At 49.4% G+C, this 70,722-nt stretch overlaps 2 protein-coding genes and 1 long non-coding RNA gene across 16 annotated transcripts in view; 2 read left to right on the forward strand and 1 right to left on the reverse strand.

Annotated features, from left to right (window-relative positions):
- Positions 1 to 4,076: 4,076 nt before the first annotated feature.
- Positions 4,077 to 6,038, forward strand: LOC129200277 (uncharacterized). Its single transcript, XR_008574847.1, has 4 exons — positions 4,077 to 4,516; positions 4,626 to 4,679; positions 5,759 to 5,824; positions 5,911 to 6,038. It is a non-coding gene; the product is annotated as an uncharacterized LOC129200277 (long non-coding RNA).
- A 4,131-nt stretch (positions 6,039 to 10,169) lies between these two features.
- LOC129200276 (uncharacterized) lies at positions 10,170 to 51,244 on the forward strand. Of its 14 annotated transcripts, XR_008574837.1 has the most exons (8): positions 10,170 to 11,035; positions 11,715 to 16,820; positions 16,911 to 16,981; positions 17,307 to 17,508; positions 28,513 to 28,620; positions 30,329 to 30,398; positions 41,892 to 42,045; positions 47,288 to 50,424. XR_008574837.1 is itself a non-coding variant. In XM_054811594.1 (6 exons), the coding sequence occupies exons 2-6, from the start codon at positions 17,012 to 17,014 to the stop codon at positions 48,788 to 48,790; spliced, it is 777 nt and encodes a 258-aa protein (XP_054667569.1). In that variant the 5' UTR covers positions 16,302 to 16,820; positions 16,911 to 17,011; the 3' UTR covers positions 48,791 to 50,424. The 14 variants fall into 14 exon arrangements, 2 of the variants coding, with proteins under 2 accessions (XP_054667569.1, XP_054667570.1); XR_008574838.1 differs by lacking the exons at positions 10,170 to 11,035; positions 11,715 to 16,820 and adding an exon at positions 50,450 to 51,244 and having other exon boundaries at positions 16,827 to 16,981; positions 47,288 to 49,575; XR_008574840.1 differs by lacking the exons at positions 10,170 to 11,035; positions 11,715 to 16,820 and adding an exon at positions 46,551 to 46,754 and having other exon boundaries at positions 16,827 to 16,981.
- Positions 51,245 to 70,424: 19,180 nt separating this feature from the next.
- LOC129200278 (BTB/POZ domain-containing protein KCTD16-like) overlaps positions 70,425 to 70,722 on the reverse strand; it is a gene marked incomplete at its 5' end in the record, with an annotated part of 1,802 nt that continues 1,504 nt past the window's right edge. The window contains one exon of the mRNA XM_054811597.1: positions 70,425 to 70,722. This exon is cut by the window's right edge and continues 1,504 nt beyond it.

Here is a 70,722-nt window from a genome sequence, read left to right on the forward strand (position 1 = left end):
ATTCCATTGCTGTACAGATAACAAAGGGACGAAGCTAGGTAGATACCTTGTACTTCTGGAAATCTGTGCACTAATGAGGTTTTTCTGCATGGGCAATTTTGGAAAAGTTCTGTTTCTGTATACAGTTTTACAAGCTAGGCAAAACCTTTTCTTGATGTTCCACCAGAGAATTGATTAAAATGCCTCAATTTGAAAGATTTCTGAGGAATATGTAAATATACAGAAACATAAGTGTTTATCAAGGGTGTTTTAAAGTCCACAGTACACAGCATACAGGTACAACTCTCGGGGGACAGAGCCATTTTCTTCTCCAAGAGATGTTTGTATGGTAGCCACCAGCCTCTGGAGCGGCCAGGGCTGCTCTGAAGGTCAGCACTGACCCACACCTGGTAAAGATCTGCCCCTCCGTTTCTGATGACTGAATAGACCTTTTAAATAGAAAATATTAGGATGTCTTCAACAAATGAGCTGGAATAACAGAGGAAGAGTCTTCGTTTTTGTCTCTGGTGTTCCTTGAACCTCTCCTAACGCAGAGGTAAGTGGTGAATTGTACGAGGCTTGGCCAAAAGAGGGGCAGGAGAGATAAAGTGTCTCTGCGCGAGGCCCATCAGCTGCAGGCCGTCTGCTCAGAGGCACGCTCAAATTAAGGACCTCTGCGGCATTTCTTCCTCGTGCATCTCTCAACCAGGGTTTGTCCCTTCCAGGCAAGTACAGTCCGTGATGTTTCTGCTGACAGAGAACAATTTTACACCCATCTGTTCAAGCAGCAAGAGACCTTTCTTATCACTTTGTAAGTCAGCAAGAATGACTTTGTTTTGCTCTTTTTCCTTCCTTTCCTTGCCCATTTCGGGGTTTAGGTTTACATTTTGTTTAAATTTTTAGGGGTTTTGTAACCTACCCTCTAGATTGCTGGTTTGTGCTCTTCCATGTCATGCAGCGGTGAATACCTGTTCTGGCCATCACCTCTTTTTACTGTTCTGGTTTTTTTTGGGTTTTTTTTTTTTTTTTTTTTTTTCAGGAGGATTGGGTTTCTTACTTTTTCTGACTTTTTTAATCTGCTTTTCAGTAATGTCTTTTTTGCCTTTCTGCACAATTTTTGTCTGAGCTTTTCAATAGCTCTTCATGAAATATCATTAATCTGGACTTGATTCTTTGGCAACTTTACCTAAACATTCCATGATGGGATTGAACAAAACACGTTCATTGAGGGATTACAGCGGGAGGAACTTTTGCTATTGTTTATGGTTTACCTGTTCTTTGGAGAAAACACTTTCATCTCCAGCACCATCAGACTTTTATAAACACTGACTCTGTTAATGAGAGTGAGAAAAGAAATTGCGTTTGTGCCAACAGTGGGAAGGAAATATGTAATTTCTCCATTAGTCTATCAGGTTAGCTCATGTAAACAACATGATTAAATTTGTCTGTGTGCATCGTGCTATATAAAGAATAATGATAATTAAAAAACCGTGCAAGGCCCAAAGATAACAAGATTACGTTGGGGAAGAGCTAGGAGGGGGATGGCAGCATTGAAACAAACAGCGATAGGCTTAATTCATCAGCGCGAGAGCCGGTCTGGACGTCGGTGCCCGCGGTGCCGTTCGGGGCTGGCAGATGGAGGCAGACCCAAAGCCGAATTCCCCCCCCCCCCGCCCCGGTCTCTGCAGCGCTCTGTGCCCAAGGAACGTGGTGTCATAGAAAGGAGTAAAAGCTTTGTCTGTGTGGACGCTTCTCACGATGGAAAGCAATTGTAAAGAAGTGAAAGAGTTCGAACAAGACGCGGGCTTCAATTTCAACGCATCACTAAATGCTTTCTGGAGCTAATGCTTTCAACACTTTGTTCATAGGCAAAAGAAGCGGTAACTTAATTCATTGGAAGGGAGTCTCTGGTTATGAGACTCCTGTGCGGAACAAAGATTTCGGCTGCTGTGTAGGAGTTTCCATAAGACTTCCTATATGAAGTCTGAGCGGCTCTGAGAACGTCAGTGGTGATGCAGACTCCTGTCAAATGGCTGTCAAATATTTCTGCGATCCCACCTAAAGGCAGAGTTCTCCGGATATTGCCCGAGACCTTGCTGGAAGAGCGTGCTATTCCCCAGCTCTCCCGGGCACGGTCGGACCCCGACGAGCCTGGTGTGAAGAGAGCAGCGAGAGCGGCTGCGGCCGAGCGGGAGCAGCTCCACGAGCCTCGCGGCCCCGGCGAGCTCCCTGAAATGAAGGGTTCTTGGTTGCCATATGGAGTTTTCCCTGGGCTCTGATAGTTCTGCTGAGTGCATACAGAAATTGGAAATAAATTGGAAGCACACAGAATGAAATAATTCACAGGCTGCACTAAATTACAGAAATGGTCAGTGCTTTGGCACACGCAGACGAGCAGCTGGTGGATGGGTTCAGCGGGGCTGCCTTGATTTTGGATTTAAAGATAAAGCTGCTGGATCGCAGGAAACTCAGAGGTGGGTTTTTTCACCTCCTCTCTCTGTGTTCGCTGATGTCTCCAGCACGCACAAATGATCACAGCTCTGAGCTCTTGTCTGAAGGAAACACTGTTAAATAAAAAGGAAAGTGTATGAAATTATGGAAATGCAGCATTGAAACGTTATGGAAATTGGTGTGGCAATAGCATCATTTACTTAATGTTGTGTTGATCTGATAATAGCTATATTTCCATTATGGAAAAAGAAAAAAGAAACATAAATTGATGCTGCTTTATCCTTATTTATTCCCGTGAGACTACCTAGATTGTCAAAAAGCTTAACATGCAAATGTAAATGTGTATGATTTAAGGGCACAACGGACCATGAGAAATCCATGAGTCTCACGCACTGCTGTGACACCATCTGTGATTGCTCAGTGCTGTCGCCTGTGGAATAGGAATAAGGCTGTCCCAGAGCTGCAGACTGCAGAGCTTACCTGGCCTGCATCGAGGGGAACTGTCACTTCAAAGGTTTAACGTATACCTGCCTTGCCGTGGCACTCCTCTTCCTTCTTACAACAGCTAGTGGACCTGCCAAAAAAAGTTTTATTTGCACACTTCACAACAATGAAGATTTATATTTCTTCTAGGGAGGAAATTCCCATACAGATGTTGCCTGATGTCTTTTTCTGAAGGAAGTTAGCATGAATAATATTTATTTAGAAAGACAAAACCCTATGGATGCTTGAGGGTTTGCTATACTGTTCACTATTGAAATTTTTATCAGAATTCTTCTAAAACTCAGTAACAAAAGATAGGAGAAGTGCCGGATGGACTCTGAAACACTGCAGATTTGGGACTTTCCTGAAAGCCCCTAGGAGGTTAAAAAGTGAGAGTACTTCTGTACTGTGGTGAAGCATCCTCCTCCTAGGGACTGCAAGACACCTAAATCCCAGCCTTCAAAGATAATTTCAAGTCCTATTGAGCAAGTATTAAACATACAAATATTGTTAAAGGTCAGGACCTCAATCTTTAATTGTGAATGTAAGAAGATTATTGTGATGGTGTGAGATTAACAGCACTACATCTGGAGTAATTAATTTCAAACTTTAAACCCAGCCTGGGTCTTATGCCTGGGGAGGATGTAAGGCACCGTCTTCCTTTCACGTGGCAAGCATGAAGCGTGGCCAGGATCGTTGCGGTTCCTCTTGTTCTCGCTTCCAGGGGTGGCGGGGGGTGGCTGTGCCCAGCCTGCGGGCAGCAGCGTGAGCAGAGCAGCGAAAGCCTTGCCCAGAGACGCGCGGCACCGGCACGCGTACCCCAGCTCCTGACAAAAACACGGTATTCCTCCTGTTTGTCAGTTCGTGCTGCTTTGCATCCTCTGTGCAATAATCATGGGAACTAAACCTGCCTCTCTGGCGGCATCTCTATCCCACCGCTGGTTTTGAGGTAGTCTTACTGAAACTCGAAGGAGAGGGAGACCGCAGAGAGGTTTGCTGTGAGTGTACTGCTGTCAAATGGCTTCTGGGTTGGTACACTTTGATTCACAGTTTGGTAGGCAGCTTAGCCAATCTCCACGGCAACCCCATGTGTACCATAAAATTGTGAATTATCTTGTTTAGAAGAGGTTCATTAGGAAGATTAATGAGGTATTATTTTTCTCTCATTCCATGTCCTGATACAGAGGGGGCATGGTAATTTTCCCAGCTGTGCACGGCAGCAATTGGTCCTCTCCAGGGTCCTCAGCATCACTGCATCGTGATCAGTTAAACTGCTCAATCTTTGGAAGCGTTATTTGTCAGCTTAATTAGCCCTAAAGGAAGCACTTGTTTTAAAATAGGACAACAGTTTTGTTTTTCCCTGAGAAGGACATAATGTTATTAGCAGTGGCAACTTGTTTAAATAAAAGTGCTTTTAAGCTGAGTTTTGTAAGAACCCCTACTTAGCACTCAGGTTTCCCCCCCCACCCCTGAAGTCACCCATCTCCTGTGAGCTGCCAGCCTCATCAGCACCAGATTAACGCAATGACGTGGTTCTGCAATGGGTCAGATACCATCACGCAGCAAGGAAAGACAAGAAAGATGTCTTCATCAAGAAGATGGGGTAAGCTATGAAATAGTCCTGCTGTCTGGCTCTCATTTTCAGCTGGGACAATTCTTTCTTCAGTTTGTAGCAGAAGAATTCAGAATTTCTTATTGCACTGTTCTTCCAGGGTAAAAAGGTCAGAACGAGTCTTGGAAAAAGCCACAGAAAGTCCTGACTGTGGGTGAGTCTGATGTTATGTGTTTGCCACAGACAGATACGACTACAAAATTCAGTTCAGGCTCGAAATAGCTAGTGAGGTTTTAGATAGAAGTAAAATATGTGGAAGCTGCAGAAGGGCTAGAGCTGGATGAGTATCAACAACCAGATCTGTAGCCCTATTCCCAGCCCAAGGAGGATAGCTTCAATAGACTTCCTTCTTCAGAGAAAATTAGATGGTCTTTAAAAAAAAACCAACAAAAAAACCTATCTTTAAAAACAAATTCTATCTGAACGTTCTATTTCAGTCAAAAAAACCTCCTCAGTCTCAAGAGGTGGTCTGTAATTACGATCAGTTACATATTTTTTTCCTTATTTATTATTATTCATACTATGCATAACAATTGAGTTTGATTTAGGGGTTTTTTTTAATGCTGTGTTCAAAAATACCAAACTTTCAAATGTGTTTACTGGTCTGTATTTTCTGTACTACGCAATTACATAAGGCTAGAACTCTCGTAAATTAATATGCCGTCTTCGGATCGCACGAGTCGAGGTTGGTTTTGGTGCGTGTAGGGGGGAGAAGGGCTAACCGTGCACTGGTTCAGCGAGGATGCTTCTCGAATGTGAATGATCAGCAGGAGAAAAATCAAACTCCTGAATGTCAGAGCTGTGTGGGTGAACGCCGATTGCTCGTCCTGAGCTGGAAGGGGAGGAAGGACGGGGGGAGATGGGGGTGCAGCGTCCATCAGACAGGTACGACGTCACCGCAGAGGCTCCTGGTCTGCCTGCAGCCTGCTACGGGAGGACCGTGTGCCGCAGATTAATTGCAATTTCAGACAGTTCTCATTATCAGCATGCTATTAATTACTTTAATGATGCATTCATTTAGATTGAAAATATGATACCACTAAAGTTTAATTAAAAAAATCAATAACTCATTAACACATTATTGCTATACCTACATGCATCTCCATATTAATCTCCTGTGCTGGAGAAGCAGTTGCCTCCAGCTCTGCGTCCAGAGATCTTTTTGTTAGAAGCGTTTTGTTGGTAGGCTAATCGCAAAAGGAGAGTTATTTAGTCACCGCTTTCCTTCTTTAGGGACTACGGACCACAGGCCAGATCAGTTCTTCTCTTTGGGCTAGGCAAAGCTGACAAGTACCCCAGGTAATATTTATTCTTTCTATTTTTATTCAAAGAGAAAATACTGTTTTGGTGTTTTTGTGGCTGGCTGAAATTCTGTCTTTTCACAGTATATGGGAAGGAATAAGCCACCAAACTTTTAATTAGCTGCCACAGATTTGGGACACGGCCAGGAATTTTATGAATAAGCAGCACACCGGGATCCGAGGGACGAGGCATCCCCTCTCCTGCCGCTGTACCCCGATGCCCGACGTCTGCCGGGCTCTGCCGCTCAGGGACCGACTGCTGCTTTCCCATGCCTGAGACGTATCAGATGGTGCGACTGAAGGTTTAACATCATTTTGGGTTTATATATGACTGTACGTATGCGTGCGTGTATGCACACATATCTACACGAGCGGAACGATGTTTTGTGTTTCTCAGTGAGACAGATGGGAGAAGGAGCAACAGCGAGCTACTGGAAACCATCCAAATGTTTAAATGAGAAGTGAGCTGAAGAAAGAACGTTTCTGAAAATGTATTTGTTCCTTAGTGGGTAAAATACACTCATTACTGCTGTGTTCCCATGCATCAGTTAGTATAGTCTTTAATTAAATTATCCCTGACTGATATAAAGTCCCAGTCTCTCAGACAGCAGAAGAGATTCGTTCACACAACAGAAATCTCGACAAGCTGTGGGGGCCGTAGCTGTGCTCTGCGGACCAGGAGGTCCGGTCCCTGGCAGACGCGCAGCAGAACTGGACCGGACGTTTCTGCGTCCCAGACGCCGCTGGTCCAGGCTGAACAGCGTGTCCCGGCTGACCTCAGGAACGGAGCCCAAACTGCGCTCCCGGTGTCAGCCGTTATCCCGGGAAGAGCAGTGTGTAACCCTGGATTTACACCAGGGAAACAGAAACCAGCTGGTTTTAAACACCGCGGAGACTCCCGTCGTGTGGGGCTCTGCTGAGCTGCGGCAATGCTGCGGCTGCCCGTGCAAACGGGTTGGTGACCGGGGCTGTCTGCGGCACGGGGCTACAAACAAAAGGCAGCGGCCTTCCCGGTTGTGAGTTCCTCCTGTTCGGAGGCCGCATTGTTGACTGCGAGCTCTTGCCGAATACTGCGATTTTTAGAAATTACTATTTTTATTTCAATTTGTTACAGCATAGAAAGTAAATGCAAACTTGGTCCCATGCTGCTCTCCACGCCCTGAGGGCACCTGAGCAGCCTCACCTGGGACCTCCCCCGCTGCTCCTCCGTCCTTTGTGGCCCCGTTTCAGCCCGGGGCCGTCGGTCCCTGCCCCAGCCGTACCGTAGGATGCCGATCTCCGCGTGGTTAGGAGCAGAAGAGCAGTCGGCTGAGTGCGGCACCACATGCCTGCAGGCTTCTCTTCCTCGAATCCAGCGTCGCCGGTGACCCACGTCTGGGCAGTACGCGGGCATTAAGCAATGGACAGGAGCACCGGGCTGTTTCCAGCACCGCGGGGCTCCAGGACCGAGGGGGACGAGGTCTCCTCTGCTGCCCAGGTAGCGCTGCCGGCATCGCCACGTGTCTTCAGGAGCCCGTCAGGGTCTTCCCCATCCATCGCAAACAGCCACCCAGAGAAGGTATGATAAAAGTTTAGAAGATATTATCTTAACCAACACATCATGTTTCTCTTTCTTCTTTTTCCCTGATACCTGTTTGTGGATTAGCACTGGACTCGTAGTAGTTACCGAACTTAGGTTAATCAGTCGCTGCACAAGTGGCGTTGCTCCTAATGCTACGTAAAGGAGTGTGCTAAGCCAAAAGGGTCCTCTAATGACGTGGTCAATGCCTGTGACCACAGGCACTGTCACAAACCTTGTCTCCAAGGAGTCCCTGGAGGAGCATCCTGAGGCAGGAGTTTCCCAGATTCGATGGAATCCCTGTGGTGAAACAAAAAAAAGATTGCGGGTTTCCGTTCATTTCAGTACGAGTGGAAAGGAGACGCGCACGCAGCAGCAGGAGTCAGGGCTGGGCGCTAACGGAGCCTTCTACCCGTAGAACAAAGCACCGGCCGTCTCTCCAGACGGTGATTAGTAATTCTGCCAGTAACCGATTAACGCACCTGCCCCTCTCCTCTGCGCCCTGCGTCCCTGTCCGCTCAGCGGCAGCAGGACAGGATTCTGCCGGGGACTCACCAGCTCCGGCCCCGCTACTGCCAGTGACGCAGGGTTCCTCTCCAGATGTCTGCCCCGTCCCCTTAGAGCTTTCTTCTAAAGGACCGGAACACCACGGACAAGATGTGGCACGAGGTATCTGCTCAGGTACAACGGGCTTAGGGAGGAAGAGTTTAAGGAGATTTTTTTCATCTAATTTATTGGGATTTTATACTTAATAAAAAGGTACATTCATACCTGCAATACAATTAAAACGCTTTTTCATTTCACCAGACCCCATTTTCTGGATTTTCCATCTAACTACTCTCAGGCTTAAGATCCAAGAGAAACCCTTATGGGTGCACCCTATTGCCAGACATCAAATCATATACCAAGTTTCCAAAGCTATAACCATGCTAACGATGCTAACAATGATTCATTATTAATAATTATGCTCTAGCCAACGTGCAATGCTTTTCATTTTCATTGTGCTGTACGTACATTAACTAATAAATCTCCTCAGTATCCCAGTGAGAGTGGTAAGTGCAGTTATTCTCATTTTATGGATGGCAAAATGAGATACAGAGAGGTTAATAGCAAGTCTAATTGGACAATAATTACCCACTTACCACACTGAAAATTAAGAAATAATCCTCCCATTGTCATTACATCAGCAGAACAAGGAGAGAGCAGCGTTCACATCCTCCCTATCCCACCATTTAGCCAAACAGCCTGCGTGCGAATGAAAGCAAAGGGAGCGCAGGAGCAGATAAATAAGTTGTTCTTTTTTTGTTTAACATCTGTTTTCCATCACTGAGTCACTTCAGGATAGAAGAAAATTATTCAGTTTCCTCTGAAATCTATTAGGAGATGATTTTAAACAAAGTCAAGCTCCATTTGTAAAACGTATCTTTTGGAAAAGAAATGTGACAAATAGGATTTAATTACTGTTATGGACTGGTTTCACTTAATTTTTCTGGGGGCGGGGGGGGGGGGACAGGTGTAGCAAAATGATTTCTAACTCAGGAAAGACAATAGGAAATCGAAGAAACCCAGAATTCTGCGGTAGACATGCTCATTGCCGTGTGACCTTGTAGGGGCTCTCCTCACCCTCCTAGCCCCGTGCTCTCAGCATTTTCACACCACGTTTGAATCGGGTACCCAGCACCTGTACTTTGATCCGCTGGTCTGTGGGGTGGTGCCTGGTCTGAGCGTAGGCACGCGGCGACCGGGTACCGCTCGTTCCTTTCCAAAAGTATCGGCAGGATTGTTTTACACCACAGGTAGGTGACACGAGCCTTTGGGACTTCTCGGGTCCTGTTGTCCACATTCAGACACAGATGTAGAAGGGTGAAAACCAGCGAGCAAACAGGCTGCGCTTTACCGGAAAGCATCTGCCAGCTGCAGCTGCGCCCGAGGTCGTCAGGCCGGGCGTACTGAAGCGCTGTTCCACGCTCTGACAGGTCTTCACTCTTATCTGAGGCCCCAAACGGGTGACAGTGACACCAGAAACCTGAAAGCAGAACATGAATGTCATATCAATGATTCATCTGCCCACCCCAGAGAAAAGGCTGCTGGGCCGGGGCTGTATGATAACATCTCCACCAGGGCATGTCCTCAGCACCTCCTGCATCCGTGCCGCGTGGATACGGAGATAAACGCACCCTAGATATCAACCTTGCTCTGTAAATATTTATCCCCTATTAAAATTGGGGAGGGAGGGAGGACTCTTGCATTAATCAAATTGATTTTCCTATTTTTTAATCACAGAATTTACAGATTTCCTTTCCTACACATCAAAATTCTCCAACAAACATCCCTGCCAAATAATAGACCCACAGCTCGCTTGAAAGAAAAGAAAGAAAAAAAAGTCCAGCAAAGATCCGGGACCCAATTCCTAACTCTCACAGCCTGTGTTAACCAGCTTTTATTTTCCTCTCGCTTACACGAGCACAAGCCAAGGGCTGCTCCGGGGGTGTTTGTGTAATGACATCAGCGCTAACGCTCCCCAAAAAAGCCCAGATTCAGTGAAGATGGGCCCTGACTGCGAGAACAGTTCTGCTTTCCCTCAGAGCTGATAACGTTCCCCACGCGTTCTGTCCCCGCAGGACCTGGCTCTCAGTTTTGGGGAATTGTGGCGCTCGGGCTCTGCGGCTCCCCGGGACAGAAACCCCCTGCCCTTCTCCCGGCCCGATTCTGCGCGTGAGGCGGGCAGGAGCCCCAGGTGGGCAGGACCTGCTCAGCTCTGCACCCTGCTCTGCACCCTGCCTGCTGCTCTGCACCCTGCCTGCACCCTGCCTGCTGCTCTGCACCCTGCCTGCCAGCGCCCACGGGCAGAGCAAAGGGCCGAAGGATTGCCTTCTGCTGTGTACAGGAACGCTTCTGGAGACTAACGGCACTTTGGGACATTGCTTTGGTCTTGCCTGGACACAGGGTGGCCCAAAAGAGCAATCCTGTCCGCTTAAAAACGTCCTGCACCGACAAGGTGACAGCTCGTCTGACCACCTTCTATCTCTAGCTGTATGAATCTTAGAAAAACGGTGGGGAGCTGCAGTTTATCTTTCCCTCCCCTCATTTAAGGGCAAGATGCTAAACCAGTTACTGTAGCCTTCAAGCAAGTCTACAGCCGACACGTTCTGTGCGTTTCAGTTGAACCAAGACACAAAATCACTGCTCAGCGTCAAAAGACCCCGAGCGAGGCCCCAGCAAATGCAATCGCCTCGTGATGAACTGTCAGTCCCGGGCACGGCTGGAAGTACGAATTTCCGGGATTCTGATGGTACTGAACTTTGCCAGTAGAATGAATCTTTAAGATTTTGATAGTACCGAACTTTTAGCAATGGGATAATAATGCATTATTCTAAGTGCTAACAGAGCACGACACTCTGTGGTTTTATACTTGCATGGTCCCCACTAATGTTACTGGAGTTAAATGTAATGGTAAAAATACCTGTGAGACTGTTTCAATGCCGTTCCAGTCACACTATATGTAACTTCATCATTCTCACATGTGCTGGGTTTTTTAACTTTTATTTTCCCTTCTGCTCCCATCAGAGTGTCTGCCAACTGCCCCTGTAATGGAGATTTTATGACGTCTAAAATCCACAACGCTTGGCTGTCACTAGTCCATTGTGAAAGGTAATAACTCATGATTTTTTGCAAAAAGCTTTGCACTGACCTCTGATTCAATATCCTGGATATTAGGGAAGCAAAGTGAGTTTTCCACAAAGGCAGTTCCTCAGCAGAGCTCAGTGCCAGGGCAACCGGGCAGGTTCCACCTTCGGTGATATTGCTCGATTTAGAAATACCGTTCAGTTTTACGCAGGGCGTACCTGCGTGGGCCCGGGCACACATCCTTAGCAACTGCAGTTCACGTCATGAAATATGGTAGTGCTTCAACCAGCTGCCTGAGTACGCCTTTAAAACTGCTCTGCCAGTGTGAGTTCTTACGCGAGCAGCAGCCAGCTGCAAACATCTGGAGCCACGTGGCCAGCTGTATATAACCGAGGGTCCGTGTTTCTTTAAAGGAAGATTTTCTTTTCCATGGGTTATACAGAGTTTGCACAGAAGGAGAAACTATATTGCTTAGTGGGTTTAGTGTGTATAAAAATAAGAACTGCTCAACAAAAACAGACGACAGAGATGTTTTTAAAAAAGGGGTAGCTGATGGCCAAAGACCTAGCACAGCTGAGAAAAAACATTAATTACGTTGGTGTTAATAGGCACTTCTTTTTTGTGGCCATTCAGGACGTTAATTTTAAACATTGTCTTGTTTCTTGTCTGTCTTTTTATTAATTCCTTTCTGTCTGATGTGCAGGCATTTCGTCGTGGTTGCCATGTTGAACTGATTCACATTTCGTTTACTGCACGTTCCCATATGTCTGTATATATACACGCACTCCATGTGAGCGTGCCAGCTCACACACACACTGATGTTTAACCAATAAATCGAAGGCTATGTATAACAGCGTTAATTATCTAGATCCGAGCAGTGAAATTGAATATAAATTGGGTGAAATCACCTTATTCCTTCTCTCCACGCAAACAGAGAAAAGCTGGACAAAATGTAATATTTCGCACAATTGCACCTATGCTGGTACAAGAGCATGCCTGCTCTATGGTTAGTTTTCAACGTAGAACTCTGTTAATTCTTTTTTTCTTAATGTTTGCTCTTTCTTCTACCAACTAAATAAGACCATTATACCAATGACAGTCACTGTATTAATTTAATATTCTGAATATTAGGTCTCTGGTAACTCGATTCAGAACAAAAATTCTTCTTCCAAGTCAGCATTTCGAAAGATGTTTTGATATATGCTGGAAGTCAAATTGCAGTGTTATGAATGAAAGAAAATCATAAGATATATTGGAGAAAATGTTTTATTTCATTTTGGGTTAAGTCTTCTTTTTGTTTCCAGTTTTTAAGCCAAAATACCCGTTTGGAAGATCGCACTTAAAAATCAATTTGTAACGAAAAGCACTGATTTAAGATTCCCATGGGAAATGAGAAACTCAGCTTGAATTTTTATTTCATTGGGTGAGCACAGGGACTTGTGCACGTAGCAAAGGTGAGCCGGGGAAAGCACGCCAGTAAATCCTTTAGTCGTTTGGAGGTGATGTGACAGCCAAACGGTCTTAACGATTTTCTTCAGTGACTCCACTTGATCCGTAAGGGAATAGATTGGAGGAACCTGATCTCGGACACATCTGGCTATTTAATGGGCTGCAGCGCAATGACGGGGCGGCGTCTTCTGCTGGGGCTGGCTCCTCCAGCCAGCCCGGGACGGGGGTGCGGGAGCGCAGGCAGCAGCTCTGGGTGCTTCTCCGCCTCGGGGGGAGCTTGGGGGGAAGGAGTGGACGTGGTCCGGCACCTGGTCAGGCTCTGGGGCTTGGGGCTGGCACCGCGAGTGCCACGTCCAACCTGGCAGATGCCGTGAGTGCGGAGGCTCTACTGGAGAGATTGAGCTTTAGAGAGCTCCGCCAGACCGACCTCCTTTGTCAAAAACATGTAAGGGAAGAGTTAATAACCAGCGAGTATAAAAATTCAGGCACTCTAAGGATTGTAGAGTCATTTAAAACTTCACCTCCGAATTCATTTGAAAGTGTGGTCAAGTCCTCAAACCTCTTTTTTGAACTCTAAATGCTTTCTAAAAGTTCACCTGAAGATACGGCTCTGTCAGGCTCCCAGACTGGACAGGAATAGTTGGATGTGGGTAGAAATAAATGACTGCCTACATAACTTAGCTGGATTTCTCGTGTAGCACTTACATAACTAAAGCGCCAGGATAACATTGCCTAAATAGGCCTATTTCTGGAGGTGTTTCATGATCAGTACCACATAATTTATTGTGGAATTAAACTTATGAAACTCAAAAGAAACATACTAGTATTTTCCAGATTTTTATTTTTTTTAAATCTGTAATGTCCAGTATAAAACCATCATCTTTGTTTAGTAGCGAATTCTGTAGCACAAATGTAAATTTTTACTAAATTCTATAAAGGCAATCAATAAATCTGCAAAAATCTACTATTCGCAATTAAATTTTGTAGAACTGTTCCATAAGTAGACAAATTGTGAGCTCAGAAGGGAGATCAGCCTTTTGACGCATCATTTTTTGATGTGAACGCTCCTCCTAATAAAAAAATGACGGCAAACAAAAATAGATTTTCTGTCATGAGTGGAATTGTTCTTTTTCTTAATGCACTCCAAAGCTTTCTGTAAAGCATCATCTGCTCTTTAAATACATATTATAGAACATCAATGAAAGTCAATACCTTTGGTCAGTGGGTAAAATATTAACACTAATGATCTGACCTGTTTCTTATTTAGCTATTGATTCTGTCTCTCTCTCTCATTTTGTTTTCCTGAAAAAACACAAAGTTAGGGGTTTGGTTTTGGAATCAGAACGACAGAACAGCCCGGGTTGGACGGGACCTTGAAAGATCGTCTGGTCCAGCCTTTGGTGGGAAGGAGCCCAGGTGAGATTACCTGACACCCTGCCCCGTCACGTCTTGAAAGCCTCTGGCTGGGGACCGCACCACGTCCCCGGGAGGTTCTTCCAGCAGCCGATTGTTCTCACAGTAAAAAAACCCATTCTTTCTTAAATTGAGATGAAATTTCTCCCAGTGCAACTCGGACCCATTGCCCCTTGTCTTCTCCACGTGGCCGCATGGTTTTCTTTTCTGGAAACAAAATGGCAGGGGATGAAAGGCTTAAAAGCTGTTTCAGCCGTCTCTTCTTGATCCGGGTAATTATTCTGGCTGTTTTTCTGAGCCAAAAGCCAGTAACAGAGTTTATTCTGGTCAGCTGTAAACAAAGCGGTGTGCTTCCATCTATCAAATTGCTTTGCTTTTATCTGGAGGTCAGGATGAAAACCACTGACGGAGCACCTGAGATGGGTGGCATCTAAGGCCAGTGCCCAGTGCTCCCCCGTACCCTGCCGACGACTCCAGCACCCGCCCCGGCTTTCCTCCGCAGACCCCCTTCCCTCCTCGTGGTGCGTTGGTGCGCTTTCTGTTCAAACCGCGTTTCTGTCGAGTGCGTTTAGTTGAAGACAGGGTTGTCTGGCTGTAGCTTTATGTCTGCGTCTGCTGCTGCGCTGAGGCTGCGTGGCCGGGGAACGCGGCTCCCGCACGCGGGGGTGGCTGGATGCGCTCTCGTGGTCCCGCGCTGAGACTCGTCGCCGCTCCTCTTGCCTCGGCGTTAGGAAACCTCCCGCGCACCCATCCCGTGGGACGGGGCTCGAGGCGGCGGGTGGGAGCGTTGCAGGAGCCTGAAGGTACCGGGTGTGGGGAGCAGCACCGCGCCGTGCCAACCCTCGGCCATGGCGGGCACTGCCCCGCCACCGCTGCCGCGCTCCTGCTCCGCCCTCGGAGGGGTTTGTTCGGTGGTTGTTCCTGGTCTGGTGGGTGAATTAAATTATTCTTCGCGTGGCTTATGTGAATCAATCTGTTCGCTGTGGCGCTGGAAAGGTAGGGGCTTCTACTTACTTTATTTACATTGAGGATGCTTTTAGTTGGTTTTTTTTTAATTAATTTTAATTAAGACTGAAAATAGCCCTTCAAAGATATAACTAAGATTGGATGGAAAAATTCATTTTTGTATGAGTCTGAACTGCCTGTTTCAGTAATTTTGATGATGAAAAATTGAGCTGGAGATTGAAGATATTAAATAAACAATCGAGTACTTTAAGTTATATTTAGTGCCGTTGGGAGTAAATTAAATAAGTGGCTGGTACAGGAGCGAGAGGAAGAGGAGCAACGCTGCACCTCCAGTCCTGCTTTCTGAAGGCTGACCTGTACGTTGCAACATGAAATGACTTAACCCGACGCGCTGTTCGAAATGGTTCTGAATTATAATCGGTGCTGCTCCGGGAAGCCGCATTCCTGCGGTAATAAGCCGTTACCTGTTGCCCTCAATTATTCTTAGGTTACCGAGTACAGTTCAACAGTCTGCAAACATAGTGAGCTGCGAAGCGGGGGAAGCCCAGAGCCCACGAAGGGCAGAGAGAAGTTGGGAAGGTTTAAAGGGGCTGAGCGGCACCACGGGCAGCATGTCGCTGGTCACCGGTGCTGCCGCTGCCCCAGGACACGGAGGACGTTCTCGCTGCGGAAACGGGGATGGCAGTCCTCTCGGATGCTCATAGGAACAGATCTGCAGAGGAATGCCCTCTGTGCCTCGGGGGAGGCGCGTGAGCCTTCTGAAGGCAGTGCTGGGAAAAACAGACTTGTAAACATCTGACAAAAATGTGCCTTTCTAATAAATATTGAAATGCACCCTTCCCAGAATTTGGGAGTATTAGTTCTGGCGCTGGTTCAAGCGTGTCTCTCATCGAGTGATTGATTTCTTTATTTCTGTTCTCTCCTGCCAGCCCCTGGGAACGTGATTGAGTGAAATCCGGAGAACCTTAAAAGTGCAGGGAATTTATCGGGGAACCGAACGAGGGGACTTGGGTGGAGGCAGGGCAGGGTCTCAAGCTGTGCACTTGCCCAAGTCCTGCAGAGCACAAAGTACTCTCGAAAGTCTAATTTCATCTGCTCATTTGAAAGAGGGTGGGCTGGGGAGGTCGGGGTAGGAGGGATGGGATTGTTGACCCAAGGGGGATTGATGCAGGGCTGTCTCCGTGCTGCGAACCATCAGTGCTTGGTGGTTGTCATCAGCTGGGTCACCATTGGCATCAGTCGGTTCCTGCTGCGGAACTTCAGAAACCCATTTTCTGTTTTTATGAGAGAGGGTGGTGCAGAGTGAGTCTGCTGTGTCTGGCAGGGTCGTTTCCTATCCTTAAACTGGATTATTGTACATAAGCGTGTGTGTTTCTTGTTCATTCTTTCCTTCTTAGAGCATCGTGCTCAGGGGGCCAGCAGAACGTGCTCTCTGCTCAGCGCTGGGGCAGAAAGGATGGAGCTCTGAGGCTGAGGATAAACAAGGATCAAGATGTGCAGGTGACTCGTTACCGGTCGATTGCCATCACCACTTTGTTTCTGTATTTCAGTTACGGAATTTAAAATCTAAACCGCTCTTGTAATAAGCACAATAACACAATAGAAGGCAGCGAGGCCAAGTGACAATAGGCAGTATTTCTTCTCTCGTGCCAAGAATCCGAATGTGAAAAGCAGGTGCCGCAGCAGCGGCTGTGCAAGGAGGACGAGTCGCAGTTGGCAAAGCACAAAATTCCTCAGAAGCAGGAAAGAATCACAAGCATCCCAAATGCCACCGGGCAAAGCTGGAAAAGCACTGTTTTCTGTCAGATCAAGACAATGTTACCAGCGTTTTTCAAGTAACTCACATGTTGTATTTTTGTTCATCCTCGTTTCTGGCAGAAAAGGACAGGCTGCCACCCAGCACTATCTGCTCTGGCGCAGGGAGCGTTATCTTGCTTTGCAGCCTGCACGGCATTTTCCTGGAGCAGATAAATTAAAGAGGGTTAGTGTCTCTCTGTTATTTACATATGTAATGTTTTTGTTTCCTCTGCGCATTCTTTGTCACAAGATTTAACCATCTCAGTAATTGCAGATGATGGCTGTCGGCTGACGTTGCGTCCAGAGCCGTAACTGACTGCTGGGAAGGACAGAAATAACTGAACGGTCAGTAATTGGGCACAAAAACATTTCCTCATGGGCACTATGCAAGTAAGTTCTTAAGCTTGAAGCATTTGGAAAAACTGCACTGAACTCAGTTAAAATAATGGTTATCTCACAAAAGAGTTATTAGCAATCCTTTTTGTTTGTTTGTTTTATTGAAAATTGCATTCTTTTATAAACTGGGATTGTTTTTACACCTCACAAGCGTTACAAAACAACGCGGCTTTGGTTCGTTTTCATTATTATGTGGGCCAAGTCTTTCGGTCAGGCAAAACCGTTGTGTAGCACAGGATGTGATTTCTGATTAACCGCTTTCCTCCCCGGACAGACGATGCCTCGGGTCCCAGCGGCCCGCCTGTACCTGTACCCGTCCCCAGGAGCTCTCTGCCGTCCTGGGCTTTCTGCAGAGGCGTGGAAGCAAGTTCAGCCAGACGTCACTGAGAAGCGGTCCAGCGATATCCTGTGGACAGAAGGGGTAAGGGCAAGGTTACTGCCTGGGGGGGCTGGACTCTTTCCCATTTGCTGTCGAGGTAAACCATCTCCTAATCTTGCAGAAAGTTTTACGTCTCCAGCAGAAACAGTGTGTAAAGTGGAGCAGTGAAGTGCAGTTTAGCAGGAAACTGTATGCTGCATAGAAGAAAAATAGCTTTTAATTTTATAATCAGTTTTAATTCATCACTTCAGCTAATGTCTTTTACTTGATATCTACCTGATGGCTGGTTTAGCCTGGTTTTTTAATGAAGGGTTGAGCAATTGGTAAGATCTTTCACAAATATGATTAAGGAAACGCACACAATCAAGATGACTGCCTAACGCTGCACTGCTCAGCTGATAGAGCAGGAGAGAGAATAAATGTTAAATGCAATTTAATATACAACAAATTTTCAGTATACGGCATCCCAATACATCAAGACATTTTCCTTGAATGTCTTACTCATATTGCTTGGAAAAAAATAATTACACTGCTCATGCTCATTTACACATTTACAGCTTGCTAGAAACAGGCTGATTTCCCACCATTCACGTACACGGTTCTTTGAAGAATTCCTGTTGTTTCTGTGTCAGCACCACTGTTGGGGGGATGAATTCCTGCAGGCTCTCCTCACCATACAAGAGCACAACCCGAATGATGCAAGACTGAAATATTTCTCCTTCCCAGACACAGCCAATGACCCTCTCTATTAATGAGAAAAAAAATGTATTAAACACAGGCACTTGAATCAAGATCCTTCTCGTTCTTCTCTCGCAAGCGCGGTGGTAGAAGGAGGGATTTGTCGCTTTGGGGCACGGCCGCAGCCCCGTTTCCCAGGCAGAGGCGAGGCTGGCGCGCTGCCCTCGGGTGCTGAGCGCTGCCCTCGGGTGCTGAGCGCTGCCTCCCACGCCTCCCTCCATCTGCTCGCCGAGCGACTGCCGAGCCGGGGAGACCGAACGCGGCTTTTAAACCTTCGGTGCGAGTTCCATGGCCGCGCAGCCGCGCGCGGGGTCCTCCCTGCAGCACGGGGAGCCCTCCAGCGTCGCTTCCCTCGGAAGGGCAGCGCTGATCCGCGCTCTGCCTTCAGGATTCGACGAGTCGAGGGAGTTGGGGACCCTCCTGGAAACCGCTCCCTAGGTCACCGGCAGGATCCCGAGCAAGGCGGAAAACCTCCACGTACTGCCCTGAGCAATGTCCGAGTGAGGATATGCAAATCAGAATTTAGCTCTCCCACATTCTAAAGTAATTTAAGAAACCTTAAAAAATTGAATTGCTGTCAATCCTGGGCGAAAGGAAAGGTAACAGGTGAAAGTTTCTCCTATTCAGTTTAGTATCCCAGAAAAAGCAGAAAAAGAAGAGTTTTTTCCTGTACAAGTGGAGCTGTTCTTTCTTACTTCAGTGTAAAAAACCAAATAAAGTGTCTGGAATTACAGTGAAACGTATTATACAAAGCTCAGTTGAATCTTCCAAAAAATTTCTAAACTAATAGTTTAAAAAAAATAAACCCCCCTGCTGACTAAAGACAATAGATCAGAACATTTTGGGGTTTAAAAAGTGTGTCATATGCTGGGGAAGAAGGGTGATACTGTGGCCTCACACTATAGCTATAGGAATGTTTTATCTGTAAGAATATATCAACGGTCCAATAAAAACCCCACCTGTAAGTGTAGCGTCTGTATTCCCGAAGCATCTACAAACGCGCAGACCGTACCGCAGTGCCTGCGGACTAGCAATAAAGGGGTCGTTATACAGTTGTGTGAATGTAAACAGCGTTGGTAAAGACAGATCAGGATGGAAATAGGAAGGAAAAGGACCATCGTGATTAATACAAAACGAGTGGAAGAGAACAGCCCCAGAATCACAAAAGTGCTGGAGTGGGACACAGAACAGGAGGTGGGGTAAGGAAATTCAAACGTCTTCTGTCACAGAAGGTAGAAGCAGAGTGGGCTGTGGGAATTTCCCCTCCAGTGGAAAAATCAATAGGAAGAGGCAGGAGGAAGGGAATTACTGGATTACAGCAGGAGAAGCACTTAAATTTTCCATTCTTGGGTAGCCCAGTTGTATTTGGTGGATTTCTAGTGAGTGTGTCCCTTTAGCATCTGCAGCATTGATAGTTTCATTTCTCTGATCTTCAGGGCTGTTTTCCAGGTGCTCTGAAAGACAACAGCAATGACAATTCATACATAGTTTATCTATAACATTTTTCCAGGGTTAGCTCTCAGGGCAGTTAGGAAGTTACACCACTTCTGCAAGAAGGAGAACCGAAGTGGCTGCTGAAAGACGAGGACCAGAGACAGGACCCCGGCTGGGCTCAAGCCAGGGGTGGTTTCTCTTCTCTGCAAGGCGTTACTGAGAAATGCTCCTGTAGTAGGCAGTAAATAACTCGGTGTCAACGCGCCAGCTCTTCCCACCTCCTGCTCCAGTCGCTGCCCCACGAAGAGCCGTTCCTCTGGCAAGTGCTGCTCAGGAGTGGGTGGATGTCTTAACGTTTCACAGGGGTGTCCTTCAGGCACCCGAATTCAGCTCCTCCGCAGGGTAAGTCTGGTTTGTCCTTTCTGAACCGCGGGCGAGTGCAATCACTTGCCTGGTCGTCTCACCTCGGGGGCTGCCTTGCTCGTTGCACACGCGCACTTGTAACGGCTGCCCGTGAGCCCCCGCTGGGACCGCAGGTCGCTCAGACCCGTGAGCACAACCTCCAAACCAGTTGCGCGTGTCCTGGTCCAGCCCGCAGCTGGGCGAGAGCTGCGGGAGCCGGCGGGTGTCGGGAGGTCAGGCTGGCCGGGTCAAAGCCATCTCAGCACATCTGCAGCACATCTGGGCTGGGGCACGGTGTCCTTAGTGAGGGAAATAATTTTCTTCTACATTTTAAGCAAACAGATGGCAAAGTTATTGCTATCTTAACCTGGCAGCAGTTGTTCTGACTGGCGCTCACCTGGCGGGTTTGCAAATGCCTGCCCAGATTTCTTGTTGAAGTGAATGGTTTTGTGGTTCGAGCCTTTCCCCGCACCTCACTTACCTGACCTTACCCTGGCGCACGGGAAACCTGTGCTCCCGAGTCTCAGCCAAAACTGGAGCCCGTCTGTCAAAGTCTTCAGGAGAAAGCTCTGTCGCAGTTGTTTCTCATTTCTGCACGACTCCGTCCTTACCAGTCGGGGGTTGTAATTAATTCCGCAGTGCCAGGCCGGTGAGGGCTTGGGAGCAGACTGAGACGAGCCGGTCAGACCCCGTCCTAACTCGGCTGCTAGTGAGAGGGGGCTTTACGGTACGTGCCTTTTTACAGACGTACAATAACGTGACCAACGCTCTCTGAAGACTTTCTGAATTTCAGCTGCTGCTGGCTGGCTGGCCTAAAACCTGTTTTCCTTTCTATGAAGGCAGGCTTGTGACGGAAACCTTTCTTTTGGGTTTGGCAGTCACGGTCTGGTGAGTTCAGCGCTCTGTGCTGGCTGCACTGCGTTTCCTCTCCTGAAAGGCTCAGACAAGCCTGTTCGGTGAACATTTACTTTTTCACAGCAGCATTAAGAATCAAAGCTTCTGCTCTAGTTTCGCATTTCTAGAACGTTATTTATTACCTTTTTCACATAGCTAGGAAAAAACATTGATTTCCAATTTAAAAAAAAGCGACACAAACCACATCCAGAGTACAGCCAAGCCACAGAAGGATTTTACAAGGTACGTGTATTGGAAGGGAATGTCGGTGGTGAGGGAAGGGTTGGGACAGCACATATCAAAGAGAAAACTCGTTCTCGTGCACGTACCCAGTCGTTAGGTATCCTCTTCCACGTCCTGTTCATTTTCACTGTGTTCACAAAGCAGCGGGTAGACCTGATGTACGTCCTTAAATGTCAGCAAGAATCCTTAAAACCTGGGTGTGCTGGAGGAAACTCTGGATGAGCGGAAGGCTAACCAGCAGCGGTGCGTGCAGGGCTGAGCTTAGGGACTGGTTAGTGACCGGGTTAAGGGCAGCCGCCCGCTGGGAGGGCACGGGGCAGGAGGGACGGTCTCTTCCCAGGAAAGTCATGAAAATCTTCAGCATAGCTTCACGACGACGACGCAGTGACCCACCTCCCCTTTTTCCCATGTTAAGTTTAACGCAGCTTTTCACATTTCACACAAGGATGTTAAGAAACAAATTAGCCTAGAAACTGCAATTAGTTGTAATCCCAACGAGGCCCCTGGGAAGAGATAACCAAGCAAACAAACTTCTTAACATTTCCCCAGCCAGGCCAACTGGCAGGACGGCACTCTCCAGAAAATTAATCAAATCAGTTGCCCGGAGAAAATTGCCCAAGATGACTTTATCAGTGTTTACAGGAACTTCTGCCAGGTGTTAATGCTATTCATGCAGTGTAGGTGAGTGGAAAACTGTAAATCATACGAATAACGTGGGGGTTTATATTGCCCTGCTGAAGATGTTACGTGTTTTCTAGACGAAGTGGCACTCCAGCAGCTCTGCAGCTATTTCAGACAATCGGTGCAAGACTTTGGCATTTTGCTGCACAACTGATCTGCGTGCTCTGGAGGTTTTCAGTCTCACTCCTAAGTTTCTTATGCACGACTATTTAAGATCATAAACCAACCTAAAGGGCTTTGACATATTGTATGTACCAGTTTGCCTGTTCCAAACAGGGTGGAGCTAGACAAAATTACAAATGATTGCGTGTATTGGCCTTTTACAGGGGAAGATCATGCGTATACAGCTCAGGACCACAATAAAATCATGATAAATAAAATACAGTCCCCTCTCTGGAAAGCCTTTTCCAGACTTGTGTCCCGTGCACCAGACCTGTGGGACGAGGACACCCGTGACAACCTTTGGCTGTGACAGCGCTGCTCACCTTTCAAGACGTGACCCGTATGGAAGTGGAGCGCTGCGAGTGTAGGGCAGCTGATAAGGTTTGCTCACGTACTTTACTGGTTGTGAGTTTTGCTGGCAATTGCTGGAGCGAGATAAAAGTGTTCCAGGAAGAGAGGAGCAGGAGAAAAAACCCCACCAACCTCCAAATATGCAGAGGAGTGTCTTAGTTTTCCAGATGCACATAGTGTTGATCAAAATGCCACCTGCACACCCTGGCTGGTACCCTGAATTACACAGTTTCCCTGAGCTTACAGGATGCATAATGTATATGTTTAATGAAGCAGTCACCAGTTTGTGGATCCAGGAGGCTTAAGAAGTGGAGTTTAGGATGTATATGCCCAGTGCCTGTTCACAACAGATTATTTGAGAGCAATAGAGGAAAGGGATCCATTTCATTATAGTAACTACCTTTAATTTTTATGACTTAGTAGATGGAGTCCCAAAGTGCTCAAAATAAGTTCAGACGTTATCTGGAGCCTTTCGGGGGCATGCAGGTCCTTGTGGCGGATTTAGTAAAGCTGGGTAAAGGCGAATCGCTCAGCAGCATAAGCCGAGGTCCTAACCTCCGCCCCGAGATGTAAGAGGAGGTGCTGGGGGCCCCTCGCCAGGGCAGGAGGGGGCTGAGCCATGGCCACAGCCGGGCAGAGGTGGCTGTGGAGGGGATTACAGCCACCAAACATTGCTGTAACGTGGAACCTGGCCGAAACACTCGTCTGAAGTTAGGCTGGGCACGCACTCGCTGGTTGACGTTCGGGTGCTGAACTGAGACGTCGTGGGCCATATCACCTGTAGGGTTGCCTGCATCTCTGCATTGACTGCACGGGGATCAGGGGATGGCTGCACATCGATGTCCTAGGCAGGATGAGGCCAGCTCTGAGTCCGTCTGTGCCACTCAACGTCTGGCTGAGCTCCTCACACACCAGAGGGTTGAGATGGTGACAACTGCGGGTAGCTCAGCTCTGCCCTTGCTCTGCAGCCCTTTCCACGCAGCTCGGGATCCCAGGATCCCTCCAAATTGGGAGAAAATTTGATGTAAAAGTGCATCTCTCGTTGTCAGAGCTGCTCTGGAGAGAGGCTGATGCTGTGGTCCTCGGGGCAGTCACAGGCAGGGAGAAGCAGGCGAGGACGCGTTATCCTTGCTGCCCAGAGCTCTGCCCGTCTGTCCTCCAGCACCGCAGCTGCTTGTGGTAGGGATGGACTACGCACTCACAAAACACTTTGGTTCAATTTGAATTTATTTTCTGTAATCGTTAATGCCACTTTCTAATCAGAATGGCATCCACTGATGCATGATAATAGTCCCCCAGAATTGAAACGGATACTTACCGAAATCCTCAGTTCAATCCTTATTAAAATGTCAGCGACTGTCAGTTTTAAATACACATTTTTAATCGTGAAAATCGTTGTTATATGAATTACAATCAAGTCCTAATACCCCCAACTTAGAACAAAATATATCGGAAAATACATTTCAAGCTATTTCTTGGACTACAGCCTAATACATCCGAACTGTAATAATTGCTTTCTCTGAATAGATTTGGTCACACAAGAATCACTTTACTAAATTTTAGGAGGGGAAAAAATGGAAATAAAGAACAGGCTTTTTTTTCCCCACGGTTTTTATTTCAGTGTACATCAAATCCTGTTTTTATAACTTATTAATGATAAATTGATCTCAGGAGATATTAACTCTGTATTTACAGAATGTTTAGACATGCTGGGGGCTGTTTTAAATGTACCAGCTGCTCAGTGCTGATTTAAGTACACAGATGTTCTTATTAGCATAGCATTCAAATTCGATGCCCTTCTTATCTGCATCCTCCAAATGCACAAAACCAACAGCCCCAGCAGCACAGGAGATCCACGCAGGAAAAGCCCCGTCTGCCCCTGGGACCTCCCCTGGGCTGAACGTGCAGCCAAGTCCAGCTCGATCGCCCCATCGTACCTCTCTGGGGCCGCTCTCACGCGCGGGTCACCCCCAGGGGCAGCACGGGAAGGTGCGTGGTGGCGGCGATGGAGAGATGGGGCTTCTTGCAGAGGAGACGGTGAAGCTGCACGGGCTCAGGGCTGAATAGCCCTTGGGTTACGTAGGTGGAGGCGACCTTCCGCCTGGTTTTGTTTCAGTGCACTTCGTTGTGTTTGCACGTTATTGCTGCTGTGCTTCCCTTTGCAGCGTTTTTCCCAGCTCTGCTCCTGCCCTTGCTTTATATTTTCGAGGCATGAGCTGTAATGGGAAGTGATGTTAGTGGGCTCTGAACCGAAGGAGCTGCAGATAATGACAGCAAATTGGTGTCTGGCTCCGTGAATTGCATGTTACAGGGATGTGCCTGAATCGTAGTTCAGGACTGGAGTACTACAGCCCCGAAAGGTCAAATCCAAAGCCGGAGTGACTCTTTTCTGGCATGTTTTAATGTTGCAGGGAGCTCTATCCGTCTCTTCGGTGACAAAGCAGCAGTAGCCTTGTTACAGCTTTTCTGAATCATCTCAGGATTCTCCCAGGCTTTCGCAGTAATGTTCAAGTTAAAAAAGTTCATTTCGGTTTTCTTTCCTTATTGGATATTTTTAAATATACTTTTTATTGCTAATCACGATGAAAATTACAGCAGTTATGACATACTTATAAAGCAAATGTTATCGCAGGGGATATAAAGCCCTTTTACAAAGGGGCTGTTCTCTCCAGGTAGCAGAGGTGTGAGAAGAACCCTTAGCTCCTCATTTTCAGTTTTCCATTTCAAGTCCTACATCGTTTCCCAGAGACAAAAAATATCTTTTGATTATTTTCAGTCTCTCTGTGAACAGGAATTTTAGGAATTTTCACCTCCATTCGTTTTAACTCAGCCTCCTAAACCCACCACGCTTCCATGGTATGAATAAACACCTGGACTTCTGAATATTTTAGGTCAATATAAATTTTTAAATTTTTTTTTTTTTTAAATTTTATTTGACCTTCTACTATGCTTTAAGGCTGTTAAACAGCTTGGGTCCCCAGCCGTTTTCTCACGGGGATGTTTTATGCATATGATTTTCCACGTATATATTTTCGTTCTTCGTTTTTCCTTACAGCAACTTTGAGCAATACCTCATAGCACTGGCTGCCTGCATTTTAATACCGTGTGGGTTTAGACTGTACCCTTTCAATAACTGGGAGCTTTGCTCAAGAGAGCAGGACCCCATGAGGAACACAGGCTGTTTGGTGGCTCCCTGCTCCCCCGTAAGAAACATCCAGCGACCCGGTAGAAATATAAAGTAATGACAAGAGAACTGAAAATAACTTCAAAGTCAAACTGATATCTTGTGAGAGATGAGGAAAACGTTACAAAGGAAATATCAAAGGCTCAAGAAGGATTTTCCTAGGCACTTTGTTACAGAAGCCTTTACCACCCCCTGCAGAGGCAATCAAGACTAATGGGAACATTAGTACAGCCGAGGACTACATATCAAAAGAGTCCCCGGAGCAAATAACACCCAGTAACTAGAGCATCACTGGCACTGTACTCCAAACCACCCCCCCTCTGTCACAGAAATGAGTAAAAGGGTCGTAAACAGCAGAGGGAAGATTTTTGCCTTGTGACTGCAAATAAGCACCCAGCAGAGCTGTTAAAAGTTGCTTGCTGAAGAGAAAAATATGATTCTTCCAGTTTTATGGGCCATGTTCAGATAGCTCTTACTCCTATACCATAAATCCAATTTTCACATAGATTAAACGGAAAGCCGTCAGAGGCTGTGCTGAATAATGCACTGGATTGTCACGTCCCTGCTGCGCGATGTGCGCCGAATCAATCCTCTTCCACGTTCACGTGCGGCTTTGCAGTGCGGTGGCACGCACGGCCACAGTGGTTGCCATCAATACCGCACGCTTGCCGCCTTGGACGCTTGGCTCCACAGCAAAGCTTCCCGCTCTGAACGCGAGAAACACCCCGAGTGCCATCACAGGTATTCGCGTGGGGTCCCAGTGTACCCGGTGTGTTTAACTTGGTTTTTCAGCCGTGGTGATGGGCTAGGGTGTGTATAGTCTTTGTAAGCAGGGCGATGGGACCAAGGTGATGGGATTATTGGCAGTAGTAAGGTGACGGTCGCATGATCGTGGTGGTAGTACCCAGCCGTGCTGCTACGGCCCCTGCACAGCCCCCACCTCACAGGTACCCAGCAAAACCATTGTACGAATGAGACCCGAGAGCCTGGTGGTACCGTGGAGCTGCTAAACTGTGTGGTTGGTACAGGAGCCAAGTGATATTTCATTTTCTGTCAAAACCGTGTCCTTTGAGTGCCCTTTGCTCATTATAATCTCATTACAACCCCAAACCACACCCCCGTTCTCAAAGCTGCCCCCTCCGAGGTCCGACCCCCCCTCCCTGGGCACGGTCTGAGTCTCTTTAAGTCTGGAGCTGCAACAGCCACGGGAGAAAGTTCCACGTTAATCACGAGGCAGTAACAAAGTAACTCTGCGCTGTAACTGTAACCGCGTGTGTTTTGAGAACATAAATGTGTGTGGGTGTAGTGGGTTCATAGACACATTCGGTATCTTTCCGAGTAGTGCTTACCACAGCCACGGATTTTCCAGGAACTCGTTAGCATATGCTAATGTCTCTCGCCCGTGTCTGTTGACACCTCCGGGTGGTCGTCGGGGGTCTTCAGACTCAGTCCTGGTATCACGTGTACCTTGTCCCTCAAGGCTGGTTTTGGGATCCCCTTGTGACTTTCTTATCTTTGTGCATCCGTTCTTCCAAGGCCGAGCTGTTTAAAATGAGATTGTTCCAGAGCTTCTTACCTTACAACTCATTATTTTCTAAGTTACAATGGTTTCCCTTTTGTTTGGTTACACCTATTGAGTAATGGCTCTAATTGCTTGAATTGATCTTAATATTTCAATATTTACAGGTATTAAAACTGCGTTTCTGTTTGGAAAGTTTTTATTGCTGTTTGAGTGGTAACACCAGTTCTTGCATAAATATTTAGTTCATTTTTGTAAATTTTAAAATTAAACTTAATTAAAAAAGAAAAGGTTATGATAGAGTTGAAGCTAAAAATACAGCGATGGCTTGAGCAGTATCTGATTCCCCTAGAAGAACGCTCGTAGCGGTAGCTGCGATGGGGAACGGTTGTTGTCCCATCGGTGCGTGTCCTTGCCCGGCGCGCAGAGAGCCGAGATGTTTGTGCCCTGGGTGCGGGGTGCTCACCCCACGGAGCCCGCACACCCCGGGGCTCACACGGGAAGGATTTACAGGGTGCAGGCAACCCTCATCGGCACCTTGGCACCTACTTTTACAATGAGGCTTGGTGCCCCGTGGCTTTCTTGGCCTTGCTCTGTCCCGTCCCTGCGCAGAGCTGGAGCATCCCATCCTTTGCTGAGCGCGCTCGGCGGGAGGGTGAGGTGAGCGGGGGCTGTTTCTCCTCGAGAGCTGATTAGGGTGGTTCGCTCACAGTTCCAATAGCTCCTTATCAGTAGTGGAATTCCTCTTGTGCTTATCTTGGGGTTTCTTTTGTTTGGCTGATGGCGGCATCTTGTCTCCTCTCTCTGGCTGAGCGTCAGCCTTTGGTTTAGTTCTCGCCTGTCTCCAGCACGGTCACCGCAGGGTCCGAGGGCACACGTGGCCGAAAGCAGGTAAATGCATCTCAGCACTTTAGAGAGCGTGTCCGCGCGCTGACAGCAGCAGCTCACAAAGTTCCAACCGCTGTGCCAAGCTGGAGATGCTCCCAGGAGCCGATGGCTGCTCTTGTGAGGAACTGTTGCTCTGCAAAAAGCGCTTTTTCCAGGTGTAGCGTTAAACGCTGGTTCCCTTCTCAAAAATCGCAGTGTCCTGGTTGGTCTCTCAAGTACTCTGATGTTTGCTGATACTCCGTAAGCGTGAATAACAGAGCTTGAATCTTACTGTTTTGCAAGAATTTAGGACTATTATGAATAGGAAGTGTGCTGTGCAGGGGAACACGGTGCCACATAAAGTATGCTGTGTGCCATGCTTAATGCTAAAGGAAAAGAAATGCCACTGACTGGTACGTGTTTGGGATAAACAACCCGAGCTAGCTGATGCAGCAAGAGGTGCTCTGAGGTTGCTCCTTGCTATATTTAGATCAACGGAAAAGGTCAAATCTCTAAGCAAACACCGCCCAATATACGTAAGATATTGCATCATGTATGGGGCAGCACCTCAGCCACTTAGGTATCAACATTTGTATATTTTTCTTAATTTTGTTTTTATCCTCCAGGTCTTTATGGGTATTTGAGGAACGTGGCAGGTTTTCCATGTGGGCATCCACCGATCGCCGATTTGAGACACTTCTCTGAAGGCATGGTCCTGCTCCCGTTGCAATCAGGTGAATGTAATCCTCCCCTGGCTGAACAGAAACAGGGTTGGCTTCGTCTACATGCTTGCATTTCTGTTAACGATGATAATATTGTATTGCTTTGTTCTTGCCCTGATTGCTGATCCTCTGTCATGTTTTGCTGGGTGCAAGCACGCTGCGGAGCATTTGCCTGTATGCTTGTTCCATCATTTCAAATGCTTTAAGGGCAGGCTTGAAAAAAGGCATCTCTACTATGCGTATCTACGTGTTGAAATTAATCTTCTCATACTAATGTGAAGAACAACATCCCAGGCATGTTAAAAATCCCTGGGTTTGGGGGGGTTTCCTTGGACTTCATGTGAACCAGGCTTTCACCCTGGACTGCCGTACCCGTGTTCTTAAGCCATTTCTACCAGTCGGTGTCTCTGAGGGAGAAATACCTGGTTTAAACTCCTGAAAACGCAACCAGGCTGGCTCAGGGCAAGCCACCTTCTGCTAGAAAGCTTTGCAGAGAGAGATCTGTTTAAAAGCCTGCTGTTCTGTGCCCTCCGGTTCAGCGCTGAATACTAAACGTGTTTTGTTAAACTGCAAGTGAGCTGGAATGCTTTGGACTTGAATCTTATGTGAAAACGGGTAGCTAAAAATAAACCTATAGAGAATCCTGGAAGCAACACTGGGATGTGGGTGGGAGAGATGGGCAGGACGTTTTTGAGATGTCAGCTCTTTTCTCACTCAGTTGGGTTGAAAAATTTAAATTCTAAAAATTTTCCTGAAAATTCAGCATTACGAATTGGAGTTCTCGATCAGAGCATCACATTTAGATGTTATCACACTGTAATTTTGTCTGGGTTTGTCCCTGGAACTTCTTTACACCAGAAGTGAGCAACAATTTCTAAAATGTAAAGTCACTTCAAACCAGAAAATATTTTTTCCGAAGAATTAGATATGTGAGAGGCTTGTCAAAGCTAAACCTCCACCACACTAGTCACTGCTTACTGAGCTGATATTGCGCAATTATACAGTGCTTTTTGCACAAGTGAGTGGCGCCTGTGGAGTGGGGTGGCTGTTAGTGCCCACGTTTCCCAGCACTGACCCAATCCCCCAGGGAGCACCTGCGGCCAAAGCCACGGGTTGGAAACTGCTCCAGCACCCCTGTTCCAGGTAAAGGCCAGGTCTACGGGACCACGTTTGCCAAATGACTGTTAACGGAGCAAGCACCTTGACGAGCTCTCCGTGTCCCCGCTCCAGGCGCTGGCACGTGTGGGGTGGCGGCACGGGCTGCGCGCGGCTCCGGCGTGCTCATCTCTCTGCCGTTATTCAGGTGACGCTTTCGGCTGATGTTGGCGAGGGGAATCGAATTTGTGCGGGGGCACTTGCAAAAGGCCGTGTTTTATCTTGGTGGCGTAGACGAGGCCCAGTGCTTCTATAAATGTTTTATGCTGGCTAGATTGCAATTCAGTACAGAGACTGAAAAAGAAGTGCAGCAGTAAAACCTACTGCGGTCGTGCCGCAGCTCTGCTCGCCCGCTTCTGTGCTCGCTCCATTTCTTCCCATTCCGCCCAGTCCCGGAGCTGTCACCAGCCCATTTCTCTCCTGTTTCTGTCTGTCTGTCATCTCTCACTATTAGGACCTCAGCTGCTTCCCTGCTAATTGCACCGCCTTACATGACACAGGTATTTTCGTAACTCCAGTAAAAGCTGCTCATTATTTTACATGGTGATTTCCAATCTGTTGTCAGATTAGTTCCTGGCAACCCGCGCGAGCCACTGACGGCTGGAGAGATTCATGCAAGTTTAATGAAGCACGAGGTAAGTGGAAATACAATGCAGAGAGGAGGTCAGCAAAATCAATTGATTAATTAATTAATTAATAGAGAATAACGTTAATTTCGGTAAGGGAGTGTTATCTTTCTGGAAATGCACCTAAACGCCAGTTCAACTGAGAAGTGACATGTGAGCTCGCCTTTAGGTGCCTCTCCAGAAAGATAAAAGTCTCATCTAGCCTGGGAAGGGGACGTTTCACTTCGAATGAGGCAGACAGGCCGCTCGCTCCGCGTGACACTTGGGTGTGTGAATTACGGATGAAGTCAAGGCGTTCATAGTGAGCACCGTAGCTTTATATTTCTGAATGGCAGAGAAAGCATTGCTTAAGTGTTGAGAATAATTAATATTTGTAGTTCCCCACAGGACCTTTCATTTATTGCCACAAAATACACTACAAAATAGTAAGCTTAGGCTTTTTTTTTTTTTTTTTTGAGCGAGGAAACTGATATTGACAAAAAGGTAAAGGATCTGCCTGCCTCCTCCCTGTTCCTTTCTCCCCAGCTCTGGCCGAGTGGCTCCGCACGCCGGCTGAGCATCCCGGGGTCGGGGAGGGCGGCGCAGCAAGCGGGCTGCTGTGTGTCCTGAGCGCGGTCCCCACAGAAGGGCTCTGCTCCACCTGGACTGTGCTGTGTCTCGCTGCAGAGTGGCCCAGCCGTCACTCCCAGCCATCGCTCCCAGCCGTCATTCCCAGCCATCATTCATTCCCAGCTGTCACTCCCAGCCATCATTCCCAGCTGTCACTCCCAGCCATCATTCCCAGCCATCACTCCCAGCCATCATTCCCAGCCATCATTCCCAGCTGTCATTCCCAGCCGTCATTCCCAGCCATCATTCCCAGCCATCACTCCCAGCCGTCATTCCCAGCCATCACTCCCAGCCATCACTCCCAGCCATCACTCCCAGCCATCACTCCCAGCCGTCATTCCCAGCCGTCATTCCCAGCCATCATTCCCAGCCATCACTCCCAGCCATCGCTCCCAGCCATCACTCCCAGCCATCATTCCCAGCCATCACTCCCAGCCATCATTCCCAGCCATCATTCCCAGCTGTCATTCCCAGCCGTCATTCCCAGCCATCATTCCCAGCCATCACTCCCAGCCATCACTCCCAGCCATCGCTCCCAGCCATCACTCCCAGCTGTCATTCCCAGCCGTCATTCCCAGCCATCGCTCCCAGCCATCATTCCCAGCCATCATTCCCAGCCGTCATTCCCAGCCGTCATTCCCAGCCATCGCTCCCAGCCATCACTCCCAGCCGTCATTCCCAGCCATCATTCCCAGCCATCATTCCCAGCCATCATTCCCAGCCATCACTCCCAGCCATCATTCCCAGCCATCATTCCCAGCCGTCATTCCCAGCCGTCATTCCCAGCCATCATTCCCAGCCATCATTCCCAGCCATCGCTCCCAGCCATCGCTCCCAGCCATCGCTCCCAGCCATCACTCCCAGCCGTCATTCCCAGCCATCATTCCCAGCCATCATTCCCAGCCATCGCTCCCAGCCGTCATTCCCAGCCATCACTCCCAGCCGTCATTCCCAGCCATCATTCCCAGCCATCACTCCCAGCCATCACTCCCAGCCGTCATTCCCAGCCATCATTCCCAGCCATCACTCCCAGCCATCACTCCCAGCCATCGCTCCCAGCCATCGCTCCCAGCCATCACTCCCAGCCATCATTCCCAGCCATCACTCCCAGCCATCACTCCCAGCCGTCATTCCCAGCCATCATTCCCAGCCATCATTCCCAGCCATCACTCCCAGCCATCACTCCCAGCCATCACTCCCAGCCATCGCTCCCAGCCATCGCTCCCAGCCATCACTCCCAGCCGTCATTCCCAGCCATCACTCCCAGCCATCACTCCCAGCCATCACTCCCAGCCATCACTCCCAGCCGTCATTCCCAGCCGTCATTCCCAGCCATCATTCCCAGCCATCATTCCCAGCCATCGCTCCCAGCCATCACTCCCAGCCGTCATTCCCAGCCATCATTCCCAGCCATCACTCCCAGCCATCGCTCCCAGCCATCGCTCCCAGCCATCGCTCCCAGCCATCATTCCCAGCAATCATTCCCAGCCATCATTCCCAGCCATCATTCCCAGCCATCGCTCCCAGCCATCACTCCCAGCCATCGCTCCCAGCCATCGCTCCCAGCCATCACTCCCAGCCGTCATTCCCAGCCGTCATTCCCAGCCATCACTCCCAGCCATCGCTCCCAGCCATCATTCCCAGCCATCATTCCCAGCCATCACTCCCAGCCATCGCTCCCAGCCATCGCTCCCAGCCATCACTCCCAGCCGTCATTCCCAGCCATCGCTCCCAGCCATCACTCCCAGCCATCGCTCCCAGCCATCGCTCCCAGCCATCACTCCCAGCCGTCATTCCCAGCCGTCATTCCCAGCCATCACTCCCAGCCATCGCTCCCAGCCATCATTCCCAGCCATCATTCCCAGCCATCACTCCCAGCCATCGCTCCCAGCCATCGCTCCCAGCCATCACTCCCAGCCGTCATTCCCAGCCGTCATTCCCAGCCATCACTCCCAGCCATCGCTCCCAGCCATCATTCCCAGCCATCATTCCCAGCCATCACTCCCAGCCATCGCTCCCAGCCATCACTCCCAGCCATCATTCCCAGCCGTCATTCCCAGCCATCACTCCCAGCCGTCATTCCCAGCCATCATTCCCAGCCATCATTCCCAGCCATCATTCCCAGCCGTCATTCCCAGCCGTCATTCCCAGCCATCATTCCCAGCCATCATTCCCAGCCGTCATTCCCAGCCGTCATTCCCAGCCATCACTCCCAGCCATCATTCCCAGCCATCATTCCCAGCCGTCATTCCCAGCCGTCATTCCCAGCCATCATTCCCAGCCGTCATTCCCAGCCGTCATTCCCAGCCATCACTCCCAGCCATCACTCCCAGCCGTCATTCCCAGCCGTCATTCCCAGCCATCACTCCCAGCCATCACTCCCAGCCATCGCTCCCAGCCATCGCTCCCAGCCATCACTCCCAGCCGTCATTCCCAGCCATCACTCCCAGCCATCACTCCCAGCCATCGCTCCCAGCCGTCATTCCCAGCCATCGCTCCCAGCCATCACTCCCAGCCGTCATTCCCAGCCGTCATTCCCAGCCGTCATTCCCAGCCGTCATTCCCAGCCATCGCTCCCAGCCATCGCTCCCAGCCATCATTCCCAGCCGTCATTCCCAGCCATCACTCCCAGCCATCACTCCCAGCCGTCATTCCCAGCCATCATTCCCAGCCATCGCTCCCAGCCATCATTCCCAGCCATCACTCCCAGCCATCATTCCCAGCCATCATTCCCAGCCATCACTCCCAGCCATCATTCCCAGCCATCATTCCCAGCCATCATTCCCAGCCGTCATTCCCAGCCGTCATTCCCAGCCATCATTCCCAGCCGTCATTCCCAGCCGTCATTCCCAGCCATCACTCCCAGCCGTCATTCCCAGCCGTCATTCCCAGCCATCACTCCCAGCCATCACTCCCAGCCATCGCTCCCAGCCATCGCTCCCAGCCATCGCTCCCAGCCATCACTCCCAGCCGTCATTCCCAGCCATCACTCCCAGCCATCACTCCCAGCCGTCATTCCCAGCCATCATTCCCAGCCATCACTCCCAGCCATCGCTCCCAGCCGTCATTCCCAGCCGTCATTCCCAGCCATCACTCCCAGCCGTCATTCCCAGCCGTCATTCCCAGCCATCGCTCCCAGCCATCGCTCCCAGCCATCATTCCCAGCCATCATTCCCAGCCATCACTCCCAGCCATCACTCCCAGCCGTCATTCCCAGCCATCGCTCCCAGCCATCACTCCCAGCCGTCATTCCCAGCCGTCATTCCCAGCCGTCATTCCCAGCCGTCATTCCCAGCCGTCATTCCCAGCCATCATTCCCAGCCATCGCTCCCAGCCATCGCTCCCAGCCATCATTCCCAGCCATCATTCCCAGCCATCACTCCCAGCCATCACTCCCAGCCGTCATTCCCAGCCATCATTCCCAGCCATCGCTCCCAGCCATCATTCCCAGCCATCGCTCCCAGCCGTCACTCCCAGCCATCACTCCCAGCCATCACTCCCAGCCATCACTCCCAGCCGTCATTCCCAGCCATCATTCCCAGCCATCACTCCCAGCCATCGCTCCCAGCCATCATTCCCAGCCGTCATTCCCAGCCGTCATTCCCAGCCATCATTCCCAGCCATCACTCCCAGCCATCACTCCCAGCCATCACTCCCAGCCATCATTCCCAGCCATCATTCCCAGCCGTCATTCCCAGCCATCATTCCCAGCCATCACTCCCAGCCATCACTCCCAGCCGTCATTCCCAGCCATCATTCCCAGCCATCACTCCCAGCCATCGCTCCCAGCCATCATTCCCAGCCGTCATTCCCAGCCGTCATTCCCAGCCATCATTCCCAGCCATCATTCCCAGCCATCATTCCCAGCCATCACTCCCAGCCATCGCTCCCAGCCATCACTCCCAGCCGTCATTCCCAGCCATCATTCCCAGCCATCATTCCCAGCCGTCATTCCCAGCCGTCATTCCCAGCCATCGCTCCCAGCCGTCATTCCCAGCCATCATTCCCAGCCATCATTCCCAGCCATCACTCCCAGCCATCACTCCCAGCCGTCATTCCCAGCCATCATTCCCAGCCATCATTCCCAGCCGTCATTCCCAGCCGTCATTCCCAGCCGCGGTGCCCCCGGGCAGGGACAGACCCGGCTGCGCCCACCCCGCGGCTGAGCCGCCCCCAGCCCTCCCTGCCTCTGCTTCAGCCGCTTGCCTGACGTGGTTAATTTGTTCTGAACCACTGTTGTTCTCATGAGTTATCGGCTGACTCCTGCCAGCTGAGTGGAAAAGTGATTTCATTTTCCAGCCTAAGCGTGGCAGATGTGTGTGTGGGAGGGCTGCGAGGGAAAAGGGGGGGTGTTGTTGTTTTTAAGGTGACCAAAATCTGGTCCGCCAGATTTAATCTAACCTACTTGCAGCCCTGGGAGGTGGCGAAGGCTGGCGCCAGGCTGCGCTCGCGGCAGGGATGCAGAGCAGGGTGTGGGGCGCAGGGGTCCGTGACGGGGCAGAGGTGCGCCCGCCGCGCTGGGGTGGGATGAGCCCGAAGGGCAGAGGTGGGGGGGGGGGCGGGGGGGCAGCTTTCGGCTGCTTGGACCCTGCCAAGGGTCTCCCAGAAGCCACTTTCCCGCTCGGTCTTGCTGCAGAGCTGGCAGCAGCAGGACGGGCTCGTGTCCTGCGTTTTGCAAAATCCCGCTTTGTAACCCGCTCTTCCCGCTGCAATCCCCTCCCGCCTCCGATGCGCAGGCACGGCTCTGCGGGGCTGCAGTGGATTTGCACGCTCTTTGTTTGACTTAAAGTGTGTCTTGCTTTAGCACTCAGTCATACGTTGTGAGGGCCAGAGCCCTGCTTTTAGCTTGGCCTAAAAGGTGCAAAGCTGTGATAAAAAAACCCAGTGTTAGTACGCTTTTGCACTTCTCACTGTAGGTACAGACAGGACTTGAGTGATGCCAGAGGAGCGTTGGGCAGGAGTTGAAGGAGAGCTACGTCTTATTTTTTATCCTTTTCTTTCTGTTCTCCTTCAACAAGAGCAACCAGTTGTAAATACTTGGGATGTAGGCTTCAGTAATTGAAAGGATAATTTGGCACAGGAAATAGTCAAAGGCAATGTCTCACGTTAATCAAAAACCTGTGATAAAAGAACAGTACAGTCTGTCATCCGTAATTAGTCCTATCTTGAACTCCGGAGGCTAACGACATCCAAAACAGCAGTTTGAGCTCGGGAACAGTGAGCCATCGCAATATGCAGCCCAGCAGGAGCCAGAGCTGCTCGCTGACTGCCAGCTCCGTCCCCGCCGCCGCGTCTCCCGCGTGCGTATCGCACCTCTCGTCGGCTTGCGCCAGCCCCTGCCATCCCAGGCGTCCGCTTTCCCAACCGCCCGCGCCGCGCCTCTGCCCCAAGGCACCGGCCCAGGCAGGGGGTGCCACGGCCGCGTCCTCCTCCTCTGGGGACGGCAGGCAGCTCCGAGGGAAAGCAGGTCAAGGTATTTCCCTTCTAGGTTTGTAACGCTCAGCCGGGAACCTACGTTTCAGTGTTACTGGGAACAGCTTATTAATAGAAAGAAGGAACCGATGATCCAGGATCTCGCAGTGAAAGAAACGTGACGTACTTTGAATTATTCTGCACAGAATGCGATCTTCAAAAACATCATTTTCCTTTACACTTGAAAATTACAGTCTCTGCTTTTGAGTTATTGGATGAGGAAACAAGAAGCAGCGTTTGTGTGATGACTGAACGAGAGATTTCTCTACAACGTACAAATGAAAATTCATTACGAACATAATGCAGCAACAGAGAATGCAAATGTACAGACATGGGTAAACGGCAAATAAATTCAGCAAAGAGAAACACTGTGTGTTTAGTGGAAAATGACACAGTAAGGTGTCTCTGAACGCTTAGAAGAAAACCACATTAATTCATTTCAGAGCTGGTTCGTTACCAGATTTTGATAACAGTGCTACTTTGTGTGGTGACGGTGGAATTTGTTCTGAAAGCCTGCTCCGTCCTCGCAGAAAATACGAGTGCACGGCGGTGCAGTAGTGGTCACGGATGGCAAGAGAGGGTAACCTGGCTAGGAGATGCTGGGAAGGACGCAGAGCACGGGTTTGGGCTGATGGTTTAAAGTACAACTTGAGGTCACAGACCTGGAGATCTGCAACCTGCTCCATCTCAGTGGAGACTCCCTGGAGCAGGACACGGAGCCTTTCCCTCTCCCCCACCGTGTTTGGAAGGTGAGTACTGCCTCACATCCCATATGGGAGAGCAAAAGGGGGAGATGGTCTTAAGGTTTGCTTTGTTCGTATCCGTAAAGCATTCTGAAGTCTCCATAGGTTCGCTTGGAATCGTGCACCTCAAATACACGGTACCAACCATTGCAGCAGACCACGAGTGAGCTGCAACCTCAGGGATCAGCACGTGCCTCGTGAACGTCCTGAGCCAGACCACAGTGCTCTGCCCTGGGAGGGCTTCGGTACGTCCTTTCAACGTGTCTCAGTGATGCGAGGGTTGGAAAGGTGGTGTGGTTTTGGTTTGGTCTTTAAATCAGTACAGGAACTGCTGTTGTACCATTGCTACATCAAAAGTTGTCAGTCAGAGGTTTGAGGAGGTTGGGTTTTTTTCTCTGCTCCTTTTAACCTTCTTTGTTTTTGCAAATTAAAAGAAGTTTCCCCATCAGATTCAATTTCTACTTCAAACAAGTAGCATTTATGCTGGGGAAAAACTCTTCAAACTGCTCAGAAATTGAGCAGTAAATCAATGGCAGCTTCAGAACAAGTCAGTGATGCTGAGAAACCAAAATGAAGTCCTGGATTGATGGGAAGGTTTTCAGAATGACACACAAGTCAAAACCACACCTTTTCGGTTCAGATCTCCGGATATTTGTCTCTGAGAAGCTGATTCTTCCCCAACCGGCTCAGAGAATCGACAAACCCCCATGAGAAGGCAGCTATACGTTGTAGGTACCCCGAGACTACCCAACTCAGCAGCTATTTAAGCACACTCCAGATTTTCCAGCACCAGATAACGTCCCACTGACGGCTTGTCTCCATGCCCCGTGCGACACATTTGCTTACCTGCCTGGTTTTAGATAGGAGTAAAGCTCTCCTTTTGCTTATTCACGAGTAATATCATCACAGAGAAACAGAACACGCAGAAACCAGCTTTCAGGTGCTCTGAGAGCCACCTTCCCGCCCCAAGGAAACTAACTACTGGGGGCTGAAGATACACAGGGACATACACGGTCGGAAACCAGGAGGGAATGAAGCGTGAAGGAGGAGCCGGCTGCTGGGCGAGCAGAACTGCGCCGTCCCGAGGAGCGAGGGTGCCCCGCGGCAGCAGGAGCTTTGCTGTTCCTTCTTTTGTTTGGCTCTACCTTGCAGCACTGGTAGGTGAACGAGAGGGGAGAAATGACAGAGGGATCTGAATCTCAGCTCTGATGGCTGTAGTACTACGGGTAGGTTTCCCGGTGGAGAAAGCACTGCAACGTATCTTAGGTATTTTTAGGGTAAAGGGACCATGGGGCACAGATTAACCGTCCTGGAGCACTAACACTGCGTGAAAAGGCATCGTTATATTTGGCATGTGCTGCTTTCTGTCGACAGCAACCTGTTATTTGACTTCAGTTATTTATTTTTGTTAAATGAGGGCTACATTTCCATGTGGTACGTTTTTAAAGTGTTAACCTGAGGAATGGGATACATTTCAGGGGACATAGGGGCTGTTACTCTTTTGCCTGTCTCTTTTTGATATCGAAGCTGTTCTGGAGCGGCTGACACCCTGGGTTTGTGGGCCAGGCAGCAACAGAAACACGGTTTCCTTTAAGTACCTCGCTTAGGAGCAGGATATGGAAATGATACAATTAATCATCTACAATTTCTTGCAAGCACATTAGAATGATGCAAGCGTTCATCCAAAGGAAATCTTTTCCATGGCCTTGCTTAATTTTGTTGAATAGTCTCAGTGCTGCCACATCCGGACTCTCCTGTACCTGGTGGCTCATGCTCAGGCTTCTCTTGTTCCTACTCCCTTCGCTCAATTAATCCTTCTTCCTTATGTTAGCTCTGAAAAGTCATCTTCTGCACTGGCTCAACATGCCTGCTCTGTGATTAATCTGCCTCATGCCTGAGCTCTGAGCCCATTTAAAAAGCCTCAGCAGCCTGGGACTTCCTACGAGGTTTTTCCATTTCCTTTTCTTATTTACTGTAGAAAATTGGTGATGGAAGAAAAAAAAAAAAAAGAAGTTCCCCTTTTGCTCATGGAAAATACATCAGAAACTGAATGTAGCTTCAAGGAATAGCTAAGGTCCATCTGGCTAAAACAGGAAGGCAGAAACAAAAAGGGGAAGATGAGAGTAAGAACATCTGGATTTTATTCCCAAGAAACCTGTGAATCGACTGAAGCACTGAAATACCTAAACTGCCTGTTCTAATTCACCCTGGCGCATGTGGGTCCTCGCTGAAAAACAGGGATAGCGAAAGGCGGGAGAGGCGAAGCAGAGATTCTATAGAACATCAACTAAGGTGAGGTTATCATCCAGAAACCTGCTCCCACAGTCCCTGCTTCCCTCCCTCACTGACTCGGGTCGTTCTGAAACGCTCGCTCTCGTGCCTCATTGCATCATGCTCACGATGGACCAGGGTCCAGCAAGTGCGGGTTTCTTCTGGGGTCGGGGGGTGCTGGAGCGCGTCTCTGTGGCCTCGGCCGGTCTCTTCGTGTGCCTGTTCTCCTTCTGCAGAGGCCAGCACCGCCTCGCTCCCTTCTGCTGTGGGTGCGGAAGCGCTCGGGAGGTGCGGGTGCTCGCATGCGGTCCCCTGCAATGACGTTATACCAAAGTTTTCTGCGCTGAAGTACACAGAGGTGACTCAAAAAGCAAATACATAATATTTTTATGGTTGGATGTGTTTATCACTGTATCACAGCAGTATCTCATGATGTGAGTAATAGTTATAAAAGCACTTTGAGCTTATTTCACAGTAAATGTTTTGTGGCTATTCTCTATTTCTTCCCCTCGCATTTGAAACTCCTGAGCTGTGTCATCGCTGTTTATTAGCAGCTCAAGTCCAGCACGGTGCGCAGACCCGGGCCGGGTGAGGGACAAGAGGTGCCTCGTGCAGGGCGCGCAGGTCCGGCAGGCGCGCGGGGCAGGACGCTGCTCTGCGGGGCTCGGGCAGTCCCGGTGGGTTTCACGTTCTGTGGCAGAACCCAGTTTGGGCAACCTGTGTGAGGGAAGGTTTCAGTATCAGGTGAAATATAGTAGCTCGCTTTCCAGCATTGTAAATCTTCAGGAGGGCAGAACTGCATGGATTGCCCTTTACCCAAACCCGTAATTTCTCTGTTAGGGAAGAGCAGCGTTTGTAAAGAGCTTTAACCTCGGTGGCCCCCGCGTGCAGTCGCTGACCAGTTACAGAGCAGCGTCTCATGGGGTACGAAGGCAGCAATAACTTCTGTATTGACACGGAACAAAATTTAATATCTGCTGCATTTTCCTCTACGTAGGAGGGTACTTTCTGCAAGGTAATATGCTGGCAATTCTGAATAATTCAAGTGGCCAAGGGCGCTTCTAAATACAGGCACATGTACCTCAGACCTGCATCCCTCCCTGAGATCCCCTTCTTCACTTCTGGAACCCACCGAACCCTTCTTCTTCTCTTTGTGAGGATGTGGTGCACGTCTGTGAAATTATGAAGCTTTACTTTCCTCAGCCAGTGACTAGAGTACCTTTGCTTTCACCCAGAGTGCCCATTAAAAAAGCAGCCCATGCAATCCTACAAAAAAGCATGAAAGTAAACACGGGAGACTTGTCACAAACTGCTCCCTTTCCGCATCACCGTGCACACCGGGCACGGCTGCTCCTGCTGGTTGAGAGGAATTGAAACAGGTGCTGTATTAATATTTATAAGTCCTTACTGAGACACTATTTGATCTGCTCAGGAGAAATGCTGCACGTGGAGAGCGTTCTGTGACCTGGCTCTCAAGCGCCCTCCATTCTCCCGTGCTTCTTGCGCACATTATGCACATCGCCAGCGGAATTTCATATTATTCATAACTTGCTTTATATATTCCAAAATGTCTGAAGAGAGACGTCGATGTCCCTTTTCTCCCCAGATCTGGCCAGGAAGCACTGCTCTCTGAAAAGGAGCCTCTGCTCAAACAAGCTTAAAAATAACAACCAGACAAGCTGGCAGGCGGCTCGGAGGATGCCCTGCCTCCAGCGCAGGCTTGCGGCCCTGGGATTCGGCGCTCCCGGCTCTGCCGGTGCCGGGAGGGAGGCAATGGGATCAACACCGCCTATTTCTGCTGTTCTTGGGGTTTTTGTGAGTGACATCAGTGGAGAGAAATTTTGACCGAAAACGGCTGGGGACAAAGCCCTCCACTGGAGTCTCAGCCTTTGCACGGCCGGCAGCTCCCTGCTCCATCTTGGTATTCTGCTGGTGTAGCAGTGTGTAAGTGCTCGCCAGTTCTTTTCAGCATGTCATTACTGGGCTATTAGCTGCCTGTGAACTGTGTAATTGAGACAGAGCAGATTATGCGTACACAGGAGACGTTGCCTCATGTCCTCGCCTTCCCCCAGACCCGCTGGCACGTGTCCTGCCGGTGGCCGCGGCCGCCTCGTCCCACGACAAGGTTTTGTTCGTCGGCGCTGGTGTCACGCGGTGTTATTTCTGCAGCTGGGTTGAATGGGCATAAAGACAGGAGAATAATGGAAGGTGAATATTGCAATGACTTTTCACATGAATTCGTACCAAATTTTGTGAGGAATGATGGATAACTTTACGAATAGGTAGCAATAAACCAGATACTCATTTAGAAGGAAACAGTAGAGCCAGGCGAGCCTTAATTCCATGGCTCTTTTTCACTGAATTGTCAGTGATCCAGGTATTGTTATTGCTTTTTTTCCGTTGGCAGACTCAGCAGCCAAAAGGAGCCGCTGTGAAGTCTCAGCTGACCTCTCCAGAGCACAGGGACAAAATACTTCCCAGCCAAACCCGCCGTGTATCGAATGATGTGCTGCAGAACTACAAGGGCTGATCGGAGGTGATCTGCCGTCCTGGAGCACCAGGTGACACTATGTGATGTAAACACATATTGTTTCTTCATTGACAGTTTCAGTAAAAAAATAGAGTAAGAATGTGAAGCCTGGGGACAGATGGACAGGGATATTAAGAAGCGTATCCATTGCAGAGGCTTAAAGAGTAGCACGGATGCACGACAGGGTCTTGTCTTGGATACGTTTTGGGACATCTTCCAATTTATTATTTTGTGATAGTGCCTAAACACAGGTGTGTCAGCAGCTTACCACATGCAATGATGCCTTCTGGTCAGCCGTGTACCAGAAAACAGAGGAAAACCAACAGTGCTTGCAGCGCAGTGGTTTCCAAATGGTTGCGTAGGCGTTTGAATAATTAGGTCCAGGGATGACAGCAGGGGATGGCATGCCAAGGTGCCTAGGAGGAGCTGGTCAAACATTTTTTATGAAAACAGGAAAAATCTATTCCAGTAGAAATATTTATTTCCTGGATATGTTTAATAATTTTCTTTGAAACATTAGCAATAAAATTAAAAATTCCCATGGAGGAACACAGAGTGTTTCACCAGCTGACCGGTTGTTTTGGTGACTCAGTTTCTGGTCCCTCGTTCCGTTCCTGTCGCTTAATGGCGACTCGGGAACAGCCCCTGGGAGCCCGCTCCCCGCAGCCTGCCGCAGCACCTCCGTGTCAGCCTCTGCCCGCGGCAGCAGCCGTGTCTGGGGTCCAGCTCCCCGGCAGGACCAGGCCACCCGGCCACTCCTCCTCCTCCCGGCGTCATCGTGCTGACCAGCGCAGCAATCCCCGCTGCCCACCGGAGTGAGGCGTCCCGCAGCAGCCTTCTCCTTACAGACTTCGCTCAAACCAGTAGAAAGGAGAAACGGGTGCTGGCGGTGAGGTCTCACTGGTTATACTTCCCAGGGAAGGCGCCGTCTGGGCAAAGGGAAACTTCCTCGTGGAAATGCTCTGAGAGGTGAATGCAAGTGAGTCAAGGTGTGAATTTAGCTAAACTGGCACTAAACCCTGTTCTGAGTCTCCCGAATGAAGGTAAATTGAACCAAAGTCCCTTTGATTCTGACACCATATTAGAGATTTAATGATTCAGCTAATTGTGTTGCCTCATTGATAATGCATAATTCATTGCGAATTTCAACTCCACAGAGTTCAGGTATTTTTCTGGTGTGACATTTTGCTTTAGTTCTTTGTATGTAGGGAATGGTCCCATGGATGGAGGGAGGTGGAGAGCCAGAGGGAACTCAACCTGCTGGAGGATTTTGCGGCAGACCTGGAGTCAAAAGACTTTTCAAATCCGTATCGATTCAATATTGTTTTATTGCTCTGCACTATGGAGAATACTGAAGGGGATTGGCAGCCAGAGGCATTTCACGTATGCTGTCGGAGGTGCCTGCTGGAGCGACGTGGGCCAGGTCCATCCCGCGCGCGGACCGCAGCCCTGGGGAGATGAGACCCACACTGGCGATGAGTGGGGGCCCTGGCACAGCGCGGGGGCAGGCGGTGGTACGTCCCGCCACACCGCACCCGCACAGCTTGCTCGGCTGTTGGCACGGCTGAACCTGCCGGCGGGAAGGGAGATGCTGCCCCTGCTTAGCAACAGGACTAAGGCAAAGGCTCACGCTGTTAAATAGCTCACTTGATCATGCTCACATCCGTCGTACTTGGAAATACCTGTTCTCTCTCCACTATTTTGTTTTTTTTAAATTTTGTGGAGTTTTTTGCTTGTCATAGGGCAGCATTGTGCTTAAGGGACATGAATTTTGTCTGCACTTGGTTTGCCTTTCTGAGCTTTTGCCTTGTTCTTGTCCGCCTGGTACTGCGCGCTGTTACCAGCTCAGATCTAACACACCAGCACAGTCTTTGGGATGCAAGTGCACTTCTCTTTTCTCCCACGGATGCCTACTGGCAGCAACAGTAAGAAGGATTTCTCCCTCCATAAAACCAAAGCAGAGGTGAGGAGATTTGTTCTGCCAGTGCGGTGATAAACCACGAGAAATCGAGCTCCATCTGCCAGACCCGGCTAGGCAGATCTCCGCCAGCTTTCACATCTGAAGCGGAGACCAGCGGCATTGCTGCACTATGTGGGCAGGAATGAGCCAGGGAGACATTTCCCAGCATGGGGAGAACAATTCTCTTCCTTTCTCAGGCAGTTTTTTAAGTATTAGCAACCATGGTAACTGGAATAGAAGTGGAACCAGTGCGCCGCGCATTCAGCTTGACACAATTATCTTTGCAGAACAGTCATGTTAAAAATAAACACGACTTGCACCAGATTCCTCAGCCACCTCGCTCTGTGCCGTGCGGGAGACCTGCCGAAAGTTTGGTGTAGTTTGGCCGAGCGCTTTGCACACCAAGGCCTGTGCCATCGGACGGTGTTGACGGCGTGTCTGCCCATCGCCATCATTCCTCCTTGAGCTGCATCTGCGGCTGAAGAGGAAGACCTCGGTGGAGCCCCCTTCTCCACTAGCGTGGAGACTGTGCAAAAGAGGGAGAGGGCTCTGGGGTGGACATGCCCTTCCCACCTAGGAGACATCAGCGTCCGTGGGTGTGGGGGCAGCAGAAGCCTCCGTGTGCCCGGGGGGAGGCAGGGAGCTGTGTGTGTGTGGTGGGCACCCGCCTTTAGGGCTGTTCTGCGGCAGCACAAGCTTGGTCAGAGTTAAACCCGGCGTAACAAAGGCTGTGGGCGCGGTTTCACCTGTTTTAGCACTGCAGCTTTAGCTCTACAGTCCAACACACACACACAGGGTATCAACGGTTGGCCTAGATCAGTAATAATTCAGATTTAACTGGTAAGAGGGCATCATCCATCGACAGTAGAGCAAACTTTGGATAGCAAGGGTCTTGCTTTGGAAATCCTAGGTGAGATCAGTTGAGGGTGCACAGATTGTATGCTGTGTCTTAAAATAATTGCTAGAAATAAGTTTAGGAAGAAAAAAGGATTTGGATACTTAATTTTGTCAATGAACATACTGTGATTTAAAACTCAGAATAGTTTCGGTTTGACATCTCTGCCTCACATCAGTATATACTCTACAAGAGACGGCAGAATGTGGGGAAAAAATCATTATCAAATTGGTCTTGTTTGAAATCAGCCATCCATCATTAGTTTGTGCATTTCAAACTGCACTCACACTCAGTGTCGGGCATGCGATATAAGCCCAACGTGCTTTTCTCATTTGTAATGTTGTGATGAATTCCTCCTCCATCTTCGGCAGATGAGTAGGATTGAAAAGGGCCACGTCAAATACTCCTCCAGTTTTGTTTGCAAGCCCAGCACATTGGGCTACTGGGCTTTGTCAGGAATAGGTCTCTGATAAATTCACGGTGGCAAATATTTCATAACACAAAATAACACAAATTGCTACTATGGTGCTGTGGTTTTATTTCCAAATCCATAGAAGCTCCTTGTGTTTGCACCAAAGTGGGTGAGGACACCCCGACTAACCGGAGAGGGATGGAGGGAAGTGTACCTTGCGCACCACATCACTCCTTGTCAGAGTAGCAATTAAATCATTAAGCAAAAGCACATGGAAAGAGGGAAGAAAGTTTGAGTATAGGAAGTATAAATTTTTTTTCCCTTGTCTTTTTTAGTAAACATTGTGGAAACCAAGGGAAAGGCATAGACTGCAAGCTCTTAACCACTAAAGATTTTTGCAAGAGTCATTTCCGCAAATGTCTTACATTCCACATATAGATCTTGAGTCTATGCTTTTAATGGACTGACAAATGTACAATAACCCCAGATGACTGTTACTTCAGTGCTTGGCTATACAGATAAGAGGAATGCTTTCTTTTGATTGAGATCTTAAATCAATTGTTCCTTTACCCAGTGTCTAGTGGTTATTATCCAAGGAGAAGATAAAGTTCAGATGGCAAATTGTTAATATTGTAAGAAAAATGTCTGTTGTGTCCTGCTTAAAGTTTCCTGTCTAGATGAAATACATTCTCCTATAATATTTAAGATTGTGTGTAATCCATCAGAGTACATATTTGATCAGTGGCCATACTCTCACTGCACCGTCAGGTTTTACAGTGTAGTTCTGTAAACTCTGCCTGCACCCGGCAGCGGTGGGGAGCGGAGCCTCGCTGCCCGCGGCTCCCCGGCTGCTCTGCTGCTCCTCCCAGGCGAGGGACGAGCTGCTGCAAGGCTGGGCAAGACCTTGTCCGGGAAAGGAGCGAGCCGTGCCGCAGCAGATCCCCTTGTCCTGCACCAGAATATCAAGGACTGTGCTGCTGCCAGCACGGAGCTGGAAAAACAGTGCAGAGGGGTCGCTTGCTTCACACTTGCCTGTCCCTGCCGTTTCCCATCGGTGCAACGTGGAGGTGGAGGAGAGCAGGAGCTGTAGGTCAGGCAGGAGGGCTGTGGGATGGGGTGTCCTGCCAAGGCCATGCCTACCGAGGACTCACGTCAGGAGAGAGTGTCCTGAGCTGTGCCACATCATGAGTCAATTCGGCAGGACAGGGCGTGCATCGGGCAGATAACAGACATGGTATAATCCTGTGCGTTCACATCCATTTCCTGCAGCCTCTCCTCCAGCAGTGTTGTACTCTCTGCGATGGCCGCTGGACCACCCGACCGTTTGCTCTTGAGCCACCAGCACTTTGGAACTGGAGTCCTTAAAATGCTTTCTGGGATCGTTCATTGCCTTTTCAAGTTCCATGACTACAGTAAAAAATGAAAACCATTTCAATGTTCTTCCTTTAAATCCTTATATCTATGTTACCAAAGGTACCAAATTTCCTCTCAAGCACTCAGAATACGTACTCTCACATTTGCTTCCCAAATGAGAAACAACTGTAATTCTTCATCTACTCATCTGTGATTTAGTTTGGCTCATAATATTTCATACCAGTTTGCTATTGAATTTTCACCTTGTGTTATTGAGAGAAATAGTACTGTTATTTTCTAATGGTGACTCACGTTGCACCTTATGAACTTTAACTAGTCTCAGGGTCATTCTCATTGACAAATTGCTGTAGGCTGCTCAAGTAATTACTCGTCCTTGGGAAGATGTATATCCTTTATTGAAGGTATCCTAAGAATAAACCAATCTCACTATTAGAATGTCTACTCTATCATTAGAAGATTAAATACTTATCCTTTTGACCAATTCATGCTAGTCTTCGAGAAGCAGAGATCTAGCCAAAAGTACTCAAATCTACTCCATGAAAGGCTAGATGTTAGAGAAGGTATGTAATTAATATGAATGTATATAACGGATTCTGATACATTTCTATTTTCATTTCACGTTGGTGTTTTAGATCTGACAGTGATCACCAAGGAAACTAAAAATCGCTGGTGGCTCTCCTCATCTCCAGCAAAGCTGAGTTCGATGCTGCTGGTTGGGGACAGCGTGCTTTGCTTGGGCCAAGGACAAGAAGCATCAAGTGGTTCCCAGGTAATGGCTCTCTTGTCTGTCTCTTGGGTTTAAAGCCATCTCAAGCCCCCGGTGTGATCTTTGACAACTGTTGTTGGAAGGTGAGCTCTACCACAACTAACCTGGGCCTGAAGGAGGCAGACCAGGACCCCCAGTGTCTTTTCCTGGCCCAGAGACAGGCACAGGTACAGCCAGTATCCAGCAAACGGGACTCCGGTCCGGCTGGTATCTTCGGGGGCTGCCACAGCAAATGTGCACAGAAGTCGATAGCTGAACTCACTTGATTCATTTGCACTCCTGCATGCTAAGTCTGAGCCCACAGAGGTATGGCTGCGTGTCCTCTGTTTCGGTAAACAGCTGGAGCAAGGGGGACACCCTAAATCTGAGATGTGCCCGCTACGATAAGAGCTCAGTGAATTAAAGCAAACCCTAGTTCCATCAAAATCAATAGGAAAACTGAAAGAAAGCTCACAAACCAGGATTTGACCCCAAATTCGGTAAGGAAGCAACAAAGAGTGAAGAAACTCTGCCTTAGCAGACCCCGGTTACTGCAGCCACGGAGCCCAACTCTGTAGCAAGCTCAGACCCATGTGTGCAGGGCCAGATCCTTCCCATCACGTTCTCCTGTTGGTTCAGATTCAAGGACCTGACATAAAAGAGAAACCCAGTTTCCACGTTGCCCTCTCAAACCCGTTTTATTTCCTGTCTCCTTAACCCAGAATTTGTGGCGGTGTCAGCTGCTGCTGTTGTGACAGATGCTGAAAGAGGCTGGCAATATTTTTGGTGCTAAAAACAGTACTTCTTTGTCGACAAACTGTTAAAAAAAAAGATTTACTGTTATGAGGCTCTTTCCCCTCAGGGTCATTTTCTAGAGGGAATAACTTTGGCTGTGTCAGTGCAGGACGTGTGGGGGCACAGCACCAGGGCACGCGCAGACACCAGGGCCCTCGGGGAAGGACAGCGTCCTGCGTGCTCGCACAAGTAATTCGCAGTCGCGGCTTGTCCAGATATGAATATCTATTCACGCCGAGTTCCTTTTCAGTTTTCCTGCACTAATGAGGTTCTGCTTTAGGTCTGGTTCCCACTGAGAGGCAAAGCAGTGGCTGCAAGCAGGTCCCGGGGAGGCAGAGCAGGAGGGAGCACCGACGGGCACGGGTGGGAGCACAGCCCAGCTCCTCCTCCTCCAGCCCAGCAAGGTGGGGCAGCTGGAAATGCCTTCTCCATCAGCCCCGGTGGCTGCCAGCGCTCTGGAGAGACTCGAACAGGATGGGCTGTAGGCTTTGTTCAGGGCCACTCGTGTCCCTGGGCTCGGTACCCAGCCTCAGGCCAGAGGAGGGATGCGGGGATGCGCCGCTGCTCGGTGCGCAGGGGGACGGGCATGGGCTGATGCTGCAGGCTTCCTGACAGCCCCGGTCCCGGGCGAGCGCTCTGGTCTGCTGAGGGGTCAAACGCAAAGTAATTCTTCTGAAGTTCAAAGGATCTTGAGCCTATTTACGTGCTTAAATTATTTTCCGCATTGGTGTGTCACGAATGGTTTCGTTAACTTCCTTCCAGCTGAAAGACAGCAGCCCCGCTCCAGGACTCATTTGTCCCACACAGCTTTGCTGATGACTTCGTACCGCAGCGGAAAGCGCCTGTGTCCCCCAGCCTGTCTCTGCCTGAGGTCTCCTCGTTTGTCTTCCACGGAAGCAAAGGGTGATGTTTCCCACTGGTCTGGTTGATGTGCTCATGACGAACCGCGTGTGTTTAATGCGCGGCCAGAGCAAACTTCTGAGTGCCACTTTATGGACATCACGATGATGACCTATTCCCTGCCCCCCCCTCCAAGCGGTCTCTTTTTTCTCTTTTTAGTATGTCACTTGGAGAGCTTGTGCTGCACAGTTCGTGCTTTTCTTGCTTTGGGAATTAATAATGACAGTTGTCAATCCAGGACATTTCGCCAATGTTGAATGCAATGGCTTTTTTTCCTCAAAGACACTTTGGGGATTTCAAATGATCTTTTTGAGTGCTGAAGGAAATCATGTCGCTATGCAGCTCCATTAAAGGCTTTACAAATATTCTTCTACAATAAGTGTCTCCTGCCTGTACTACATTCCTGATTTTTTTCTATTGACAGGAATCAATAGCAGCATATATGGGGAAACAGATAAATATATATCTAGCTAACGAGAGGTAAATGGCCCTTCAGAGCAAGTTGGCCTCACAAATTTCCACTTGTCTCTGCATTTTCTTATTTTTTTGATAAATATTCAGCTACGCATGTTATCCCGCTCACCTTGAATGTATCTAAACTCTTCAACATGTTTTCAGCATTTTGCAATGTCAGATGTTGCTTCCAGCTGTAAGAGAAATTATCTTTTATAGTTCTTTAAAGTAAAAGCAATTTGGAGCATTTACATCTGCAGAAACAGTAGCTCCTTGTGGAGTCCAACACCCAAGAGGTGCTTGTTTTTATACGCTATTGGACTCTATCAAAGGCAGCATTGTAGAGCAGTTAATGATTGCCTTTTCATGTCAGTTTTCAAATTCTTGTGTAGTGTCTTTATTATTCATACCAATCTGTCTTTTAGATCATCTTCCATAGACACTCCAGATTAAATTTTCTTCATTATCATTATAGAACTAGATGAATAAGTGGCACATCTGTTCATGAAGTGGTTTATTATCTGTTCTGATGAGGTTTTGGATGAATAGTGGAATGACTTAAATATGGAGCACAGAAATGCATACAGGTTTATGCATAATCTTAAATTCATAACCAGTAGTGCTAACTTGAGGAATCTGATTTTATACAGAAGAGGCAATTATTAATTAATGATCTGGGCCAATTTATCATGAGGGCCAACTTAATGAGGGACGAGACAGAAAACAAACCTGCATGTGAAATAGCACTAATGAAGACCCACGCATTGTTTAACCGGTTCTCGTTCCGTCACTGCAAAGGATAACTCTATAAATATTTTATAAACACACCATTCTAGCCATGTACAGCCAAATTGCACCAATAAATCTATTTATCTAGAAGTTATTTCCTAATTTCTTACAGCTGCATCATTTACAAAGGAGGACGCTGATCATTTGTCTATCAAAGAGACAAAAAGGCTGAATTTTCCACGCCCCTAGGGTAGCGGCGGTTTCCACGAGCGCTCCCAAATTGCAGCGTGCGCTCCGTCCCCTTCGCCTTTGGGTCCGGTTGTCGCACCGGGAGGCGGAGCCCTCGGAGGCAGCTCAGGATGGACACGCAGCCAAGGTTTTCCAGCTGCAGGTCAGGCTCCCTTTTGGAGAGGCTGTTTTTCTTTTCCACGCCTCAAACGTCGCTTGAAGTCCCCAGGAAGATGCCCCAGTCCCGGCCGGGTGCCGAGGTGGGAAGGGAGCGGAGGGAATGCCGGGGTCTGGAGTGAAAAACGCCTGCTCCGCTCGGGTGCACGGAGCACTGTTTGACGCCCCAGATGTTTGGGGCGGCACCTCCCTGGTTGGCCCCCTGCGGATGAGGCAAAATGAAGCGTCGGATTCCTATATGATCTTTGTGTGTTTGTCTTGGGGATGTGAAATCTAAGTGGTTTGTGTGTAAAAACGGAGCCCGTGTCAGACGGAAGAGCTGCATCTTGAGCTCCAAGTGACAAATCGCTCGAGCTGCGGGAGCTGTCATGGTATGTACAAGGTTGCCAGGAACAATCAATGAAATTATAGCCTTGTACTACATGGTTGTTTATCTGCTATTATGGAAATAAGGTACCATCAAAACTGTTGAAAAAACTTGAGGATTACAGTATGCCCAATTTGGGGATATGACAGCAACATTTAATCACGTTACTCTGACAGGTTCTGTTTAAAAAAAAAATAAAAAAATCACAAACTTCCACTGTTGTTGCCTGCATACCGCTGAAAGGATAACAATTAATGTTATTTGTCAGCTGGTACGCAAGAGCAAAGTTGGATATTGTATAGTGTCTCAGAAGGCTGAAATCCCCGGAGCAGCACACGTAATATAACACACACAAGGATGCTCATTATTAGTATGGCTTTTCTACCAAGCAAAAGGGCCCAGCAGATAAGTAATTTTCCTGGATTTCAGTGGAAATCTTACGTGAAAGTACAGCGTGGCAGACAAGGAGCGCAGTACGGCGCTCGGTGCAGGGCTGCTGGGGCACGGCTGCGCGACACCGGCTCTGCCTGGGCTCCGGAGTTCTCATTTAATGGGGAAAAAAGTGTTTGGCTAATCCCACTTGATTGTCTTTTGCTGTCTAGGCCTATGTGGAAATATTTAACTTCCATCTGAAAATACATAAGGAAAATTAATTTAATATATCATTTATGAACAGATCATTTTTACACTCAAAACTCTCTGCTGTTAATAAGGCGTTAAGAGCTTAATTTTGGGCTTGAGCTCAGATCTGGGAGAGAAGAGGCGTTCCCAGCCTCCAGGCTCGGGCCTGGGGGATCTCTCAATTACAACATGTCAGGATTTTTATTAAATAATGTTACTTGAATAATGACACTTTTAAAAACAGTGCAGAAAAAGCAGTTTGCCCCAAAACTGTACTCACACCGTACTGTTGCCTCCATTTTATTGAGAAGCTTTGCTTTTCTTACTTATTTCCCAGATTTTACAAGTCAAAAGGTCTTTACTATGGCTTTCATGCAGATGTATGATTTGAACTTAAATGGCTGTTGTAGGAATTTTAAATACTTTTTAAAAAAAGTTTAGTAGAGGTTAGCTTTAGACCATTGTTTTTGTGATCCGTCATACTGGCAGATGCCGCACTGAACATTTTTGTCTACTTCTGAAGATAGCATCAATCACCTCTGTTCTTGACAAGCCCTAAGGAGAAGAACATTTATCAGTATCTATTAGAGCAGTCTAAAAAAAAAAATTCCAGAAATGACGTTTTATAGAGACAGTATGGTCTGGTGGGAAAATAGCAGAAGCTTGATGCATTCCCTCGAAAATTCTGTGCTGCCTCCTTATATAGTTGCTGTCATCACAGCATGCACACACCTCATTCCTCTTATTTTAGGAGATCCTTTTTATATATTTTCACGTCAATCCCATGGGGGGAAGATTCCAAAAGGGGAATCAGGGGACCAGACGCTGCTCAGCTGGCAGAAAACCTACGCAAAGCATTGAGCCTACAATTTTCTGCTGGCTCCTGCCCCTGCGTGCCCAAAGCCACACAGGAAGCAACGTCTGATGCAGGGATTTGCGGGGACTGCGTCCAGCGGAGTGTGATGCCCACTGACACGCCTCACGCCGTAGCGAGGCAGATGACTGTTTCTCCAAATTCGCCTTTATTAGCAGCAAAACCTCCAGGTTTGCGTTTCCTCGCCGTCGCCCTCGTTGCCCGTCGCGGGAGCAGCTCCGCTTGTGCGAGCTCTCCTGGTAGCCAAGGGGTCAGGGTGCTGGGCTGCGGGAGACGTGCAGGTCCCGCGGGGCACGCGGGTGGGTTCGGGGGTGCTGGTGCCACACCGGGGCCCCCGCATCCCCTCTCGGCGCTGCCCGGGTGCAGCTGCGGGTGCAGGTCCTGCATTTCGCGGTGGCACCGGGGGAAGCAGCGTAACATGGCAAGGGGCCGCAGGAAGCGATGGTTTCCTTCTGCTGCTCCTTCGGGGCAGGGTGAGCGCTGAGCCCGGCCGCTCTGCACCCCATCATGCTGGGCCCAGCTCCTGCAGCACCCACAAACCAGGCAAGAGGGGTTCCTGCCTGGGCAGAGGTGATATTCCTCCCTCGGAAGCGAGCACAGGTACGGGCACGCTCTCCTGCCAGCAGACACAGTATTTGCCCAAGAACCGTCCAGAACTTTATATGCTTAAATCTGACACCGCATACGTTTAGCTATAACAGTAAAATCAGTGGGACCATTAAAGCAGATTATGCACTAATAATTATGCAAATATTCCTTCAGTGAAACTATAAAAATCTCATGAAGATTTAGCACATGGCTATTAGAAGGAGAGAAATATGTGGAAAATGAAAATGAAGATCATTCATTAACTTTAAGGAGTTAAGGGAATTTTTTGCTATCATTTAAATACATGATTTGGGATGCCTTCGCAGGTTTAACCTGGAGGAGATGATTAGTTATAACAGTGCTGAAATACAACTGCAGGATGAAAATTTGGTCTGCCTGGAGAAATGATGGCTGGAAAACAGAGCTCACCTGTTTTGTCCTTTGAGAAAGAACTTAAATACAGTATTAGGGCATCTATAAAAAGCAGAGTAACATTTGTATTCCTGTCAGGTAGATCTAAAGGGAATATCCATTCTCCTGTTTCAGGGCATAGATTACTGGTTGGAAGAAATGTCAAAGGGGTTTGACCCCCCCCCCCCATGCCCTCGCTTGCAGCGCTGGCTGGAGGGGCAGGAGACTCGCCGTGGCTCTGGGTGCAGAGCAAAGCAAGTCGCCCCACGAGCCATAGCAGCTGGCTGTTTCACTATGGGTGATGTTACCAAATGGTTTGATATTTGACAAAGAGGCCACCCAAAGGAGCAAATTCAGTTCAATTTATTGAAGCTGGGTTCAGCATCCAGGTCCCGATACAACAATTAATACTTAATTAACTTTCAACATACAGGAACCACTGAAGTGTAGATACCATAGCGACAGGCAAGTCTTCAAAGCTGATGGATCCATCCTGATAGGAAAAAAAAAAAAAAAAAAAGCTGGGTGGGCTTTTTTGTTATGCTTGAGTATTAGCTTGGGTATGTTGGAGTCAGCAACCTGAAGTGCATTTTACCAGTTGGCCCTGGTGTGGTACCCGGTACTGATCCAGCTGATCCCAGTCTGTACCGATCCCACGTCAGCACCAGCGTAGGGAGCCCGCGACGCTTTCGGGAAAGGTGCCCGGGTGGTGTGAGCGATACGCTGCTGCGGGATGCTTTGGCTGTCCTGTCGCTCAGAGGAGACCAACAGGAGAGCTGGGGATGCTGCAGGTGTGGCGGAAGGCATCACTCCAAGTTTAAAGCAATGAAAAGCCGTCACTCCTCTCCACATCAGGACTCTGCGGTACGGGGTACGCACTCACAGTAACAATTGCCCGGTACGTCAGGGAAGTGGGGGGGAAATGTTCTTGCTTGTATTTGGTTTGCTGGGGAGGCATATTATACAGCTGCAATTAAACTGCCAGTTTTTAGTTCTGCATTGTGAGCTGAATTTATTTCTTATCCATAGCACCGGAAAAATAAGCATGCCGTGAGTTAGGGATAAGCGCTAACACTGCAACGCAGGGCGTAACCAGCAGCACGAGGCAGTAGCAGAGGTAAAGAGCTGAAGAGCGGTTTCTGTTCGGTGCGGCTTGCCCCAGACACAAAGGGAGGTATTAGATTTGTCACAAAGATGTGAGTGATTAAAAATATATGAAGTTAGGAGGGAAAATCTTCAGTGTTTTGTGTTGGCTAAAGCTGCAAAAATGCATGAAGAGGCTGGTGAGGACTGGAACGATTTCTGTAAATAATTAGATCAATATATTAGATTTGTGGACAGCTTAAAGAGATCAATTGTAATGTAGTGACAAAGGTGGCAGTAGCTGTGTGGGAGAGAATTCTGGTGAGAAGAGCAGTCCTAGGCAGGATACCAAGCTGGAGGGAAAATGGGAGGCACCAGGACAGAGGCAATAGTATGGCTGAAGGTATCCAGAATTCTGCATTTTAGGAGCTAAATCTTGTTGCTGCGGTAATCAGGGACAGGTTTTCCCTTAAATAACACTTTTACCAGGGAAGAAGAGAGCACCGTTAGGTTTGGTTTTTTAATTGTTGGTTTTGGGGGTTATTTTGTTCGGGTTTTTTGTTTTGTTTTCTTCCTACGACTATGGACACCAGGGACAATCCAAGGAGAACCGCGCGGGGGGGTGTGGGACCCGCTGAGTGAGGTTTGATTGCCCCAAGCAATGGCAGAAGGACACCACGTCTCTCCCGCCAGCGCTGCCAGCACTCGGGAGATGCAGCTGGGTCTCTGGTTACGGCAGTGAATTTCTTTCAGTCCCCGTTCCCCGGAGCTGGAGGTTACCCGGTGTCGGGGGCTGCTCCACTTCAGCCAGAGCGTCCCAGCGCTGCCAAGCCGCGTGGTTCGTGTGGTTAGTACGTGCCGGCACGCAGCGAGTTCCCGGCACGCTGCACCCTGTGCAAGCCGAGCGACCCCCTGCCCAGATTGGGCACTGGGGTCGTGCAGCCCCCCCGGACCCTCAGCAGCAGCCTGCCCCCGCTTTCCCGGGAGCCTGGGCAAGGGGCTCACGGCCAGTCGTGCGGGTGGAGAGGATGGGCGGACGCAGCCAGGCTAATGCTGCTGTTAATTGAGGGATTATTAGAGCAGAGACATATTTTGAACCCTTCTATTACTGCATGCCTGGGCATTGACCTTCCCTGTCAGCCGTCCCAGGCTGTACGTCACGGCCGAACCGTGTAATTTAGCAGCCCGGCAGCCCGACTGCATTAGCTGTTGGCAATCGCGCTTGCGTTGTTATTATTGCAAAGCTGCAGCCTTGCCTGCATCCTCTGTGTTTGTTACTGCTTTGCCTAAAGCCACGCTATTTCAGCCCGTGATCTCTTCAGCTCTCACGGTTTTAGATTGGATTAATTCATTAATGCGAAAGGCCAGGGAAGAGATCTGGGGGCAACAGGAAAAACTCTGTTTCTGTCGCGTGGCACGCGGTTATCCTAGCCACGCAGCACGGGTCGGCTGGGCACTTTTTACACCTATTTCTGTCGGTGTATCTGTGCACCATGCACCATCAAGATCACAACGTAAGTAAAATTCTGCAGTTGTTCACAGCGCTCTCAATATGACAGAGAGCATCTTACGGCGAAGGAAAGGGGGGGGTCAGATGTAATGGTCCTAATGAATAATTATAAATAGATCAAGACCTGTTCTTTCAGCTAATGGCGAAAATAAAAGCTCACAGCTACATGAGCAGCACCATTTATTTTAGCATTGGTAATATCACTAAACTACATACTATTCCCAATGCATTATGTTAAAATTACACATATTAGATGTCTTTATTGGATTTTAAAAAATAATTAGAGTAGCTTAGTAACAACTTCAAGTAACACAGGCAAGATCATAGAGAAAGCAGAAATTACATTCTCGATATGTGTCTACGAGCACCTGCCCCCTTTCAGACGTTCTGGAAAGGGGCTCTGCCATAGCAGGCTGCTCATTTAACTTGGGGGTTAACGTCTGTGACTAAATAAAAAAGAAGGAAACTGTGGATTTATCTTTGGAGGTACAGCCAAGGTCATCGCTGCCGCCGCCACCGCGTACAGCCCATTACACACTTGGAGCCCTTTATCTGTGACCGCTCATCTGTTGTTGTAGCTTATCTCCATTTTATATCAACTCATAAAGAGGGAATAAGGGGTGGGGGGAGCAAAGTTAATAGCGATGCTAGAGTCAGACGAACTGAGATAACTCCAGTTCCGCGCAGAGGGAGTGCGGCGTTCCGTGAGCCCCCGTCCCCCCTGGTCCAAGGAGAGGGCGGTGGCAGAGCACGGCTCAGGGGGTGGAGGTTCCCCCCCGCCCCAGCACCCTCCCCCTCCCCGCCGGAGGGGCCGATGTGCATCTCTCGTGGCGAGGGTCCCTCTCCCCGGGGGATCTCGGACCTCTCGGGGTGACTCTCCTCTTGGCACAGAGCTGTCGTACCCAGCGCTCTCCCCGCCAGGATCCGGCGTTATGGACGAGGCGCAGGACGACAGGGCGAAGGCAGGAGCGGCCCATCGCGTCGCGTTCAGCAGCTCGGCAAGTCCGTGTGCTGAAATATGTTTACATTGAAATGCGCTAAATGATTTTTGACAGTCTGGTTCTCTCTAAAGCCTGCAGAGCTCTGTCGATACCTCCCGGGCGGTTCAAGGGGTTAAATCCCAAGCGGAGTTTCTTCCCGCATTCTTTCTGCTCGCCCAGCTCTATTTCATGGGTAAATGGACATTTGCAGGAATCACAGGTATTGGCTTCCCGGTACCGTCAGCACTAAGTCTTGAAATCGGGGGAATGTTTTGCTTCAGTAAAGACTAAATAAAATCTGATAAAGGGTTTTAGGTTTGGCAGCCTGGTGCAGCACAGCCGCACCTGACTGGGAACTCGCTCAGAGGAGATGGTTTTAGTGCCTCTGGGCTACGGTTTGCTGTGATCTCTGGGGCAAAATAATCCTAATAGCTGCGCCTCGCTTTCCCCTCCCATAAAATGGGCATAATGGTAAAAATACATCTTGAAAGACGCAAAAATTGATGCCAAGAGAAGATGTTTATAGTATTAATGTTTTTAGTGAATTTTAATGAGTCTCTGATGAAACCATTTTTCTCCAGCTTTTCTTTGGGAGGTAGCTAATTTACATGCAGTTAAATCGCTTCAAGTTTTGTTTGTCTTGCTGTGCTTTAAAATCCTGAGCATTTTGGGATACTTTGTCAGCCATTAGTGATATTTGTGTCATCACAGCCCTGCTTCGCGACTCAGTATTGCACCAACAATCCCGTTGCAGAGCAGGATGGATTCACAGCCGGTGACGAGCGCGCGGCTCCTCCTCCTGCTAAGCTCAGCGGACGTTTTCTCGTTAGTTTAAATGGGCGTAGGAGCGGGGTTTTATGGTAATGTCACCAACCGCTTAGCAGTTCAGCTGCCCATGCTCCACCACCGTGGGGAGTTTGCAGGGCAGGGTTTGTAATTTAATTCTTATGTATTGGATGGAGAAGAAAAACTAATGTTTGTGTTTGCAGCAAGCCCCGAGCTGAATGACGCTGGGATGGAGTTACCGGGGCTCCTCCTGCCGACTGTCACTTGGACCAAACAGAGCCCTGCTCTGGGTGCACCTGAAGCCGGAGGGGACCGGAGCTCTCGGAGGGCTCGGTGGGGATAACTGTGAACTGTGCGGAGCCGTGGTGCTCCAGAGGCAGCGCTGACATCCCCCCTCCACCAGTGCCCGCTGTGCTCGGCAGGGCGTTATCTGCGATAACGCAGTTTCAGAGGGATGCGTGCACTGCTCTGCCTCGTCTGCCCTAGGTGGTGTGTAAGAAACAAACACCCGGGCTCACAGAGGCCTCAGGGCTCGTTGCTGTGTGTGTTGCTCAGCACCCACTTGCTTTGCCTCTGTCGCGGCTTTGCCTTCCAGCCACAGGGCTGCTCGAAGCTTTGCCCGGTGCCCGCCCGCTGGGCTGCGATGGGGCTCTTTCGGGTTCACTGGTGGCTCCAAACACATCGTTTTCCAACAGACATGTGTGGAGTTATTGTTTCTCCTGCTGAGAAGAAAACGCGTGTTGGACGCAACGCTGCAAGGGTCTCCTGGAGTCGCCCTCGAGAGCAGTTTACAAAAGCCAGGTATCAATCAGCTCACAGACAATCTGCCCTCTTGGCTCCCGGCTAAATGAGTTTTGTCCTTCCCTTCGGAGGACCGTGGCTTCGGTGTTCGGCACTGTGGAGCAAATAACACACGGGTGCCAGGGTTAAATCTGTGCCAAGCAACTCTCGGGAGCCGGTTGCAAGATTAATAGTTCTGGTGTCATTGGCAAAGGTCTCGCCCCTGAGACACCTCTCGGACCAAGGGGAAGCTCCTCTCCTCTTACGCTGCTCTCCACAGCTCTCCCGTAGCCCTGTCTCTGGCTCCTCCAGCTGAAGGGCTGCTCTCATCTCCCACCTTCCATTATTTCTGTTCCTGGTTTGCTGCCCGTCTTGTAACCCTCCATCCCGCCTCTCCCTCCATGAATCTGCCGTTCCTCTGGCAAGCTCTCCCCCTCCAACACAATAAGCCAGGCTGGAAGATGCCTCTGGAGGTCATCCGGTCCAGCCTCCCGCTCATGGCAGATGAATTTCCCCTCCAGTTTCGCACCCACCTCCACAAACATCTGAGCTGCCGCTTTGTCATTCTCCTCTCAGCCGCACAAATATTGCTCTCAGAGACCAGGCGACAGCAGGAGGGCTATTTTTTAATGTACACGGTGTTCCCTCTCCGGTTGGGAGTGGACTTTTGATGGAAATTACACTTAGGTCCTTGCTCCCCTAATTTTGAGGGAGCAAATTGCAAATTGCAGGTGGTTTTTTTCCTTTGTTAAAATTCTGCTGAGCTGAACAAGTCTTGCCCTCTTGTATTGTTGTGGATAAACAAGGAATGGATGGATGAAGTATGTAGAACAACACATCATGCCTAAAATCCACCAAATGTTCCTGTTTTTCCATTAACCTTTAATGGCTTATGTATATGCATATCTAGGCATAAAAATAAAGGGCAGAGTGGGCAAGAAGTGAGACTTCAATGCCAGTGGTGAAGACAAGATTTATATTTTAGGAATTGTTTTTATCTTTCAGCCTAGAATCAATTCATCCCACCACGGTTCTCTACAAGAGGCATTCTGGTATCAATATTTAAAATGAAATGTTTGCAGAGTGTGCAAAAGGTGCTGAGCTGACCCATCAGAAACTAGCAGAGCTCAGGCGTGCCCCCTCCAGCCCATCGCTGTGTTGCTCTGGGGGGACGGGGACCCCCCCCTGCCAGGGGAAGGTGCCCTCAGCCCTGCAGAACTGCCCCCCCCGGCTTCATTACCTGCTTTCCAACGTGTCTGAAGCGGCTTTGAGACCTGGAGTCTGGTCTGGTCTGGCTTTTAATCAGTATCCTTGAACCCAATCCCTATGCCTCCCCAAATTTAGAAATACTTTTGTTCAGATTTACATTTCTAATCTACACTTTTGATGTTTTTGAGTATTATTATTTTATTTCTTATGTGACAGAAAACTCTGGCTTGTCTTGAAATTCAACTTCTGGTTTATCTGTTTGACCTAGGAGTGGGATATAGACTGATCACAGCAGAGACGATGTGTGCTGTCAGGAATAAAAAGGGAATATCTCAGTGCTCTCACTGGACAAAGAGCCTTCTCCATCCTTGCGGCTGTGCCGCTGGTGGAACAGGGACCAGGGAAGAAACACGGGGATGCCAAAAAGACATCTTCACTGCTTCCATGCAGAATTCCTCATTTATTCCACCAGCTTGTGGCTGGCGAGGCAATAGGTGTGTACGCAGCTGCTTAATAGCACGTGTTCAACAAACAGCTTCGAAAAGACTCCCAAAACGTTACTCATCCAACCCGTCTGACTGACGGCGGTCACCAGCCCAGCACTGGTTCCAGCACTGTCAGCAACACCACGAGGATTAACCACGGTGTAACCAACAGCCGAGGCCGGGGGTTCCTCTGGTTCCCTCCCCCCCCCGAGTCTTCGCGGAGAGCGTGCAGCGGGGGGGCGGAGGCGGGGGGCTGTGCAAGCAGTGGCCCCTTTCTCCAGGCCAGCGCACGCGAGCGGCTTGGTCCAGGTCACACATACAATGCCAAATGCCTTTTTTGTCTTTGGTCGGTTTTTATTTATCAATAAAACAATACTACAAAACATGGGAAACATCTGCATCAAATACAGATCTGCTGTTACTTTGCCAGTTTTTAACCTGCTGTATTTACAGAGTTCTCCCCTACAGACTTTTCGACAACAGGAGCCCAAGGGGGGGTCACTGCCAGCGGGAGGATGGGGCAGCACCAGCTCCTCGGCGCTCCGCAGCAGCAACGGGAGTGAAAAGTGGAGCAAGAAGCGAGCATCTGCTGCTTTCTGCTCTCGCGTGAGACAATCTCGCTGTCTCAGTTCCCTGCAGTAGGTTTCCTCTTCGCCCTGCCCTCGGCACAGGGGCAGAGGCTGTTGCTGCAGGCTGGAGGGTGCACGGGTCTGCGTCCCGAGGCCACAGTCCCACCCGAGTCCCGCCTGACAGTGGAAGGGATCTTCTTCCTCCACTGGATACCAACGAACCAACTGCCGAGCCCCTCATTTGCTCTGGTTTTGGGGCACAGAAATAATTACCTCCCATTTCTGTCAAGCCCGTGGACGGTCACACCTCACCCGCCTGAACATCGTGTCTGGTGGGAGTCGCTCAGCTCCGGGGACGGAAAGGGTGACACGGGTATTGACGGCAGCCTTCCCAGCCCAGAGCTTCACCTCCGTGAGTTAAGTGATTTTGGGGGGTTAGGGGCAACAGAGGCGTCCCCTCCCCTGCCAAGGGTTTGAACCAGTGATGAGCTGGTGCCGCCCGTCCCACCGCCACTTCCCCGCGCGCTTAGAGCAGCACGCCTCGCGGGCACGGGCACGGCCGGACCTGCCCCGGTGCTGCTCACAGGCTGGAACGACGGCACCGCGACCAGCGAGAAAAAGAAATATACATATGGGTATATATATTTCTATACGTAAGCTCCTTTAATTATATAGTTGTAAGGCAGTTTAAAATTCTTTTCTGCTATCACCTGGTATCCAAGGGAATCTCTCCTACTTTCCATGCACATCATACAGTGCTGCGTAGGGGAGGTAATTAAGTCCTCAGTAATTATCACACAGGTATTCTAACCTGAACACCCATTGCTCTTTCACACCTGCCCTGACATGAAAAGAAGACAAGACCGTACTCAGAAGTGCTAGGAATAGCAAAATTCAGCTTCCTGCCCTAGAAAACATGTGGGAAGCTGCAGAGCTGCGCCCCTGCTCAGGACAGAGGAGGGACCTGCCGAGGAGAAGACCCTGCCACCACGCCAGCGACCTCAGCTGCTCCCGATGCGTTCTCCTCCTCTGGAGACTGGAAGGATTGAGATGGAGCGTGAGACCAAACCCCAAACAGGGGGACAGTGAGGGGGGCAGAGCCATGGACCAACGCCTCTGAGCATCTCTTTTTCCTCCTGACTGCTGGAAGTTACCTTCACCTCAGCAGTCAGCAAAGAAGAACAAGTTGGTTGGGCTTTTTTTCCACATGAAAGGGAATAAGGACAATAATATATTCCACAGCAGTTCAGCTTTTCCTAAGATTTATTATTAGGGAGCTGGCCAGAGCCTTGCTAACTGGCTCTCGGCTGAGCAGCGCAGCGCGTGCTCGCACGGGAGGGCTCTCTGCTCACACCGCGCAGCCGAGAACCTGCAGTCATGACACCTCTGTAACGAGGCATGGTCACTGAGCTCAGCTTCTCAAGAACCACCACAACATTGCCCAAGACATAATAAAGTATTAGCGTAATTAAATAAAGTTGGAAGAAGTGCAAGAACTGGTACAGTGCTACTGCTCTGCTTGAGGCATCTTCAGCCACCAAAGGAAAGCAAATCATTTTTACAAACCGGACTTTGATCTTAAATGGATTTCTTTAATTTTGTCTCTATTTGTCTGCCCAGGCAATGGAAATGGTCTAGGACATGTAACCACACGTCCCAAAGGCTCGGGACGTCTTAAAGGACATTTTTCCTGGGACAGAGGAGTGTGCTCGTCCTCAGGGGTCTCAGAGGAGACGTGCTGCTCCTGAGAGCCATCGCCGTGCATCCCCCAAGCCCCACCGAAACCCCAGCGCAGGGCTTAAATCGACATACGCTAACAAGTAGAGCCGCTTCAAATATTTTCAGCAAAAATGTGCCGTTTTGAAAAAGCCACAGTGTATTACAAAGGCATATAGACGTTGGAAGGAGTGGGGTTGTCTTTTAATAACGGATGCTCAGGTTTGTCAGCAGGGCTGATGCTCAGACCCGCCGCCGGCCAGGGTCACTGCCGTGGGGCGAGAGTGGGCGGCCAGGATGGGGGAACGGGTTGTCAACAGGTCCATGGAAGTGAGATTGTTCAGGAACGGATGGCAAGTTGGGGAACAGGCCTGGATGGAAGAAAAAATGTGTGGAAGGGGGACATGCTGAGATGTGCAAAAATGCATACATTGCCATTCTAAACGTGAAGGATTTCAACTTTTGTTCTCAGAAGTTCTCATTTTTTCAGTTCAAAACTGACCTAATTCAAACAAAAAAAGAGCAAAAATGGGTGTAATGAATAATTAATTTTGGTTTTGTTTGAAGTTAAACATTTCTTTCATTTCAGGTTAGGCAAAATGGTATTTGTAGTTTTAGATTCAAAAAAAAGAAAATAAAAACTTCAATTTTTTTGTTTATTCCAAACTGTGATTTCAAAAAAAAAAAAAAGCAAAGTCAAAGTCCATTAATCACCAAGATCTCATCCACACGCAAGTGCAGCAGCTGCACAGACATCTGGAGCCCAGCTCTTTGCACTTACTGGTTCATTTTACCGGCACCGGACACCCACAGCGGTTTAGACATTCGCCATTAGGATACAAAAGCGTACCCAGAGAAGTAACCCACGTCATTTCTAATAAAAACCTGGCGATAGCAGCATCACTACTCCTCAGATTTGTATGAGGACGAGTGCAGTACCGTGTGAGCTGATCTTCACCTCCACCCTCCCGGCGGCAGTGCCCAGCCTGCCCCGGCCAAACCAGCCCCAGGAGAGGACGATGCTGCTGCTCACCCAAGGAGCCAGCGATGAACTCGGGGTTTCACATCCCACCCGGGAGAAAGCAGGTAAACAGGGTCACAGACCACCGGGTTTGTTTAGAAACAGCAGCAGAACCATCTGCTCATTTCATCCCTGCCCCTTCTCCCCGTCGTTAATTTGGGAGAAGCTCGCCCGAGAGCTGTGATGGCAGCTTGGGGACCGCGGGGCTGGCTCTGCGGGTGTTGGCGTGCTGTCCCCGACGCAGAAGGCAGGCGTCTTCTGCAGAGTCATCTGCTGGGGTGGGAATCACGTAATCATCTGGCTCGTGGTCCTTCCAGCGTCGGCCGCTTGCAGGCTGCCAGCGAGGCGAGCGGGTAACAGCAGGCTGTGACTGCCGCGCGGCATCACGCCTCGCCATCTGAGGAGACGCAACTTCCAGAACCGCTTTGCTTTCCATATGCTTGTGCAGATACCGTAACATCCAAATCCCTGCTCTGGTGAAGCACCATATGGGGGGAGCTCTGCAAAGGCGGGATCCTTCACCTTCTCCCAGGAAGGGGCCGTCGGAAAGGGGCCTCTGAAGAACAGCCAAGTACCACGGATGAAAAATAATAATAATAAAAACACCATCCCAGGATACTCAGCCCCAGAAGTGAGCAATTGCCTGGTTTTCTGGCTCTTGCAGACCCCGCTTGCCCACAGCGATGCTTCCCGATTCGAGTGCGTGCGTGGCTGGTGAGCGATGAGCGCCGGGCCGTGCAGGGAGGCGATTTCAGCAGCACCCAGCCCCAACGGCCCCCCAGACAGCGGTGCAGAAGGGAGGAAGCTACGACAATAAACCCAAATTATGAGTCTGTCGTTCAAAGAACAGCGCTGCTGGGCAAGAGGATTGCGGACGGCTTCCTCCCACCCCCGGCAGCCTTCCTCTCTTTCTATCTTTGCAGCAGCTACCGGGGGCACGTAAAGCCTTCTCGGCTGGGCACCATCTGCAGACCCTGGGACCTGCCTGGCACGGATGGCACCGAGAAAAGGCCACAGCTGGCTGCCTCTCCACGTCCAGAAGAGATATCCTGCCTTTCCCTCTGTATCCTCCTCCTCCTGCCATGCCCTGTGTTATCTCCATCGCTGACTCAGCCACCGAGCCGTCCCTCGCCAAGGCGTCTTTAAAATGGCAGAGGATAAAAGTATTTCAAAGTATTCTTGGAAATACTTTGGCAGATAACCCCTGATGCAATGATGGCTTTTCCAGAAGTATTGCTGCTGGTGACAGTACTTTCAAATCATAGCATCAGAAAAATCTCTGTTCGAGAGAGGGAGGCAGAAGAATCTCACCCTGCGACCACTGAACTGTTATTTTCAGCCCAACCCAGAAACAAATGAGGAAAAACGCCTCTTCCACCTTCAAGGGAGAATAATCCCCAGCCTGCAGGGAAGCGTTTAACACGAACCGATGCTAAATCACAGCGCGTGAGAAAGCACGTATGTATCTATCTATATATCTACGTGTGTATATATATATGACAGTTGAAGGATACCAACTTATTTATTCTTGTCTGTGCTCTCGCAGTGTATATGCACTGATTTATTTGAACGGCAAGACACAAATTAGCTGCAGTTTTCAGCCGCCCAATGCCACAACACTGAGAGCTGCACTTTTCACCAGCGTATTGTATAACACCTAACCCGCGCACAGAAACGATTAATACGGAGTGGCTCTTTTCATTTATCGTCATCCTAAACAGAAGGTCATCTCTTCCCCCAGCAGTGACGCTGGAGCAGAAGGCAATAGCAACACCTTCATTTGCCACCTCCGAGCCGCTATAAATAGGCATTTTTCTAGCAGTTGGACCACAGCTACCTGGCAGGTGCCATTGCATGAACCACTCCACACAGATCACCGCTGTGACTTGTCTGGTTTTTCCCAACACGTCTCTTTCTTTCTTTCACGGTGTTATTTGTACCAGGGAAATACAGCAGGCTAAAAGCTACATGACTTTTTTTTTTTTTTTTTTTTTACATACCACAGTAGAAACAGTTACCGAGTTATATTTGTCAGAGTCACAGTAGTTTATGCATATTTGCTATTCACAGACTGCAGAATATTGCCAATAACCTCACTGGTGGGGACTGACAACACGGAGATACATGCATTCATGTGAGACCATAATCAATGATGTCTATACTGTATTAAGCACATTCATTTTTTTAAACACCTTCCAGTAAAATTGATTCCTTTAAATTTGTAGTTAAAACTTTTTTTTTTTCCACAATTACGCACAAAATAACCTGTAAACAATTTGACATTACACTTATGTACAAGTGAACCACGTTGGAAAGTAGAGAGGTAATTCAGTGGGTGCCACTTAGTCTACATCAATGTGCAACAGACTGACTCAGCCTCAGCAAAGTCATCAAGTGCTTGTATGAGGTCCGAAAATGTAACATGAACAAGGCCCCGAAGAGATCACAAAAATCACCAAACCCCCCTCTAAATCCTGTGTTGGCTGGGACAATATTGCACTGGCAGCACTCGCTCCTCGAACGCGGGGACGTCTGACCAGACCCAAGCGCCCGGGTCGCATCGCATCCTGCAAACGGTGGGGAAGGGGCCAGCCCCCCGCTGCCCCCCACGCCTGGCCCCGGGACGTCACGGAGGACTCCCCGGTCGAAGTCCAGAGATTCCCGCTCAGCCAGCTGGGCCCTGACATCCTTCTGCTTCACATTGGTACGTTTTGTCTGGTTAATTCTGAATTCTGCTTTTTCGTGTTCGCTTTAGCATTGCTATAGTTTAAAATCTGTAATAGCATACTTATAAACTGATTTTTTTTTTTTTTAGCTAAGTGATATCGATGCCAAGAAAAATAAAGAATGTATTTTTATAATATAAATAATTTAAAAGTGCTTTTCTGTTCTTTTACTATTAATCTACAAAACCCCGTTGGGGCATAAACTATCCATAAGACTGGACAATTATTTTGTACCATGATACACATGGGGCCTTATGCATAAAATACTCTGAAAGTCAAGTCCACGTGCATACTCGCAATGGTGGCAAGGGCTTCGGGGCAGGGTAAGAAGTTGGAAAGTTTTCTTCAGCCCTTCTCGGGCTGGGAGAGCAGCGTGAGACGTGGCTGAAGGGCTTGGTTACGTTATGGTCATTGCCAATAAAAACCAACCTCGGTTCCTCCTTCAGCCCACAATGTTGCAAATAAAACTGACAAATGGACTCACAAAGCTAGAATTAAAAACCCAAAACGTGTCCCCCAGAGTGCTGTGAAGCATCTATATGGTGCATGCAGATGATTTAGGGAAAAAAAAAAAAAACCCAAAAAGAAATCATTTGGTCCCCAGGGGTCTGTGTAAACTCACACGTCCTCCCCTTGTCCGCCCCTGACGCGTTGGGTCCTGCCCAGGGGTCGGTCTGTCTCCAGGCGTCCGGGCGTCTAACAAAGCCCTTGGAAAACTGGTGCTTCTGACCGTGAAAGGCGAGAGCAGGCGCGGGTCGCCAAGGCCAGCGGGGATGCGCGCGGCTGCCATGGGAGCTGAGCCGAGCCCAGCCGAGCCGAGCCCAGCCAAGCTGAGCCCAGCCGAGCTGAGCCCAGCCAAGCCGAGCCCAGGCGCCAGCCGCGCTCGCAGCAGGACGGTGCCGGGACACCACGTGCACCCAGCGGCTGGGGGGGGTGGCCATGTCACCCACCGGTGAGGCACTCACCCGCGGTGCGCTTGTGCAGGGCTGCGTATGCCTACAACGCTCCGTCAGCCCGGTGTCCTAAGCCAAGCTTAAGCCATACTAAATAGGGCAGGGTAACTAAAGACCGGCTCTGCAAGCCCACCAGCGAACACCCAGACCTGTTCGCCACACGCAGAAGCGATGAACATCGCGAGCAATGGAAGCGGATGTGAATTTTAGTACAGCTTAACGGCTTTCTCTCATCCTCGCCGACACAAGCGCCCATTTTTCTTGAGAAAAGGTGTTTTAGCAGAGTCTCAGTCCCACTGAAGTCAGCGTAAGCTTTCGAATTAGTTTCCACAGAACTTACATTTGGTCTTTGTTATGCGTGGAAAGTAGCCCAAAGCCCAGTTTGCTCCCCAGGTACTTTAGAAAGAATAAAGTACTCTGCTAACTGAGTTTCCTTTTGGCTGGTACCGGTAAGCGACCAAAGCCGTCCCAGGGACAGACACGGGTTCTCTCACTGAAACAAATGGCTAGCGGTGCCGTGCCCTGCAGACGGGGTGCACGACCTTGCCCAAAAGGCGTTAAGTACGCGCCTGTCGTCCCGAGGTGCACGTATATATCTATCTAAATGTAGTATATGTGCTTGTATATATGTATACGTACGAGTGCGTGACATTATTTTTGGGAAGGGGTCTTCCAGAGTTAACGTGCACCCTCCTGCGATAAGAACAGCGGGGGTCTCAGTGCCTGTACGGGAGGACAACACCCGCGGCAGAAGGTTCGGTTGCTCTCTCCTGCCGCCCACCCGTGAACCACGGGGCCGTCGTGGAGCAGCATTTTTAATTACCCTGCTGCCTGTCTCTACCTGGCCGTGGTTCCTCCACACCACCGCACGGTGCCCCCCGCTCTGCCCCCGCCCCAGCGGCAGCCCAGCTGCGAGGGCCGGTGCTGGCAGGGTCCTGTGCCCCGCGGTGGTCCTGCGGCCGCCTGACGCTGGCAGAACAAGGTGCCCGGAGCGTGGCTCTTTGGTGGGGAGTGGTTCTCGCCGTGGGGTATTGGTGGTCCAGAGAAAAGCAGCGAGGCAAGGAGGGCGAGAAGGGGACCTCTGAACGGCAGTAAGGGGTGCTGTGCAGCATCCAGCATTTCGGCTCAGCCCCCCAGGAGGGTGGCGGGCTCCCCACCGCTGCCCGGGGCTCCTCTGCAGCAGAGGCTGCTCCACCTCCAGCCCGCAGTCAGCCTGGACAGCAAAACGCCTCGGAGCACAGCCCCTGCCTCCTACACCACCACCCGTAAAACCATCACAGCACGAAGTGAGACCGGAATTAGATCCCTGCAGCGGCACGGCAGAAAGTGCAGACCCACGCACGCACGCACGCGAGTGTGCACCCACACGCCTGGGCACCTGCTCTCCTCCGCTCCAGCCTAAATTGTGTGTCCTAGCAGATCCGGCCTGCCTGTGATTACTGAAGTTTAAGACCTTTATTTCTGTAGCACTGGAGAGTAATAACCATTTCATCTAAAACTGAAGACATGAAGGCCACATAAATCAAGCCCGTTCGGGCGCATTTCATTTGGTCTAATTTTTCTACAGTTATTAATCATCGTGCAATCCTGCGCACCCTGAACGTCAGTCTGGGAACACACACACCCGCAGAGCACCTGTTCTTCCACTGTCACACGTATTTTATAGCCCAAATATTTGTGATATTAAAAAGAGACAGGGAATAATCCGGAGTGGTGGGAAGGACAAGGTTTTAGCTGCAGTCTGCTGCCAAGGAAGAGGGGTGATCCATCCCGAACTGCATGCTCAGCTGGAAATCCCGCGGGAGAGCCCTATCTGTTCCCCAGTTTTGTTTGCTTGGTGCTGGAATGGGGGGGCAAGGTGCAGGAAATGTTAAGTAGGAAAAGAACAATGTTCTAAACCAACCAACAGATAACTAGGGGCAGCCAAATCTGTGGATCTTGTGCAAAACATTGATTTCCGTGTGAAAATGTGCCTTTTGAGCAGGTAAGTGGAAGGCTGCACAACTACCATGCCTGAACTCGAGGGTGAGTGAAATGTCTTAAAACCTGAATTGGTTCCAGAGCCCGATCCCACGAAGTGCTGCGTTTTCTCACGGAGCCCAGCACTTCCCAGGTCAGACCCTGTATTTCACCATCCGCACTCTGCGTTACCAACACTGCGTGCTCAAGGTAAGAAATAGCACCCTTCTCGCGTGTAAAACCTCAGCGGAGACGATGCCGAGCTGCCACGTCCAAGCCCTGTTCTCCAAAGACTGGGAGATGTATCACTGGGAGGGTTCTTCCCCCTCCCTGCAGCCAGCTCATGCTTATGGATCACTCTGGACAAGTATTGCTGCCTCTTTTTTTTGCTGGTAAAATTTGCGTCCTCACTAATAAACACCTGCATAACATCTGCAGCTGAGCGATGGGTACGAACCTCTGCCCGTGTGCTCGTGCAGACCTGACGGTTCTTCTGGCGACACAAAAGTGTCACAGCCAGGCGCGTGGGCGCAACGGAGCCCCGCGAGCACAAAGAGACCACCTTGCTGCGACGGCACGAAGATCGACAGGAATAATCTGCACACGCTTGACATCATCTCCCATAGCAGTCTCCAAAATTTAAGAGGGGGGAGGCCCTGGAACCTGCAGGACACTAAATAAGTCAGAATCAAAGTGCTTTGTGTTACCAGCACTATCACTTCCCATATTTTTATTTTTTTATATATATATAATCTCCTTCTTCCCGTGCCTTTAGAATACGAATAATCCACCTCAAACACTCTAGCTGGTTTGCTCTCTGCTATGGCCAAAACAGGTTAGCTGGAGCAATTCATGTTCCCATCGCTTCCCCGGGCTCGCCTGCCCCGGCAGCCTGAGCTCACTCCCGAGCTGAGCACCCTGCGCTGAGCGCCCCGACGCTTGACCTGCTCGGGGTTTTCTTGCCCTACGCCTTTGAGCACGTGCTAGCACTCGGTTCCTGGGCGCTGCATGGTCCTTGCTGCTGTGCTCCTGCCCGGCCGTGACAGCCTGCTGCTCCCCACAAGACCGGCCCGTTCCCCGTCCCCGAGCCCCCGGGGGCTGCGGGACCCCCGCTCTGGTCAGCGCAGGACCGGCCTTTCCCAGGGCTCCCCGGCCGGCGTGCGGTGGCGAACACGCGACACGGGGTGCAGTTTGCTGCTTACGTCGTGCCACCGGCTGCGGACGGAACCGACACCGAGACGGGCGTCTGCAGCGGGGAGCAGGGGTACGGCCTTGCGGGGCGGCCGCTTTCTCTGGAAACGCTCCCGCTGGAGCGGCGCCGCTCCCGTCCTCCCGCGCTCCGTCCCCCGCCAGGCAAACGCTGCCCGCGGCTGGAGGTGGATCATCGCTTGTGCTTGCTCCC

This window comes from Grus americana, unplaced genomic scaffold, assembly GCF_028858705.1.
Source record: "Grus americana isolate bGruAme1 unplaced genomic scaffold, bGruAme1.mat H_25, whole genome shotgun sequence".
NCBI lineage: Eukaryota > Metazoa > Chordata > Aves > Gruiformes > Gruidae > Grus > Grus americana.

Bases quoted from the DNA above. Each gene is read 5' to 3' on its own strand.
- LOC129200276 (XM_054811594.1), top strand. The intron at 17,509-28,512 runs GTAAACCATCTC...TTTATCCTCCAG, and splicing joins CTTTCCCATTTGCTGTCGAG to GTCTTTATGGGTATTTGAGG. The intron at 47,425-48,475 runs GTAATGGCTCTC...GTTCTGCTTTAG, and splicing joins AAGCATCAAGTGGTTCCCAG to GTCTGGTTCCCACTGAGAGG.